Source organism: Haemaphysalis longicornis, unplaced genomic scaffold, assembly GCF_048455015.1.
Source record: "Haemaphysalis longicornis isolate Haplotype H1 unplaced genomic scaffold, Haemaphysalis longicornis Haplotype H1 scaffold_40, whole genome shotgun sequence".
In the NCBI taxonomy this organism is placed as follows: domain Eukaryota; kingdom Metazoa; phylum Arthropoda; class Arachnida; order Ixodida; family Ixodidae; genus Haemaphysalis; species Haemaphysalis longicornis.
This window is the reverse complement of record NW_027526362.1, coordinates 1,379,551-1,451,639: the sequence shown is the minus strand read 5'-3', so window position 1 is coordinate 1,451,639 and position 72,089 is coordinate 1,379,551.

The following is a 72,089-nucleotide window of genomic DNA, read 5'->3' as shown; positions in this document are numbered from 1 at the left end:
ACACATAATAGGGACGTCTAACTTGACTATTTTAATTCTCGCTCGGAAAACCATTACCTTCTTTTTTGCTGGGTTAATACTAAAGCGATGACATAAGGACCAGTGGATTAGTTTAGAAACCAGAATATTGCATTTTACCCCTAAATCGTTGCTGTCGGAACCTGAAAGTAAGATGGTACTGTCGTCCGCATAAATAATGAATTTCACCGTTTCATCAATATTTACTATGCTATTTATATAAATGCTGAACATAAGGGGGCCTGAAACACTTCCCTGGGGAACACCTTTTGATATAGACAATAGCGAGGATCGATGGTTGTCAATGTGCACATACTGATATCTGCCATCTAAATATGATTTCATCGAAGCTAGAGGTACACCACGAACGCCTTGCAATGAAAGTTTTCTGGTTAAAATGGAATGATCAAGAGAATCATTGAAGAGAATCAAATAGTGTGAACACCCATTTAGCGTTGACGGCATACAGACAACAGCTATGGCGAACATTAGCTGCAGCACTTTAAACCTTCTTCATTGTAATGCTAGAAGCCTTTATAAAATTTTGATTGTTTAGTAACATTAGTGTCTCGGCTCACGTTTCAATACAATATAATAACCATACCGAAGCATGGTTGAAAGAAAAAGAACTTATCAACATGCCTAATTATAATTTCCTATCACTACCTAGAACAACCTATTCGAGTGGAGGCGGCGTTGCACTTTACTTGTCCACTGCAATAAAATTGGAAGAACTAAATGACATAACGGAAACAAAAAGTTGAAATGATGTTTGTCGAGCTCGATGCAGAGACAATCGGGGTGATCTACAGGCCACCTGGCTCTCGAATAAAGGTTTTGCTACAAAGCTTTGAAGAAATGTTGCAACACTTTGCTACCATGAACACTAAGGTGATCATTTGCGGTTATTTTAATATTAATACAGCAGATTGTTCAAGCAGTGATTATCAAACTTGCTCTCCTCAAACGGCTTTGAAAACCACATTAAACACCCTACTAGAGTGACTGACGTCTCTTCCTCTATCATCGATCACATTCTGTCTAATGTTTGTCCGGATTCTACAGAAGTGGGCGTTATTGCGGAAAATGTCTCTGACCATTATTCTACCTACATCATTGCCCCGAACACTCGCAATTCGAAAGTTAATCCTACAATACACAATTCCCAACGATGGGACTACGCAAAAACAAGAACAATAATGCAACAAAAAAGCTTTAACGAACATATCGATACAGATATTAACTTACTGTATGAACGTTTTTCTAAAACATTTAGACAAAGCTGCATCAAAACAGCGAACAGCTCTCGTAGAGCATTGCACTTCTCGACTCCCATTTGTCCCTGGATGACAACTGACTTAGTTAAATTGATTAAAAACAGAGATCACTGGCTGAGGAAAATGAAACAACACAAAGATAACAATTAATAAAAAGCGCAATATAGAATTCTGCGTAACCTGTCTCTTTGACAGATACGCAAGCAGAAAAAAGAATATTATAGTAAATTATTACTAAAAAATAGCGGCAACTCAAAAGAAATCTGGCGCATCATAAACTCGGTTGTAAAGCCTTCGCAAAAGCCTAGCATACTCCCTTAGTTGAGCGTCTTTAAGTGCGACCCTGCTAATCTTGCTGCGCAGTTCGATCATTTCTTTGCTAATATAAGCAACACAAGCTAACTAATACTTTCAGGGATGAAAAAAACCCCATGGTACCTCCGCCGATAATTAACAGCTTTGTTTCGGAGAAATAACCACCTAAGAAATAATCGACGTGACTAGAAATATGCAATCAAATAAGGCAATGGGTCATGACGAAATATCCATTAACATATGAAAACATAACATTGACATTTTGTGCTACCCAATGGAAAAAATAGTTAATAAATCTTTTTTAACTGGAATTTACCCCGACCAGCTAAAAGTTCGGAGAGTGGTGCCAGTATGTATAGGAGGTGATCCTAATTTAATAGAAAACTACTGTCCTATTGCAATTTCATCGTGTATTAATATGTTGTTTGAGAAGCTGATAGCAAAGAGGGTAATGGAATTCATTGAAAAATATGATATCTTGACAACGAAACAACATGGTTATCGCAAACATTACTCAGCAACAACGGCAGTTATTGTAGTTAGAGAAGGTATTAACGAAGCCTTAAATAATAATTGTTTTACAATAGGCATATTTCTTGATATTCGAAAAGCATTAGATTCCGTTGACCACAACCTTCTGTTGCAAAAAGTAGACCGTTATGAATTTCTAGGGCCACCATTTAACTTTTTCTGCAGCTACATGACGAACCGCAAACAGTTCGTGCAGATAGCTGACAGGAAATCTTACTTAAAAACTGTCAAAGCTGGTGTACCCCAGGGGTCTGTACTCGGTCCCATATTATTCTCTCTGTTTGTCAATGACTTCCCAAATTCTCTGAGATACGCCGATGATACAACTTTGCCCATCTCTGATCGCAATTTAAAAGAAGCCGAAAATTGGGCAAACCTAGAATTACGTGATATATTACAATGGTTTACCAGTGATAAGTTAGCTCTCAATATCACAAAAACATATTTTATAGTTTTCTGCTCTAATCGTAAAATGTAACAGTAGAATGCAAATTATTCTTGGGAAATACCGCACTAAGTAAGGCTGAACAACATAAATATTTAGAAGTAATGATGACAAGTCCTAAGCTGGGCACCCCTTATAGAAGCACTTAGCAAAAAGTTGTCCTTAGATTGCTACACATTTATTCAAGCACGGAAACAATTTGACAGTAAAACACTACGATTAGTGTTCTACAGTATTTTCCACTGTCAACCTACGTACTGTGTAGAATCTTGGCGATTCACATATGCGTCATATAGTGACATTATTGCGAAACCCCAAAAAAGAGTAATTAGAATATTGACATACGCCCCCACCACTGCACCATCATCCCCGATTTTTTCAGAACTTAAAATCATGCCATTTATTGTAGCAAGGGACTTCAAGACAACATTACTATTCCAAAAATTGCTAAAAACACCAAACCGGTCATTAATTTTCGTACAACCAAAATTATATACCAGACACGCCCAACAATAGAGCTTAAATTTACCAAAAATACCCAATGTATATGGTCGCTGCAACATTTCCTTCTTGGGAGCCAAACTAATAATAATATACCAGTCGAATTAAAACAAAACAGACATAGCACTCATTCGTTAAAAAAATACTTCATGTCTGAGCTTTATGCTTCACACATTATATTTTTCTCGTGCACATTGTATTTTATCTTTGTATGATTGTGTTGGATTGTTTATTGTAAATATGATGTTATGGATCCACTAGTAGCCATGTCGGCTATGGATCCAGATGACTTTTCATCTATTTTTCTATGTGATTTTCTTCATGAAATAAAGATTTCTGATTTCTGATTTCTGAACCCGTTGTGGAAACACCAAAAAGTTAGCTCGGCTATGCCAGGACATACGTAGCGCGAGCTAAGGTTTAGCTGGTCATTCTTAGGTTTCCAGGTTGTCTAGGACAAGCTGATTATCATGCTTACTGCTGCTAAAACGATTTACAATCCAATCCAATCCAATCCAGTCCAGTCCAGTCCAGTCCAGTCCAGTTACTGCTCCTCGTGCAGGCGTAGCACGGCTCTCCAGGAGCCACGCGAATCGGCTAGCAAGCGGATGCAGCGCAGCGTCAGACTCGGCTACTGCCCAACGGAGGCGCACAGCTGGGCACGTGCCAGCCCTAGTGCGTCGGCCACGGCTATGACGTCACTCTTCTGGAATGTGGAGACCGGCGAATGTGCAGGCCCAATTCTCTACACACCCGTAGTCCAATTGGATTGGATCTCCAATCAAATCCAAATCCAATTCAATCCAATTGAATCCAATTCAATTCAATCCAATCCAATCCAATGCTCCTCGCGCTTGCGCAGCATGGCCTTTCAAGGTCCACGCGAAACTGCTCGACCTCGGCCAGTGTAGCTTACGCTTCAAAAAAAGGAGGTGGACGCTGTGGTGCATAAAACCCGAGCACGCGTGTAGAAAGAGAAGCAGCAGCGCCGGAGGAGGCTTCTAAGAATGGGTGACGCATCGTACAGCGTTCTAGACGCGCCCTGTATGCGTCGCCCCGTGGGCACAGAGCTTCATTCCCCATCGCTATGTAATTCCACAACGCGAGAGGCTAGGCCTAGTCGCCGGAGGGGAAGACGGATAAAGTACGTCACTACGGAAGAGGCAAGAGGGGCTCGAAATGATGATGATGTTGTTTGAATGTTAAGGGCGCAAGGCCAAGTGGGGCAAACAGCTTCGTGAGTGTGGTTACAAAAGTGAAACCGGTGAGTATGAACAAAAGTGCAATCAATAAATGAAAATGAGATGGCTGCTTTGGAGGGCCAGGTGGCACGAAATTATGCGTGATACAAAATGAAAACGAAAACTTCTGATAAATGGCTAAAGACTTGTTTGAAAGGAACGATGCGATCGTCGAACAAAAAGAGCGATGGCTGGAGTGGGTCTGTAGAGCTGGCAAAAGTGTTTGTGTCGCGTTGGGTCGAGAGGATTACATTGGATCAAAATGTGGATCACGGGTAGGTTCTCTCCACACATGCTGCAGACTGGTTTTGAAGAGCCATTGAGTAGGTGGGAATGTGTGACATGTGTGTGGCCTACCGTATTCAAGCCAAGGTGACTTCTGCGTATCTGTTGCGTGTGTCGGTACTGTATCGTACTAAGCATGGTTTGCTAACGTGTAACTTGTCTGACTGTGTACTTCACGTTTTGCGAAGGTGTCTGGGAAATGCCACTCGCCGTAACCGCCGTAGTGAGGGAGCGGAAAGGCGTGAAGCTGCGGCAGCGGCCAGAGAAGACCGGCATGAACGTTTCTTAGAAAGTGGAACAGCAGATCAACAGAAGGTCCAATTAAGACTTCACGTTCTTGGGAAGGTATAATCATATCCGCTAACATTTTCCGGCAATTTTTCATTACACACTTTACGTTGACGAATTTCCATATCTAGCCGTCGACATCTAAAAAAATGTTTTCCCCGTGCACGCGAGGTGTAGTTCCCTCCTGTTCTGGAAAAAATAAAATTAAATGCAAAACCTCTTTATTGCGCGACAAAGTTGATTTTGATTCATTTGCCGCTGTCCGCTCCCTGAAACTTTATTGGGGCGGTTTTCTGAAAGCGGGGCCCCCGGGCCGCAGAGAGATACATTTCGCGACATACCTCAAAGACAACAAAGCTTCGGACAGCGTAAGAAATGTTCATTTAGGCAGCAATATTCGGATATCAGCAGCCCAGTGCAAACATCGGGCGGATACAGAGACCACCGGAACGAGGCCGGCCAAATTGAGATAGATGTTTGCTTGAGATAAGGGGATTAGCGTTCTCGGCAAGGCCTTTTGACAGAGCGGTGTTGCACGAAACAGCTGAATCCCTCTGCGGATCGATGAGGTGGGAAAAGCGAGTCGCCTGCTAGGCTTGCGCCCACGCCGCCCAGCGGCGGGCTTAGCGGCCCAACGGAACTCCCGGTATGGATGCCTGCCGGGCAGCACATCCCATGAGCGCTTGTTTGCTTACTTCGCTGTGGACCCTCGATGCGGCAGTTGTTGCGTGCGCGTCGGTATTCGGTTACCTCAATCCTTTCGCGCACTTTGGATACTGTATCAGGACCAAAACACGCTCGCGTGGGCCACGTCCGGACCAATACGACGAGTTTCCGCCACGAAAATAGGAACTCGAGGCAAATCGTATAAATATATGCGTTTTAAAAAACAGCAGAGTGGTCGCTGTTGTCGAGACGAAAGACGATCTGATTGTGTAGTTCAATCTCCGGGCTCCCGTTTCATGCGGGATCGTTTGAATTTTCAAGGGTCTACAAAGTGGTGCTGGCAACGTCGGAGATGGGCGCTTTGGTGTTTCGCAATGGTAATAGCGCTTCATGGGAAGGAGTACGCTGTGCGAGAACCTCTGGTACTACAATTGCTACAACAATACAATGTGTACGTTATGGAGATTCTAGTTTATGTATTTCTGTCTCGTTTCAGCGTTGAAGAAAAGTGAATCTGAAGGTTCGTGCTGGTGCGAGGGGTGTACGATGCCTCCCCATGTGGCATTTCCCCCGTCGCAGTTTTCTGCCACACTTCCCCCTTGTCGCAAAATCCCCCCATCCGCAATCCCTGTCTTCCAATGTGTTTCGCCTGCCCCTGCCGTGAAAGCCCTCTCTTCGCGCTGGAGAGGGGAGCGGCCCTTTTAGTGGGAACGAGAAAGGGAGCCCCGCCTGGCATTGTGCGAGCTCGGTCCGCCAGGAGGCGCAGACGGTCGTGCCCCCCTGCCTGCAAGCAAAGAAAAAAGAACTGTTGCAGAGGAATAAAGTGTCTGTTCTTTGTGGCAAAATTTAAATCCTTCGGTCCGGCGGCGTCGTCAGTGTTAGGCCCAGTAAAGAGAAGGGAGAGTTAGGTTTCATATAATCGCTATAATAGCATAGAATCTACAACGTTGACGACGTGGTCTAAATACGGTGTAGGTCCTGAGACACATGTGGGCGCATGGCAGGCCAGTTGCTGTCCAACGTGCCTAGAAAAAAACTATCACGAAAGTCATGATTAAGGCGGATTTCTGGGCAAGTTGGTATTCCATTGCAAGACCGTTGAAAGCGCAAAACGTAAGACGAAAGTCATGAGCAAACTGTATTTCTTTGGGTTAACTGAGGAGAACACGGAAGCAAGCAACACAACAGTTCTGGAAGTAGAAGGAACGCCCACCCACCGTGACAAAAAATTTCCCAATGACGGGCGTGCTGGAAGTTATGGACAATCTCATTCACAACAATTTGTAAGCACTTTACACTGTAGCTTTATTAATAACATTATTTTAAAAACCGATGCAGGCTCAATGCACATTGCTTTAATGTCTGACATTTTTAACATTTAAAGAACGCACTTTTCATACGTAACTGTCCCTAAGCCCAAGAAAAGTCGCAAGCCTTGGATAACGAAATCACTTTTTCATAAAATTAAGGTAAATAACCAATTATACGCGGCTTTTGTACGCACAAAGGACTCAGAAAAATTGCGTTTTTTCAAACAATGCCGAAACAAACTGAATGCTAAACTAAGCGCAGCAAAACGCAACTACTTTTCTGCCTATTTTGACTGCGTATCAAACAACGCTGGCAAGTTACAAAAAATGGTTAACTACCTTAACCGACCGAACGCTGATACACTTGTTCAATGTATAACAGTAAATAATCGCAATTGTTAAAGGCAAAAAGCTTTCAGATCTACTAAATACATATTTTGTCTCGGCAGGCGGGTGACAGCGGGCGGCTGTCACCCGCGTCTGCGGGAAAAGAAAATTTTGCTATCAGTACGGCATTTTTTCCCACCAATGAGACGGAGATTATAAATGCTTTTAACGTTTTTAAAAATTGCAAATAAAAAGATTCTAACGATAGGCAGATGGGCCCAGTTAAGTATGTTATTGACCTAGCTCCGATTCTGAAAATGTCAATTTACAATACAATACGTGTATTTCATCATCATTACATGATGACAGGGGCCCGCAGTAAAAGCTGCAAAAGCTCAAAAGAAAGCTCCAGTAAATGCTCCAAAAAACAGCTTGACTGAAGCTGCTAACCCCTAACTTGGCGAACAGCAAGGATCAAGATGAGAAAAAGAAAATACAACCAAATGTACATAACACCAATACACAGGAACACTGGGATAACATTTCTAATCCTTGTTACAACCTACTACGGAAAAGTAAAAGAAAAAAAAAACATGAAAAAAGAAGATGCACAGTGGAACAAAAAGTTAGGAATAAAAAGCTGCAATGGTTTGTATTTGCAAAAAAAAGAACAGAAGACATTCAAACGAAGTACACTTTCTCAAAGTACAGTTTGAAGTACACTTTTTCAAAGTACTCATATTCAAAGGAAGTACACAAAGGAAGTACACAAAGAGATAACAAGTTATGAAAGAAAAAATGATAACTCTCTATTTGTGAATCAATTGTGAATCAATCTATTTGTGAATCAATTTAGCCTCCAATATGTTGATACTTTCAATTTTGCTCTAGAAACTGGCTGTTTTCCTCCTGAAATGCAAATAGCAAAAGTTATAGCAATATATAAAGGCGGCGACATAAATAAGACGAGTAACTTTAGACCAATATCTACTCTGCCTACACTGTCCAAAGCTTTCGAAAAAATTATACATTCTCGTTTGAGCGCGTTTTTGGCGAAGCATTCACTTCTTTCCACTGATCATTACGATTTTCGACATAGCAAATCTACCGAACTAGCTTTGCTAACAAACAAATGGTACGTTTTAGATGCATTTGAACGAAAGGCTGTCGTAATGGGTTTGTATATTGATTAAGCATTCGATTGCGTGAATCATAAAATGCTACTATACAAATTAGACCAATAAGGTGTACTATCGCGGTCACACTTAGTGGGAATACGGGAGCGCGTGGCGCGAGCTACTACTAGAGCATCCTAACGGCGCCGCCCGGAAACAGCACGCATGCGCGTTGTGAGGGTCCGGAGGGTACAGAGCTCTTCGCGCGCATCGCGTCACCGGGCGGCAGAGCGTCGTCTGCTACATGCGAGCTGCCGGCGCTAAACGAGTAGCAGATGTTGCCAGCGGCCATGAGCCGCATTCGCAGGTATACGCAGCAATTTGTTGCTGGAAATCAAGATCAGATCGCCGTTCGTTCCTCAGATGCGCACCGCTCTTCTGCCGTCTTGGCGTTCACAAGCAAGAATTTTCACCTCGAGCTGATGAATCTTTGATGCGTGACCACACTGGCCATGCACGGCCACTGCGCGCATCGTCTGTGGGGATGTCATCTTTAAGGGAAGTTTTTTCTTCGTGGGCGTAAATATGTCCGAAACGCCGGTCATGGTGAAATACGTTTTACGCCTGTGAGGTCGGGATCCACGCATATATATATTTTGTGCGTGTTTTTACTTCATCAACAAACTTCGCTCGTCCTTGTTCCTTTCGCGCTTACTTACACGAAGCGGGCCTGGGTGTCGAAGGGAGCCGACCTCAATTAACGTCATCGAGAATGTTTTGGGTCGCATGAAAGTAGAGGTGAACCGGACCCCCATATCTTCGGCCACTGAGGACGAGCTGTGGGCCGCAGTTCTCGTCGATTGGCTGGCAAGCGACACCTCGCTTGTGACAGCGCTCTACGAATCGCTTCCGTCAAGAATGTCTGCTGTCGTCGAAGTCAACGGCGACATAGCGCACTACTAAGGGCGTCTCAACTGGTTCCTTATTATTTTTAACGGCCCAGACCACCGTATTTCATTAAAAAAGCTTGAAATAAAGTGTTTCCTCGGCCATTTACTTTACAGCACCTTTGTTACTGGCATTACCATGCGAAATAATTTGCGCACTCGCGTCAGCGATAAGCCCGTCGCTGATAGCTTTTCGCCTTGAAAAGCATACAAAAGCATACAAAAGCATACAAAGCATACCTTCAAACAAAGTTCGTAAAGTTATGGTTCTGCCTATTGCGGAGCTCGCGGGGACAATTCTTATCTGCAAAAAAAAAAAAAATCCTAGACGTCTGCAGTTGTTTATTGCTGCGGTTCGCGGCCACTGGCCACGTCTGCTGCTCGTTTAGCGCCGGCAGCTCGCTTGTAGCAGGCGACGCGCTGCCGCCCGGTGACGCGATGAGCGCGATGAGCTCTGTACCCTCCGGACCCTCACAACGCGCATGCCTGCTGTTTCTGCGCGGCGCCGTTAGGAAGCTCTAGTTGTAGCTCGGACCACGCGCTCCCGTGTTCCCACTCAGTTTGACCGCGATAGTACGTGGCAAACGAACTTCGGGGGTCCTTCTTAAAATATCGGTACCAGTATGTAAGCCACCAAGGTGTAGAATCTGACAAGAAACGTGTAACCACTGGTGTACCTCAGGGGAGCACTCTTCGCCCTCTTCTGTTCCTTATATATCTAAACGACATTTTTCAACCTTTACATGACACCCTTTGAATAGGCTATGCGGATGATACATCAATATTGTTGCGTTGGGTAGATCAATATAGCCTAATATACAAGGCAAATAAAATTCTAGAGCGGATTTCTAAATGGTGCGAAGAAAACTTTTTGAAAATAAATAAAAAACGCATCCAATACTCTGCCGAGCAAAGAGTAGAGCCTTAAAGATAAGATCAGGGATATATTGACATACAAATAATATTGAAATTGTAGATCATGTTAAAACCATTGGCGTTATATTTTCTGAAAATTTGACATGGGATATGCACGTTGAACACGTATGCAGCAAACAAAATAGAGTTACGCGAATATTAAATCGGAATCGCAACGTTTTTTTTGGCCATAAAACGAGTTTTGTATAATAGACTATTTTTACCTATGCTCAATTACTGTCATTTAGTCTGGGCAACTACATCCAAAACAAATATAACCAAAGTACCCGTGTGTCAAAAACGAGTGATACTAATTATTGTTAATGCCCCCTACAATTCTCATACACTAATTATTTATTCCGCTCGTACAATATTGCAATAGAATATTTTTACCAATAATTTCGTCTCGCCTGTACGTATCGGTCATGTATTCGTACGCGAAACAAGCAGTTCACAGATTTATTTATTCGCGGCCGCTTTTATGATGGAGGCGAAAGGCAAAAACGCCCGTGTGTACGAGATTTCGGCGCACGTTAAAGATCCCCAGGTGGTCAAAATTAATCCGGAGCCCTCCACTACGGCGCGCCTCATCGCCTGCGTTGCGTCGGCGCGTTAAACCCTACAATCAATCAATCATCAATTTATTTATTCTTGTCGAACGCAATTATGAATACAATACTCGAGAACAATATCCATGGATTCAGCGTTTTTGTCGCACATAATACGGATTTGTTTTGTTTGCTTGTTCGGACTTTAGTTTTATTTTCACATCGGGTCGATGCACTCTCCGAGGGGAAGGAGGAGGAGAAGAGCAATGCTGCGAACCTTGCGTTGGGTTTGTTTATGTTTTGTTTGTACCGCCCGGCTGCACCGGTCTGTGTTATGTGTGTGCCTTGTGAAGCGCTTGTTCCAATATTTATTTTTATGCCGCACGTGTTATCTGTTTTGATAGGGCGAACGTTTCGAAGTAAACTCAAGAGTCAAGAATAATCTTCTTTGATCTGCTGTATTCTGGATGTCATTCGACGGTTCGACAAACACTCGCGCCGAAAGATAAACACCCGCAGAGCGGACACCGGGGTTTTCGATTCACCGACACTCGCCTGCGCACGTCACTTTGTTGACTGCTGCTTCGTCTCCTGTGTATTCTTTGAGTTGTTAGGGGAGCACAAGTTCGCTCCGATGAACTTGATTTTCTTTCAAGCCAGCTGCATCATCTTCGGCTTCGTGACAATATAAGCCATCCACAACCGACTTCAGATTATTCGCGATTGGTTGGTTGGTGGAGTTGTTGGTTAGTGTAAACTAGGAAAACCGCAACAGCCCAACAGCCTCACCCACTTTTGGACGCCAGAGCTGCTCCCTCCTCCACCGAACACAGGCCTAACCTGTACAGAAGACGTTTTGATATTGAATCTCCCTCAAAATCTGGTAGCGGACAGGAGTACACGGTCTCTGGCGCATCACCCCAAAGGCGCAAAAAAAAGATAGGAATTGACCATTAGCTCACACGGCTTGTTATCTTCCTCAACAAAAAGTTGCGTAGAAAGCCGCCGGAGACACATACTGACCACGGTCTCGTTGGCTCGAAAGACTCCCCCCCCCGTTCCGTTTACCGTGCATACTGCACACGTCCGCCACCCAAAAAGCGGTCGTGGATGCAATGAACGGGATTTGTTGGCCTCATTGTCATTCAAAAAAGAAAGCTTACTCTTACACCCAATTGCATGTCCCGGTCGTATACCGACGCCCCCCTCCAAGAATCGTTCCCTCTTCGCCTCTGGTCGCCCTGCCGCCAAGTAATTAAAGTCGCACCCATCAATGACACCCCGGGGATTCTTGTGTGCCGAAATTGTCTTCGCGTTATTCCATTATACGAGGAAGTAAATTAGAACAGGCCGGTGTATACGTAAATTGAGCAAGCCAAAGCTTTGGTCTTGTGGCAGGCAGCCAGTCAGTTTTCGCCGTTCACTTTACAGATTGTAGAAAAAGAGGTAGAGGAATAAAGAGAAGAAGAAGAAACTGCTCGGAACGGTGGCCTCCTGCCTCTCTGCTTCTCTTCGCCCGCCCCTTTCTTAACATTTGGTGCCGAAAACCCCGTGCGGCAACGATTGACTTCAACGCACGACCTCAAGGGCCCGTCTTTCATCTGCTCCGCCCCTTCGCGCTGCGAGTGGGGGAGGAATCGTTTAACGAAGTGGTCCTGGAACGTCACGGCTGGGGGGACGATTAGGTGTAGCCTACCGCGTAATGGAGCGACTGAAGAGCAAGATTTCTCCGCGAAGAGCCAAGAATACGAGGCTTATAAAGGAAGCTCGCTCGTTGCTCGACGCTGGATGTCAAGACATCGCCAAGCTCACGGGCTTGCAAGATCGACTCATGGCCAACCACGCCGAGCTCTTGAAGATCAGCGAGGAGCTCGAGGCCTTCCTTACGGCGGAGGAACAAGACATCGAGTATCAAGCGGCCGAGGAATACAATGATAGGACCCTCGACACGTTGGCGGAAATTCGATGCAAGATCGACTTTCTTGAACGAGCAGCTCAGAACGCCCCACATTCGCCGGCTGTTAACGAAATGGTCCCGTTCAGACAGGAAAGTGCGGCCACGACCTCGGGACCTCGGCTTCCGCCGCTGGACGTACCGGTCTTTCGAGGTGAGCTTCAGCTTTGGACGGGTTTCTGGGAGCAGTTCGAGCAAACCATCCACAACAACAACGCTCTGACGCCCACGTCGAAGTTTTATTATCTGCGCCGTTACGTGATGGGGGAGGCGGCTGCCGCAATCGCAGGCTTACCGACCACAGACGCCTGTTATGCGGATGCTATAGAAATCCTCAAGCAGCGATACGGGAACAAGCGAAGGATTCAGCAGCATCATCTTTCCGCACTGAGGAATCTGTCGCCTGTAAAATCGTCTGCTGACATACGGGGGCTCAGGCAGCTCTACGATGCGGTGCAGCTGCATAGCCGCTGCTTGAACTCTCTGAAGGTGCCCACCTGCAGCTTCTCTGCCATGCTCGTAGATATATTGCAGCACGCGCTCCCACACGATATTGTGCTGAATTTTACTAAAGAGAAGCGGCATCGGGAGCTGACCTCCTCCCCAGGGTACGGCCCTCCTCCAGCCAATTCATCTGGAGAGCTGAACCCTTCCCCAGCAGACGAGGCACTCCCACCCCGCTCATTGGCAGTGACAGCCGAAGCGGACGATGAATTGAAAGAGCTGCTCACCTTTGTGAGGATGGAGCTAGAGAGCCGCGAGCAGTGCTTCGAGTTGCCCCAGCGACAAGTTGCTGGCAACCGACCAGAGAAGCAGCGAAGTTGCCCCTTCACGGCGTCGGCATTACACGTCACTGCCCGCAAAGACCGAAAGGAGGAGTGCTTCTTTTGCCATTCCCAGAAGCACAGCACGCGTTCATGCACCGCCGACCTCTCGCTGGCTACTAAGAAAGAGCATCTCGCAAGGGACAGAAGATGTTTTAGGTGCACGACCAAGGGTCACCAAGCGAGAAACTGCAGGGCCAGATTGAGTTGCGCGTCGTGCCACGGGAGGCATGCAACCACCATGTGCGACCCTTCGTTCAAAGGCAATAATGCAACCGAGGGTGCACCGGGAACAACGGTCTGCGTATCGGCCGCGGTTCAAGCGTCTGGAGAGAGCAGCAACGAACAGTCGAACGATCGTTCTAAAGACAATGGGGTGTACCTTCAGACGTTCCGAGCATGGTTGAGCCACGACGGGAGGAGCCGACTCGTTCGAGGTATACTCGACGGCGGAAAGCAGAGGTCGTTCATCACCGAAGACCTCGCAACCAAGCTGCGTTTGAAGGTTGTGAACGAGACGACGGTCGCATTCAACACGTTCGGCAATGCTTCTACTCCGTGTGCGCAGAAGCGAAGAGTCGTTCAAGTTCCCCTTCGGAGCCAACACGCTACAGATGTCCACTCCATCGAAGCGATAGTGGTACCTGTCATCTGCCAAGATGTATCAGCACCATCAGCTGATATCTCTTTCGTAGAAGATCTGCGAAGGCAGGGCAAGGTCTTTGCTGACCAGCAGATGTTCATAGGAGTAGATTCAGAGCCCGGCCTCGGTCTGCTCATTGGATCCGACTACCTTTGGCGTTTGCTAACGGGAGAAGTTATTCGGAGCCCGGATATCGAAGGCCTGGCGGCGATAAACACTATTTTTGGGTGGACGCTTCAAGGTCCGTCTCGGCAGAAGGCATTCCTAGATGGGGGAACTCACCTCATGGTCTGCGTTCTGAGGGTGAGCAGCGTCACGGAGGACGAATCCGCGTCAGAGCTCTTGCAGGCTTTCTGGCAACTGGAATCAATGGGCATAGCGGACTCGAGCGAACAATCTACTGATTGCCTGGTACAGTTTAAACAAACAATTCAGAAGAACAACGGAAGGTACACTGTTGCACTCCCCTGGAAAGAAGGCTGGAAGAATTCATTGACGGACAATCGTGACATCGCACTGAACCGGCTGCAGAGATTAGTAAAGCGACTTTCTCACCAAGAAGGGCTGCTACAGAGGTACGACACAGTGATCAGGCAGTACTTGTTGCTCAACCATGCTGAAGTCGTACCCAAAGTAGTTCCTGACGATCGGGTGGTTTACTACATGCCGCATCGCGAGGTCGTGCGCGAGGTGTCACTGACAACCAAGCTGCGAGTTGTTTTTGACGCGTCCTCGCATTCACAAGGTGTACCATCCCTCAATGACTGTCTCGACAAAGGAACGAACCTCAACCCAGAGTTACTTCAGGTTCTGCTGCGGTTCAGGTGGTATCCCATAGCTATAAACTCGGACATAGAAAAGGCATTCCTTAAATCGAAGTGCAAGAAACGGATCGGGACGCTTTCAGATTTCTCTGGTTTGAGAACATTCCCACCAGTTCCACGGAAAAGATGGTCGAATGGAGAATGACGAGAGTGCCATTCGGCTCAACCTCAAGTCCCTTTCTGCTCATGGCCACTATCCACCATCATCTGGATACGGTGAGCGAGGACGACCATGACTTCGCCAGAAAACTGAAGAAGTCGTTTTACGTGGATGACTTACTCATAGGAGCGGACACATACAACGAAGGATTGGACGTTTACGAGAGATCGAAATCTATAATGAGTAAAGCTGCTATGAATCTTCGTAAATGGAAAACTAATAACAAGCAGCTTCAGAAGGTTTTTGACCAGAAAGAGGAAAACGTTGACGGAGCATCAACTTCTGGGACCGTGCTGGGAATGCTTTGGAATACAGAGCATGATTGTTTTGACTTATCGCCCAAAGCAGTAACCCAGTACTTGGCTTCGGTCACATCTAGCTCGAAGCGTTCTTTGCTGAAGACGGCGGCCAGGATCGTCGATCCACTTGGAGTTCTCGCGCCATTTACTGTCACAGCTAAGATCCTGTTTCAACAATTGTGGATGAGGCAGGTGTCATGGGATGCTGAGCTACCCACCGATGTAGCTATGTTGTGGAAAGCCTGGTGCGCCGATTTACTCCAGCTGGTTTCGATTAGGATCCCACGGTGCGTGAGACATGGGCTTGACACAGTAGTGAAGGCTGCTGACATTCATGTTTTCGTAGACGCCAGCTTGAAAGCATATGGAGCGTGCGCATACCTCAAGGCTTCAGACACCAATGATCATGTTGTTACTTCCTTGATTATGGCCAAATCTCGTGTGGCACCGATGAAAGCCTTGACGCTTCCGAAACTGGAACTGATGGGCGCAGTGGTAGGAACGAGAATGGTGAAATACCTGCGAACATCGTGGGATACGTTGTCGCTGAGCGTTGTCATGTGGACGGATTCTACAACCGTACTCAACTGGATCCGAGGGCATCTGAACAAACAGAACCAGTTTGTCCGGAACCGAATACTTGAAATTACAACTGTAACCAAACCAGAGGACTGGATATATTGCCCAGGTGAAGATAACCCTGCAGATTTGTTGACGAGAGGTGTGTCGGCGACTACTCTACGTGAGAGTCGAATATGGTTGAGAGGCCCAGAATGGCTGCCGAAACCGCGTTCTGACTGGCCTACTGACCCAAGCAGATTGAAAGACGCTTGCGGGGAGCAGATGGTGCCCCCACAGCCGGGTGATAAGGTCTCTCAGTTTGCAGGGGTGCTTCTTCAGACACAGGGAAATTCAGAGCCCATTTTATGCCTCGAGAGATTTAGCAGTTTGCAAAAGCTGCTACGTATCACAGCACAGGTCTTCAGGTTCATGGAACGTTGTCGACGTACGCAAAGGTCGTTTCCTGCGTCGATCACCGCCGAAGAGATGGACAGGGCCGAGATTTTCTGGATACGGCATACCCAACATGAAGTTTTCGACCGAGAGATCGGGCAACTTCGATGTGGCCATTGTGTCGACAAACAATCTGTCCTGCATAACCTCCACCCATTTTTCGACAACAACCTAGTTCTTCGTCTATGTGGTCGTCTTCAGGGAATGAAAGCTACCTACGAGGAAAAGCATCCGGTCGTACTACCCAAGCGGCATGCCTTCACAAGGTTAATGGTTGTTGAAGCCCACTGTCGTGTATTTCATGGTGGCGTAGCGAGCACTATGGCCCAGTTACGTCAACGTTTTCGGGTTATTCATGCTCGGCATGAGGCGAAGAAGGTGATTCGTGCTTGCTTCCTCTGTAAACGATTCAGCAGCAGACCTGTTAACGTACAACATGCTGCGCTGCCTGAGGACAGACTACTGGCTTCCAAACCATTTGAGGTAACTGGACTCGACTTCGCCGGTCCACTTTACGTGAAAAACACCCCGGGCGCAACTACTTCAAAGACTTATGTATTGCTGTTCACGTGCTCTACCACAAGAGCTGTGCACCTAGAGTTAACAACTGGACTCTCTTCGGACGCTTTCCTTCTCGCTTTTCGTCGGTTCCTGGCGCGCCGAGGGGTACCGTGCACTTTGTACTCCGACAACGCGCTCGCATTCAGAAGAGCTTCAAGAGATATCAAAGAGGCACGGAGGATAATGGGCACCTCTCCATTATCCTCATTTCTCGCCACCAACCGGATTAAGTGGAAATTCATAGTCCCAGCAGCGCCGTGGTGGGGAGGTTGGTGGGAGAGGCTGATTGGCTCCGTAAAGTCAGCCTTGCGGAAGGTGCTTGGAAAGACGAGCCTGAGCGCAGAGGAGCTGACCACGCTTCTTACAGAAGTAGAAGCTGTCATCAATTCAAGGCCTCTTACTTATACGTACACCAGTGCGGAGGAGCCCTCGCCTATATGCCCTGCGCACTTTCTCATTGGAACTTCCTTGCTGAGCATACCTGGCCCAGGCAATGAGGACGACTCCTACATCAACCAGGTGACACGTGAAACCACAATTAGCAAGCTTCGGTACCGGCAGAAGCTTTTGGACCACTTGTGGAATCGCTGGAGAAGAGAGTATATCCTTGAGCTGAGGTCCTTTCATCATCATCCAAGTGCGTCCAACCGAAGTTTACAAGTTGGGGACGTGGTCTTGGTGGAGGCAACTGGCACCCCCAGGAGCCTTTGGTTGCTGGGCCGTGTTACAGAAGTTTTTCCTGGACGAGACGGGCTCACTCGGGCCTGTAGCTTGAAGACGCAGGATGGGAAGATAATTAAGAGACCGGTGCAGACACTTCATTTCCTAGAAATGGGACCTCCATCTTCTGGTGGGGGGAGAATGTAGAAAAAGAGGTAGGGGAATAAAGAGAAGAAGAAGAAACTGCTCGGAACGGTGGCCTCCTGCCTCTCTGCTTCTCTTCGCCCGCCCCTTTCTTAACACAGATTGCAGCAGCACAAGTGGCACCCCCCTCCCCCTACCGAGGGGCTGGCAGTCAGAGTTCAGCCCCCCCCCCCCTAACGCCCCCCCTCTTAGCGAAGCCAGTGCCTGAAGTTGCAATAGACAATAGCCATTTGAATAGACGGTTACCTCGGCCTTTATTTAGTGAAATGCTTTGTTCAGACCCGCACACGATTTTTGCAGTCAGTTTATCTTGGTACTTGAGTCTGCAAATTGAGTGTAGAAGGGTGCCCCTGCACAATGAGCTGGCACCTAAACCTAAATCCCACTAATAAACCCATAAAAACGAATCAAGGAATTTGCCTACGCCACAACTTCAGTTCACTCTTAGCGAGGTAGAGATAAGAAAAAGAGTGCTATCCCCAAAATGCCACCGCGCAACTGTCATTCTTCAAATGACTTCAACTTCTGTGAGCTCCGCTGACGCAAGCTCGTAGTGCTCCTTGACCTCGTAAGCTTGATTCGCGCTCCTATAATCGTTACCGCTAGTTGCCTTAACGTTTTTTTATTATTACTTGCAGCGAAGGAGATAAGGTGGAAAAGTTTGTGCTGTAAGGCGAACAAACGTAAGAGGAACCTTTTGCCATCACCGGACAGAGTGATGACTCGCTTTTAGCATTTTGGCCTTGTTTCCCATCCGATTTGCATCGACAATCTATCTCTCTGCTGATGCCAAGCCTAGTGCACAGCCGTATGACTTCCCGTTAAAAAAAAGTGATTGAGTGAAAAAACTTTACTCATGTTTTACAGGTGTTTCATATATATGCTGTACATTTGTAGTCAGCAGAGCCATTTTTTTAATACCTGCACATAACAGGAAGTATATTTGCAGCTGTCAGTTTTTCTTCCACACGTAGAACTTGAGCGCACACAAGCTTGGAGTGTTTATATTCTCGTTTTGTCGAGAAAGACATTCGCAATCCTGCAGGTCCTGGCTCACGCAATGTGTTTGTCTATAAATGCAGGTTTTTCAAAACAATGTTCCGGTGGAAGAGGCGCCTTGTCTATAATAAGCGTTTCTTCCCCGTCCGTGTATTTCAGCGCGTGTAGGAACTGCTGATCGCCGTTATTAATGTAGTCATTTATGTTTATTGGAGGCGTCCCGCATTCCAACCAGTAATGTGCGTTTATGTGTCAGGGATTACCTTATAAGCTCTGTTCTGGGAACCACTGCGAAAAACATGAGACCAGGGGAGCTAGCTTGAATGGGTAAGGCCTTATTCGCTATACAACGATTCTTAAGGCCTACAGTACCGCTTGGTGCTCCGAAGGCAGCCTACGCTTCTGTGAACAGTAATTTTTGCACATTATTTGTGCAGGTGCTCCAGATGTGCGACAGCATGTTGCACGCTTGTCGCACTTGCGCAGCTTGTAATCACCACCGGGCATACACCTATTTTATTAGATTCCTACAGGCGCTTGATGCTACAGAAAGGTATTCACTGAAATCTTATTCATTGACTTTTCAAAGTGCAAGAAAGTACTGTGTATTTTCTATTTGGCATGCGCGCCCGGTACGTTTCTTTTTGTTGTCCCGGAGTGGCCGTTTTGAGTGACTTAGTGTATTACTTTCTTGGTATCTGACTAGTTTACTCTGCTGTCAGAGGATTCGCTTATGATGACTTGAGAACACAGTGGATTGAAGGAAGTTTTGCCCGCTACCTCGTTTAACGAACCCTGCTACCGCATGCCTGCCTCAAGTGGGAGTGTCAGTATAAACTTTAGAAGCGGGCTTTATTATAAATAAATCAAGTTAGAACGAAGCGGCAATCGAAGGCCTACCAATAAATAATTTCTTTCTTGGGTAAGTGTCGATGAAACATGCGAGGCCCTCTTAACCACCTTGATTTTCTACAAAAGAAAACGCCAAGAGCAGATGCGTAGACACGAAGTCATACGTAACCTCCACCGGGGCGTGAAACACGCAAACCGCATTCGTGCAGGAAAGCGTAAACGAGTCACGTTCTTCCCTATCGCAGATTTCTGCGAAGCGTAGTGCTGTTTCTGCAACGGCTTTCAAGTAAATATGAAACACCTCCGTGGGCGCAGGGTCAACTCGCTGCAGATAAATTTCCTTTCACAGCGCTGAAACATGCCTAATCTCCTGCGCTAAGCACCGTGGCCTCTGTGTTGGAACAACATACGGTCGGTAAGCTTCTGGCCAAGCCGTACGTTCCTCTCGCTGTCTCGGTGCGGTCGGTGGTTGCTAGCGCGCTTGGAAAGAACACTGGTTATACATTGGTGGGACTAATTTACTGTAATGCAGTTCGAAATATTTGTAAGTTATTTTATTGATGCTTATTTTATTTGAAGGCCCTTCTCTTAAGGCGTCCAGCGTATTCTACTATTTTGCAGTTTGTCACCCGATAAAGAAACTGTAAAGGACATTCCTTTCGAGGTGTTTTATTATCGAGCTTTTAACTAAATAGACCGGGGAATATCACAAGAGAATACACAAAATAATAACTACGAAAAACAATAGATGTTTCAGGTGGAACACAATAGTTCTATCCCGTGGAAATCTAGTGGTGGAAGGGTTCTGCGCCTTCGTACCGACTCGTAATATCTTCTGCGGCACTAGCCTACGTTTCCTTTATTTTCGTGCCCCGCATTTTTCAATCAATCAATCAATCAATCAATCAATCAATCAATCAATCAATCAATCAATCAATCAATCAATCAATCAATCAATCAATCAATCAATCAATCAATCAATCAATCAATCAATCAATCAATCAGTCGGTTTACTCCCCAGAAATACATCTGGAGGCGTCCATGGGCTAAAAGCAGACTTAACCACTTGACTGGGCCCATAAAATTTAACGCTGCTTAAAACTTACACTTACTTAAAACTTGAAACCTACGCTACTTACGTTTAGGCTACGCGCATTGTGGCAATTTTTAGTAGTTTGTTTTCAGGTAATTTGTTAATACAATAGATATTTTCAGATAGGTTGATGACTACTTAGTAGTGAGGAGGATCGACAAGCAAGAACAAAAAACTTTTGAAGAATGTTATTAACAAAACTTTCGTGGGGTAAACTCTTGCAAGGTTTGCACCTTTCGTATACGGCTGTTACATGCATGTTTTTGTGGAATGTGCAACGGTGTAATAAAAAAAAATTGTGGACATTTGATACTTCCAAGTGCTAGTGTTGTAGACTGAAATGGCAGCTTTTCAGCCAGGCTTTCACGGTTACCGTCGGGTTTCTTAACCTTTTTTTAAACACCCATCTGAACTCTGTGGCTTCATGACTAAAATTAACTACGTAAAAAAATTGGAGGCAAGGACGAAGTAAAGCACGGACCGTGTGTCGTCCTATCGTCCATGTCTTCCATTTTTTGCACAGTTAATTTTAGTTGTGGAATACCAACATGCCCAGGATACTACCCTTATCTGTGGCTTCAGTTCTTGGGGCATTTTTTTTGCAGCTGTCCTCAGCAGCCACTTAGCAGGGCAATGTCCGTGGTTCTCAATGGACTCTAATATCTTCCATTTGATCTTATCGCTGAACTATGTCGAACTGATTTGTAAATCTCCTCCCCGGATAAGCTGTAAACAGCTTGCAGGTACTACAGGTGCCTTGCCTGGTGCCCCTTGAGGCAGGCACCTTTTCACTATTGCTAATTGTTTATGACGAATTGCTCTGCCATGCTTTTCTTGTATGTCTAGTGTAAGGGCTTTATGTAGGTCTTTCCTATTTCCTGTTCTATCAATGATTCTAGTACTCACATCCAATCACATTTTTCATTACTGCGGGAACCCGCATGCCACCTCAACCTTTTGACTATCGCCCGCTCTCCTAGCGTTTATGTTGCTTAACAGACGCTTCTGCTCGTTCAGTTATCTCTCCCCCATTTTCGTAATACTGAGCAGTTCCGTCTTTGAGTAGATACATTCTGTACTTGCTGATGGCGAACTTCTGCGTTGCCATTACACTGCTTCCACTTGACGTTTCTTCAGACGTTGCCATTTGCCATTTTGTACGTACTAATGTCTCTGATTTTTCTTTTGCTAGTAAATTCATGAGATAGCTTCCTTGTTTCCATGGGTCTGTTGCCTTGAAAGGCTACTGGTGTTCCTCTTATTACTGCAGTTGTGCTTCAATGATCAACTCAACGCTAACTTCACTCTCTCCGTTTAAAAACAGTGGGTTCATTCTGAACCGTTTGTCTAATAATCGTCACCTGCTTCATGCAGACTCCGAGCCTGATTTCCTTCCGTTACTTTCAAACTGTTGCACAAAATTCCTGAGGCATTTTTTTGTTTTTTAACCTTCAGTGTGATCGTTTTTTGCCCCCGCCATTCTGCGCAACGAATTCAAAGTTATGAATGAAAAAGCCCCATTTTTAATCTATTTGATTTCCTTTTTCTAACTAGTTCCCTTCTTTCCCTTTCCATAGTTAGCCTTAATCTGCTCCTCAGGGTCCTGAAATCACCGCTCTTTATCACGTGTAGCCCCCATCAGCACACTGCACAATACCTAAATTGCGACTTAGAATGTAGTTAGATTATTTCAAGTTCAACTACTTGGGGGTCACAAACCGCATGAAAGACTGCTTACGTTGGCCGAAGGAGCCATTAAAGGAAGAATGATGAATAGAAACGAGGTTCTTGGATTGCAACGCAAATGCCGGTGGAATACATCATAGCTCAATTAGGCCGAGAAAAGTAAATTTGGACGTTCATGTAATCTGAAGGACTGACAACAGGCGGGGCCACCGAGCAATTTAGTGATAGCAAGAGGCAGAACTAGAAAGGGAAGACAATCGTATGCAATGCAAAAGTGTGAAATCCTCTATGGCAAAATATGTATTCGAAAATTGCAGAAAAAGCAGCATTTCGATGAAAATATGGTCATTAAGATAATGATGATTATGATGACATCTCCTGACCGCGTCCCCCAACGAAGACAGGGTGACTGCAGTAGAACGTCGCCTAATTCGGCGCCCGTTAATTCCGCATTTCAAATTATTCGTCATTCCCACACCTTCCCTTAAAAAATTGCCCGCGTATCTGCTCCTTTCGTTGCAAATGTCGTCAAAAGACGATAGTCTTTGTAGACATTTTCCAAGGAAATGCCCCCTTTGCTTTCCCGCTCACTTCTCATGCACTTCCTGTTCTGTCGCGGTCATCCCAAGGTAAACAGACTAAAGGTTTGCTCAAGGTGATTTGCATTTACCGCGTTCTACTGCTACAGGCCGGGTTCCTCGATGCCAGCGCTACAGTACGGCGGAGACGCGCGTGAATCGAGGCGGCCGACTTCAAGGTTTAAAGAACCGCGTTGCGGTAATCCACGTGATTTCCAAGGAGAACGTGAAACATAGCTAGTGGAACCTTTCGTTGCTGCTGCCGCTTGATTTCACATATGCCGCCAGGAGGTGGCGCGGGCAACCGCAGGCGGCGGTTTTCTGCAGTAGACGTAGAACATAATTTGCTATTGAAAAACCATGCATCTATATTTTTTTTTAATAAAGGAACACTGTAAATACCCCTTGCGTAATAACTTTCTGTCTTATATTTGAGTAATGTCTTGTTCATGTTCACGAAACTTGACAAGTATGAACATATAAACAGGGCTTAGACGCTCACGTTTGGCTGTGAGTATATAAGACTATTACGAAGCACACATTTTACTTTGGCCGGGTCGCTTAATCGAGTCACAGACAGACAGACAGTCATACAGACAGACAAAAATGTATGGGTTTAAGTAGCCCAAGAAAGACTATCGTCTTTAAAATGTGCAATGCCCTATGGCAACAAACATTCGCTAATTCGACGCAAAATTACACGCGCACCGGTTTATTCGCACTTGGGCGAAGTGCGGCCCGAGGCTTCTGAACGCCCTGAACGGAGCCCGGAGTACGCAGCGCCAGGAGAGAAGGCATTCGTTGGCCCCTGTTTCCGTCCGAAGTGCAGCTTGCTCACTACGTTGCAGTTAATTACGGCGTCGTTCCTTCCGGCCAGTTGACTGATGACGAGATTACCAGCTGTGCCCTCGCTGCAGTGGATGAGCCGTCCGACAAAGAAGACCCGTGCGATGTGCTACGCCCGGTGCGTCGTACCGCAACAGAAGCCGCGGATGCTCTCCCCGTTCTAGAGGAATTTTGTAGCGTAAACTACACTTGATGAGGTTGAGCAGTTTCGCCTGCTCCTTGAAGGGCCGTGCTGCGCAAGCGCGAGGAGCATTGGATGGAATTTGATTGGATTAGGATAGATTGAACTGGATTACATTGGAATTGGATTGAATTAAATTAGATTGCATTTTATTATTATTATTATTATTATTGCTATTTTATTTATTTATACTGTCAACCGTCACTTGAGGGTAATTACAGAGAGGGAAGCATAATATATGGAAAGCAAATACAGACATTGACACTTTAAGTAACTTCGAAAAATAACAAAATAGCATATTCATTGCTCGGCGAAGTAAACATCAAGAGCACATTCAAATTTTTTAACGTCAGTACGGGTACGGGTTGGAGTACGGGTGTGTAGAGAATATGGTCTGCACATTCCCCGGTCTGCGTATTCCAGATGAGTGACGTCATAGCCGTGGCCTACGCACTGGCGCAGGCGCGTGGCCAGCTGTGCGCCTCCGTTGCGCAGTCGTCAAATCTGACGCTGCGCAGGAGCCGCTTGATGTAGCCGTTTCGCGTGGCTCCTGGAGAGTCGTGCTGCGCATGCGCGAGGAGCAGTGACTGGACTGGACCGAACTGGATGGACGGAATCCGATTGTAGTGGACTGGACTGGACTCGATTGGATTGGATTGGATTGGATTGTTGAACCTTAGGTCACGCTATGTATAGGCTGGCATAGGCGAGCTAAGCCACTGCTAATTTTTGCTACGATGTTCCAGGCAATATGCTAGGGCTAGAGCGATTGTCGCGCGGCCACAAACTAGTCCTTTCTGCTGAGCTGTCCGAAAAAAAACAGGCATTGTGGTCTTTTTCTGACAGTGTAGGTATGAAATAAAAGAATTGCGGAAGGGAAGGAGGAGTTGGTCTTTATTGTGGTTGGAATATCTACGTCAATGGGGGAAGTGGAAGCAGAAGGGTGAAAATGTGCGTATTTTTATTGATTCGATAATTCGACATTCGGATAATTCGGACATTTCTTTGATTCCCTTGAGATCTCGATTACGAAGGTTTTATTAACGAGGTGCGTACTGTGGGAGGTGCGTACTGTGGGAGCTACTGTGGGAGCACCTCATTAACGAGGTGCGTACTGTGGGAGTGTGAGGACGTTGGGGTTAAGCAGACGGGTGTGTGACTCGCGGAGGAAGATCACAAGAAAGTTGACGCCATGGTCTTGAACAACACTGTATATATTGGAAACGGAACGCGCACACAAGCGAAATAAAAAAAATACAAACAGGTCCGACCCACTAGAGTTCGGGAGAGAAGCGGGGGGAAAAAAAACAATGCCACGCTCACGGCTCTGTCCCACAGTGATGGCGCTCAGTCGCCACGGCGTTGACGCCCTCGCCGCAGGGTTTCTGAAGGCGGCGGACCAGTCGCGGTTCCGCTGAGTCACGCGCCACTGGCTCCGCTCGCTAGGCCTTGCCTCGGAACTGTGGCTCCCAGGGTCGTCGCGGCGATCTGACAGCTTCCCGAACGGCGACGTCGGTCTTCCGCGTCACAGGCCCGTGGACATCACCCCGCTGGAGCGACCACGAACCTCGAACCTTGAAAGCCACGAAAGCCTCGACCCGCCTGCCGGTCGTTTTGGTCCAGCTGCCCTCCGGAACCTCCGCCCCTCGCTCCGCTACCTAGGTCAGCCCTCCATGATGATGCTACTCCCCTCCTGGCACACACCCTCTAATGGAAAATGGCCCGGTCACCATCTTCTTCTTCTTCTCGTGGAACCTGCTCTGCGCCGTCGTCCGGGTTTTTCCCCACTCGTGGGACGCCAGTCATCACAGGAGCTATCATGCAGGAGGCCACTGAAAAAGAATAGGTCATGTTCTCTCCTGCTTTGGTGTTGCAGGGAACTAAGGACCCGCAGTTTACACTTCATGCATGCCATTGTGCCGCAAGTGCATTTGAAACCTTGCTCTGGGATTATTTCGCCCAGCAAGAGCTCACAAACGCGACTATCCCCAACTTCGGCGAATGTCTTACCGCAAAACCAACAAGCACGCGCGAAACACGCCCATCTTCCTACTGTAGCGCCCACGTTGAGTGCACGGCCTGCAAGGACTGCGACCTTGTTCTTCGCTCCGGATAGCCTTTTCGCCGCTTTGAGGCCAACCCGACATATTCCTTTAAATAAAACAATCGTATTATTCAGCATAACTTGCAGAATATTGTGGTGCGTTCACGTAGAGCGTTTTCTTTGTCCGCGTCTTAAAAAGCATAGACCAAGGTAGTGTAGTCTTCCTTTTCGCACTTACCGAACGTGTCTCTCATTGTTATACCTTTGTTCCGTATCCTTCCTTGGACAACTGAAGCGCGATGAATTTGGTCCACCTGTCTGTCACACGATTCAGCCGCCCGGCCAAAATTTAAGACAACTCTTTAACGAGGTTCTTATTCCAATCACCCAAATTTCTTTGGGTCAACCATGGACTTTTCCAAGGTGGGAAACCTGCCCAAGGCCAAAAATAGGCCAATGGTGAAGATTGACATTGGCTGGTGTTGGGCCAACTAGTGGCCGCAAACGACGGGCCTACCTCACTGGCCAGCTTCGCCAACAAGGCACCATGGCAGTGCCGCAGTCGTTACGATTGTGGATGGACGTCTGTTGGGCCCTGGAATAACCGTGGGATTTTTTTTTTCTGGGTCCGAATACCATACAAACCTGAATTAAAGGCTCCTCCAAGCTTTGAAATGAAGCCGGATAGAGGACATGTGAACGCGAACATGCAGTGGCTCAAGAAAATGAAAACCTTTGCTTCGAACAGAGAAAAACCAGCGCAAAAACAAAAAAAAAACAAAGGATAGAGAGAGGACGATACGAACTGCGCTTCGACACGTGTATAGGAGCACGCAGATAAAAAAATAGCCTCTATTTTGTTGACACTGCTTTGCTGAATTGAAATGAAAGAAGTTTGTTTTATAGTCATGTTGCAGGAAGACCATGAAAAAAAAAAGCCTTTGAAACAGCTTGAAGGGCCCTGGCCACGTTATACCTAGAGAGGAAAATCAAGCGTGAGGAGAAGAATCACAAAACAAGTGCAGTACAGGCACGGCCTCCGCGATCGGCTGCCGGCGGCGTGCCTCCGGCAGCCGATCGCAGAGGCTGTGGTACACGTCGCAATACAAATTAGAGCAACTAAAACCGTCACGTACAGCCTGAAAACTAATCTCGATGCGGTGCTTCGGGTTTACAAATCATATCACGCAACTTTCTTATTAAAGCATTGAAAAGGCGACTTTTTATTAATGGAAACGTATTTAACATTGTATGCAATAAGTAAGTGCTTGATCATTTGTATTCCGTATTTTCTGCGACATTTAGTTACGTTCCAAGGTTCTGGTGTTGGGCCTTGTATAATATGGCTTTGAAGCTTCCGGTGAAGATCACCGCAACACGATTCTAAAAATAAAAAATACAGCGATAACAACTATAAAAATAGCATTGCTGTCAGAAAATTCTGCCATCTGTCCGTTTTAATTGCCGCTACATTTCAGCGCAGTTGTTTGAGCGATCCATCCCCAAACATAAACGCAAATAATAAGTGTTTTGTATTTTGCCGGGTGCAACACAGGGCTGTTAGTCAAGTCAAGTGGTAAGGCAGCTTTGATAGGTGAGGATGAAGACACATCGCTGCTGACTCAAAATACTGTTGTCAAGAATAAGTTTACGCAGCCGCAGGCAAGCTCACTTGTTTTTCTTTAACATCTTGCAATTGGAAGGGTTGTGTGGGTTCGCTAACCCACATATCCACACTACTGCTATGTGGCTTAGCAGTACTGAATTGTACGCGACTGCTGACAGAACTTCTGCTGCGCGATTGTTCCGGCTGCCGTTAGAAGACTGCCTAAAATGCTCACAAGTTTCAGAGGGGCCCGCTAAATGTTTAGCCACTGATGCGTCCGCAACAGAGGCGCCGCGTGGTGCGGCTTCCCACGCGGAACTTGCACGTCAAAATGCATTGGAAGTCGCAACCACGTTTAGGTTGCGTAAGCACCTCCACTTCTCAATCTCGAAGCTGCAGCATGATATGCTACATCAATTTATTGGTCTATTTCTGAAACAAACGCAAAAAACGTACCTCCGCATCCGAACGGAAGGACTGAGAGGTGTCAGTGGTAGGTGGTAAGGGCATGGGCCACGGAGGCGCCACGGGAAAAGAATGTGGGAATCCGAAGAGAGAGTTTCGAGCAGGTGAAGCTGTCACTGCCGCCACTAAATAAAGACCTGTCCTAAAATTGCGCCCCAAATGGTGTTGGCGCGACTACACCGCGTGTGCATTTGCAGAACGGGTTGTAAGACCTCTGAGCACACACAGTGGTACCAGTCGCCTACCGCGTACCGCACCGGGTGTGGTTCTCCGCTCTGATATAAATCTGTACTTCAAAACAATTGCGGCGATTTATTTGCAGCTACTCAGAATTGGTAAGGTATTATGAGTGTAGTTGGTCGGGGTTTAGTATATCGGATGCATCTATTTTTTACGGGGCGTCATACACTCGTACACATTACGCACCCTTTCAGCGGAGCTTACACCTTGTGATTTTTTTTTTTCGTTTTTTTCGAACACTTCTTTTCGTCAACGTCAATCTTCTTTATTTATATTTGCTGCCTTGAGTGTTTGGCAAGCACTGAATAATAATGCACCCTGGCGTCTGACGTCAACGATGGTTCAACGTCAAAGAATTTTCCTGTGGGATTCCTAGGTGGCCGTCCGAGTTTGGACTTGGACTCCCAGGCGGTTTCGACTTTGCCTTTTCCAGCTTTGACCTTGACGCGGACCCAGTTTAGAGTTGCTATCGCAGCGTCTTTGCATTTGACGCTTAGCCATTTTATTTCTCAGGAAGAACGCTTCTCGTTCAACCATCCGATTCTTTCGACGGAGAGATGCGTGATTTTTCTGTGTAATTCTGCACGTCCATACGCCCCTATCCAAACCGATGCTGCTTCCACTTTGCCGAATGGCGCAATGGGATAGACATGGGCTTTGTAACGCGACTGACCTAGGTTTAATTGCGAGCACGAGAAGAGTTTTCTTTTTTGTTTCATTTCATCCCCGATCACCATCGTCAGGGATAATTGTCTTTCCCGCAGTGCGTTTTCGACGAAACAGACGCCATCGGGGAAACATAAAAAGCTTTGCTTGGATATCCCATCCTCCAAAATCACAACAACAAAACGCCTAGGTCCAGCAATTTTTCCCATAGTAACTTCGCTATGAGTTGTAGTTGGCCATATAGCTAGGCCCGAAATTTAGTTAGCTCCGGTCCCTCACAAGCGACGAGCGGTAATGGTTATACGCCTGTCACCAACTTTGGCTAAGTGCCGTCGGCCAACCAAGATCCAACTGGTTGGCTGCAGGCCACAGCCAAACGTTTCAACAAGTTAGGCGGGCCGATCCCACTGGCCACTGACTAACACACAGTGTGGTGCCAATAGTTTTCCGTCGGCCAAGGCTGCTTCGGATATAGATAAAATATTTCAAAATACTAAAGCTTGTTGCATAGTGTATAGTTTTCAACGTTTCTCAGTGATAGAAAAATCACGGCGCATATTAGAACCAAACATGAATACAGATCTGATAGTACCACTGTTCATTTAATTAAATATAGGCCTAGACGTAATTTTGGCGACAACAAACAAAAGAATCAACGAGTTGAGAGCAATATTTGTCAACAGAATACAAAGAGCGCGCACTTTTAGGCTTAACGCTCGTGACTCGAGCGCCAAAAAAACAGTAGCGAAACGCCGCAACAGATGGCGTGCCAGCAGTGCGAACGCGGGAAAATTAAATTTAATTGCGCAAACCTCCATTGCGTTCAGTATGGAAGGACCGAGATATTTGGAGAACAGCGTGAGAGATGGAGAGGGGAGATGCAGTTGCGTGGGCAAATCTGCAGAATATGAATGGCTTTAGACAACATTTGCAGTTGATAGAACTGACGCATGACCGATTTTGTTTTTCAGTTTATGTCAAAATGCATCCTGAATTTCGTTACCAATCTTCAAGTTGTATTTTATTTAGGTTTGCAAAATAAACGTAGGTTCAAGTCATCGTGGTCCCTATATACGCTTTACATATTTTGTTCTGCAGAGTCACTTGTGCACTGTGCACAATATCGCTTAGTCAAAGCTATTTGAATTTTCAAGCTACTGATATTTGGGGAGCTATTGTGTGGTTTTACGTTCCCTCGCACCCCCTCTGAAAACCAATTCCTAAACTAAGATGTCGCTTTAAACTTTTAGCTACTGTGGTTTACCGCTCCTTTCCATAGTAACGTATTATTTTGAACCGCAGTTTCAATATGAGTGGTGAGTCTGCTGACAACCAACACCGGTTTCGTGCTGCTACAAGTACAGCAAATAGCTCTTACCCTGCTGACTACGGCAAAAAGGAAGGCTTGTTTCGCTGTTTTGTTTTGTTCTATAAATCGATAGCATGGCAGTGATATTGTCCCATGGGTACCTGGTACAGATGTCGGTGAAGCTAATCTTTAATAAGGAATCCGAAGAGGCAATATGCTACGTAACCCAACCAAGCTACATGAGAGTTGAAGGAATTTTGATTTAAGAGTTGGGTTACTTTCGATAGAACAGGCGTAATAAGTAGATACAATGATTGCGGCACCCGGCTAAACATTTATTTTGTTTACTTATGTTTAAGAAAAGTGGGATTTCAAGCTCGCGTTTGTTACCATGACTCTCCTGCCAGTAGTGCAGTAGTGCAGCACTAGGTAGACACTTTTCTCTTCTATGACACTCTGCAGCCACAGTTATCCGCTAGTACAGTAATGTTACGATATCTTCATGTGGTTAACCATAACGGCGGTTCGGCCTGCCCATGTAGAAAAGCGCCCCCTGATTTCTTAAATAGGAAAAAGATAACTCGACTATCCGAACCCACCTGCGATTTTGGGTCACTAAGAAAAGCCCCCTTCCTTTGCCTGAGAACAAGCGGCTGAAAAAAATGCCGGCGAGAATATATTGTTTACTAATGCTGAAGGTAAAGTCCCTTAACTACATAAAGAAAGTTGGGTATGATTATATTTTTTGCTGGTAGAAAGATTTACTTCAGAAAGTTTCAAACCTTCCAGCCGTAAAAGCGTTGATTGCTGAGGAAATAACTGCGAGTGTTCAGCATACATAAAGGGCCATTCAAGTGATTTGTAAACATTGAGGTATTACAAGTGATAATTATAGTCTGACGTCCCTAGGCCATGTTTCGCCACTCTCGCTGCGTTTACGCGAATTTATTCAGTAGAAAAATCAATTCGGAAATGCTGTCCTCCTCTCTGCATTTTCTTTGCCAATTTCCTACGTCATATTTTATGACGTCAAAACGAGATGGCTTGGCTTGAATGCGCTGATACCCGGCTCGCCGTCCACCCAGAATCAGCCGGCCCAGCGTTAAGTCGGCCAGCCAACGTCGCCTCCGACCTACGCGTGGTAGCGTGGTGAAGCGAGTGGCCAGCCAATGTTGCTACCTTGAAGATGACCGCAAGTCGATGGCAAACTTAACGTTTTTACTGCATGGCGAGAGATGAGCCGGACAGACCAGAACATTGCCCCGACGGACAAGTTAACTGTGCACGACTCGAACAGTGACAGAACTGATTCACTGCTCCAACAGCAATGAGCTATTTCCTCTTGGGGGGTGGGGGGGGGGGCGGTGGCTGGGGGGTTTTATGTCCAAAGCGCTAACGGTCAAACAAGCGTTCTCCTTGCTTTCTGCACACGGCACGAACGGCACAGACACACACAACACTCCTTCCAGAGTTCGTGAGCGGCCGCTTGTAAAGGCGCACAGTGAGTCCGAGAGAGGAGAGAGAGGAGGTCCCCGCAACGGCTTTCGCGTCCTTCGGACATGTCAAAGCATGCCTTGTCTGCCACCGCCGAAGTTTGAAACACGCAGAGAGACAGGCGACCGCTATCCGGACTTTCCTACACATGTGGCCGCGTGTTGGATGCGTCGGCTGCCGCTGCAAGCATGAGCCACGGACAGCGGCGCGCCTACTCGAAAGGTGCACGTAGTGGAGGCTTCACCACACATCTGCAAAGTGCGGCACAAAGCTTGAAGCACAGCGCTGGGCTGATTCGTAACAGGCTGTACTGTAGCCTTTGATCGCAACATGCGCGTTCCTATTTCGTTCAATATGCAGGGATTCCCAATTAACTTTTAAATATAGCAAGCTGTGGTCAGATATATTGTCTTCTATACTAAGTTCTGGCTCTAGATTGTGGGACACCAAGGCAAGGTCAAGTTTACTTTGAGAATGATCTTGAACACGCGTTGGTTCCCTTACCAGCTGTGATAGCGAAAAAATAAGCATTGTGCTCATAAGTAACTCACAGCTGCCAATTTTTTTGCTGCCGGTTTTTAGAGTGTTCCAGTCAATGCCAGGCAAATCGAAGGCGCCAGTTAGAAGAACTTTAGTTCGGTGGTTCACTTTGCCACGAAGGAAGTCTTATAGTTGCTGAACGTAATCATCAGGAGCGGACGGCTTCCTGCAAATACCACCGATTAGCATTGGACCACAGGGAGCGGTTACGGTGTACCAAACATTTCGTGGTTGTGAATGCCTTGTTCCTTGGAAAACGTTATGCCTTGCTTAACCGCAACTGCTACGCCTCGCAAAAAGTAAAATATTCAAGTGTTTTCCTCGATGATAAATGGTCAGTATCCATAATATTGATCACGTCGCGTGAAAAATGAGAGCAGTTTGTGGTGTTATTTATAAATCAAGAATGCTTTGTGATTCCCGTCCACGAAAGGCGCAGAACAAATCTCTGGGTGAATCGATATTGAGGTACGGAATAACGTTATGGAGGGCTCCAAAGGAGAAAAATAAATGTTTCAAATAACATTATTCGTAAAATAGCATGCAACGTTGCTTATGGCTCCCCATGCAGAACTGTATCCATTGGAGATATACTGAGTAGTCGCTGTATGGTGACAGCGCAAGAACCTCTCGTAGCTACGTTGCTTACAAAACGCTTTTTCAGATGAATCACGAAATAAAGAACAAGAAACTCGTTACCTCCGTCATATAGAACCTTTTATGAGAGCTAGCGTTTACACAGGGTATGATAAAAGAACACGAGCCTTCTATGTTCCATTTTACCGATTGATTTCTGAAGGATCCTGAGAGATTCTGAAGGATTCAGAGGGAAGTTCTCAGGGGTTCTACAGTAGCTTCAGTCAGTAAACGAAAAAAAAAACGTGCAAGTGATTGAGGGCAATTACACACAGAGTATTGCGTATTATCATCCTGTAAGGTTATTTAAACTTCTGTGTATCGCGTTGTCTCTTTTTTTGTGCTGTCTTCGGTGGACAATCATGAAAATCATGTTATTACGGTTATCCACTTCTCCCTTTGATTGGTGGCTTTCACTTGGTATGTATGGGCTACAGGTGTATGTGCTACAGTGATTCTCCGGGAAGGCAAGAACATATATTGTATCATAAGCAAAATAAATCCACCCTTCAAACTTCAAACTTCTTTTCTCAGGCTTTTGCAAGCATCCGATGTCGTTTAATCCAACAAAGTTGTCTGGACCGTCGCAAGGAATTTTGTCGAACTGTAATCGCGTAAAAAGAACAAGGGAGGCAAAAGAATTCACGAGAAAACGCGCGTTCTTGGCATTACTTTACGCCCATAGTCCTTTTTGCGTGATTACACTTCGATGTGAAGGCCCAGCAACTCGCCAACCATTCGTTTTTTTGCAAGAATTTGGTGATGGTTAGGTAAAAGCTCTGGTACGTGTAAATCGTTATCCACATGCGCGGGTGCTTCAAACGTGGATTTCATGCTGCGGTTAATAAAACACCTTCAGACATTTCAGTCACACGCGCATCACCGGGTGCGTTGAGGGGGTGGCTGATCACGTCCTGCCGTATATCCAGTAGCAGGCCTTTGTGCCGGGGTGGGCGTCGTTTGTCCTAACGTCTCCGCAATTCTCCGAGGTATTTGCGCTTTTTCGCGCACCTCTGTCGCCCAACTGGAACTCTGGATCCACGTTTTTACCTGGGCGTCACTTTTTCTCAGAAACGTTTTTCAACTTACCACATGACTATCATTATATCATCTACAAACATAACATATCGATCCTAGCGACGAAGGGACACACAAGTTTAACATTCTTAACTTGCAAAACACTCGTAACAATAAAAATTCAACGCCTTCCTCAAATCTAGAAACCGTGAAAAGCTTACTTTCAAAAGACCCTTGAGTCACGTCAGAAACATGCCCCAAGAGTTTTCCATTGCTGGTATTACTTTGAAGTGAGCGTGTCAATTTGGCCAGTGAAATTCGATTTCCTATACTGCGTCATGTCACCGTAGTGTCGCCAGTCCTCCTCCAGGGCAAAGTCTTGAACACATCTTTGGGCATCGCGCAGTTTGTTCATTGCACAACTCGCAGATGTGACCGTAATCAAATCATCCTCATGAAGTCATGTTTCGCCGTCCAAGCTCCATTACATTTTGTGGCAAGTTTTTTTCTGTTCACACGTGGTGACGGGAACGCCTTCGTAGAGGCGTTATTGAATTCAGGTGTCAAAATGTCTCTAGATCATCTTCGAAAGCTCCATTTGTAATATATACAAAAAACAATCTTCTATCCTATGCTGTTTCTTGTGGCCCACCAATTAGTAAAGACTAATTTAAAGACCACACCAGAGAATAAAAATAATAAACAGGTGTTTTTGCTGTTATCAAGCGTTTATACTGGAAATTTTTAAAAAAGTTCGACAATACGCTGGTTTTCTTCAGAAATGAAAATTATTTGTAGATATAATACTTGTAACCACGCCGGCAGAACTTCGAGTGTCCTATGTCACCCATTATCGACTCACTGGAGTTAGGTTTGTTGCATATCATTATCTTAATGAGTAAGCATTCTATACTGAGTGAACCGGGGCGCCAAGCACGTGGCGTCTTCCTGGGGCACAAAAACGCAGTAATGTGGAATTGATTACGTTAGTTAAGTTCATGGCATACTGTGTGTCACCCGCATGGATTCCTGCTTATAACGCATCATGAAAAACCCCAATTTGTTTGTGTGCTACTCAGTGGTTATGGGTCACCTTGCTACAAGGACAGCTGCAAATGTCAGGTATGCTACACAACGTGCCTTTTGCTTTTATATTTTCAGACGTCAAGCGGCACCTGCAAGTTGGCATGCAATAAATACCTTGCGCACTTTTTCCAATGAACACCAGCTGACAACTCTAGACGACCAAGCGTGGCGTTAGGCCTGAGATGAAATGCCTAGCCCTAACCTAACGTAGCCTTGATCCTGAGCCTTGACGTGCGAACGAACGTCGTAGTCCCTAAGAGTCAATCTGCGTAAACCGCTTGACTATACAAGACCTGAAATGAGGCCGTACAAGCCAACGACGGGCCGCAGCACGCCCGCGCCAACCATTCCTAGTCCCTTTTAAGTATATTTAGCCAAATTATCAGAAACTGCGGCATTGTACTATGACACTTTATTTGTTCAATGTTTTTCTTATTTTCACAATTAGTGTTTTTGCTGCCACGCTCAAAGTTACCTTGTTTGTTGCTATTACTTCTGTATTCTTGTATATACTGATTGAGAATTTTTTCATTTTTATAAGCTACACATTTTCTGAAACAGTGTATTCTTGTGTTGTTTGAAGTATTCCGACACTGCACGTTTATGCAGTGTAAGCCGCGCCCCAGGCTGGTTCCTGGGCCTCGTTCATCTGTAAGAGCTTTTTCCCGAGGAATCTGTCTAGGTATGCTAGAAAATACACTGAACTGAATTAAACGGAATTCAACTCTGTTTGCTCACTAATATGCATGAACTTTAGGGATGCCTCACAGAATACGCGATTTTTGCATGTGCGAAATCAGGGAGTTAATTCTTTCATTCCAAAATTAGCACATGCAGTTACATGCCACCCAAAGGGAAGCGTTGCTTAGACATTCACAACTATTAGTCTCCAGCGCAAAGAGCAGAAAACATATGCTCTATGCCTTGACAGCGTGCCTCAATGTTCACTTTATTTCGCTGGAATACAAGCTAATACAAGAAATTTGTTAAAAGAAGTTGCAGTACACAAGTGGTCGCGAAGTTACAAACTGTCATGGGGACTACCGCGAATAAATACAATAAGTATAGCATAAACGCAAGAAGCAGTGAAAGCACTTTGTACAAATCAAACAAAGAATTATTACAAAATTCGGAAACAAGGCAACAAAATTCAATTTCAGCATCACGTGGCGTTAAGAGTGCAAGAGAGGAAAAATAAAATGTAAAATAACAAACAAGACATATTAACAAAGTTTATCAAGCCTAAATTACTTATCAAGCCTAAATTTGTGACGAGGTGAAAACCTAGTGATATTTGTGTTGATAAGATGTCTCCACGATAGCCCTTCAAAACATAAATTCTGGTTGAAGAGACGGAACATCAATGTTTGTAACTTCGAAGTGAATAACTGATTAAGTGGAAGTACACATAGGTTGACGTAAAGGGGCATAGGAGATTGAAATGGAGCAAATGCATTCAGCCGTAATGCCTGATTTTGAAGATGTTGAAGATGCTCTCGATGGGTTGTGTATGTGTTACCGCAGGATGAGATGCAATAAGATAGATGACTATGAATGTATGAATAGTATAATGACAAAATGATGCGTGACTGAAAGTAAGGGCGGGCTGTAATGAGGTTATGAATGACGAAGGAAGCTTTCTTCAATATTGATAGCACGTGATGGTTAAATTTCAAATGCTTGTCCAGCATACCGCAAAGAAATTTCACGGTATCTGACACAGGAATACTGTGATTGTTAAGTGATAAGGATAACGATGAAGGACATGTGTTCTGTGGCGATGAAAATACTACAAATGTAGTTTTAAGAGATTCATGTGTATAGTCAAACCTCGATATATCGAACACGGGTATATCGAATCATTGACTATATCGAACACTTTCTATATCTCGCGGAAAACATCATGCATTTTTAATTTTTTATTTCGAACTGGGACGGACATGAAATGGGTATATCGAACTCCGCCACCCCAGACTGCCTAGACCGCTCGCGCTCTGTTGACAGGCGGCGAGCTATCCCGCAGTACCCTCGAGGATAGCGGTGGCGCGATGGGCGTTCCCGACTGCTGTGCATCGGTTGCACCGAAGCAGAATTGGACGGTGCGAAAGAAGAATGCGAGCTTCAAGAAACCTGGGGCCAGATGGAGCGCTTTGTTGTTGCTGAGCCACGAAGCATGTGCATTGGTGACTTTGTTGGCGGTGACGACACCACCGGAACGACGGTGGAGTTGACGGATGTGGTGATCCTAGCGGATGTTACTACTGAGCGCACGAATAAAGACGCTGCCGAGGTTGTACCCGCCAGCGCTGGTAGTGCCCCGCTCCCGACTTCGACCGATGCTTCAGCGGTTTTGGCCCTACCGCACCGCTACTGCGGCGCTGTAGAAGGCACCAGCCTGTCGCTTGTGGAACGTTTGGACTACGTTGAGGAAGTCGTGTATAACACGCCAGGCTACCCTGCTGCAGTACTTTAAGCCAAAAGAATAAATACTTTGAAGCACCCAGTGAGTATTTACTGCACGATTCGTTCATTTATTGATTTGTACCAGTTTATGACACGTTTTTTACGTGATTTTATATACCGAATTCCGGTTATATCGAACTATTTCGCGGGCACCGCGCTGTTCGATATATCGAGGTTTCACTGTAGATGATTTTCGACACACCAATGATAAATGTTAGACAAATCTAATAAAGGCGTCGAACAAGTTCAGTGCTTGTTTTGCAAGACGTGAAGAAGAGAGTTAGTATGTTTAAGGGAACTAGGTAGGTCATTGATAAAAAGTAAAAATAGTAGAAGACCTATTATAGAACCTTGGGGAACACCCATATTAACCCGCTTTGTAGACGACGCATTGCTATTGATATTGTTACGGGGCATTAATTAAATGTCCCGGGAAGAGGACGGTATACATGTGCTGTGGTAGCCGGTATCATCATCAAGAAAAGAGATGAAGAGGATGCTGACAGTGAAGCGCGTTGTCTTTATCAATATCAAGTATCAACTTGGATCAATATGTACTACCTGTGACCGGTTTGTTAAATAACTGCGAATAAACTGTAAAGCACGACCTGTGATTCCAAATGATTCAAGTTGATGTAGAAGTAACTGGTGGTTGATTGTATCGAAAGCCTTGGTCAGGTCAGTAAATACTGCTCCAGGAAGTAACCCTTCATCAATGGCTAATTTCATTCGATCAGTAAAGCTGAGTAATGCGAGTCCAGTCGGGTAGCCGGGTCGAAAGTCGAACTGATGGGAAGACAGTAGGTTAAATTTTTTTAAGTACGACATTGAACGCCCGTAAAAAATTCTCTCGATTATTTTACTCAAAAAATGAAGTACACATATTTGACGGTAGTTATTGATAGAGAAGCGGTCGCCTTTTTGAATAAGGGGAAATTACTTTTCCGACTTTTAGAGTATCAGGAAATGCACCGGCTTTAAACAACTTAGTAAATACTTCGTCTTAAATAGGCGATTTTTTTATTTTTATTGTTTTAGTTCCAGGTACTGTTGTCCGATTGGGCCGTTACAGGGGTGGGGTAGAAAACTGACATAACAACCGTCATGTCAAGCGTAAAGAAGAAATGCATAGCCGATACAAAATGAATACATCACTATACTACATTCGACAACTTACATGCTGCATCACATACATCACAAAATACACTTCACAATATTACATCCTACAATGTACATGAGTCAAGTTACAGCAAATACATTGAAATTTACAACAGAATACAGGCGCAAGCACGCAAAAAAAAAACGATCACCGTTCACGAAGATTCACTTTGAAAATATTTTGTAACATTGTGTTCAAAATTTTTTGCAGTTTGACAATCACGTATAGCATCCGGTAATACATTCCAGTCTTTTATTCTAGGGAAAAACGAGTAAGCACATGTGTTCACACGACACTGCGGAACTAGATATTTTCTGGGGTGGTTACTTCGTAGGCTTCGCACTTGATGAGGAATTAGGTACTGCTCTGCATCAAAGTTAAATGTGTTTTGGAAGAGCAAAAACAAGAATTTAAGTCTGGCTATGCGACGGCGGTCCAGGAGAGGTTGTAACTTTAATTCTTGCAGCATCTGCGTTACAGAATCATTACGAGAATACTTTGAAAGAATAAATATCGCCGCCCTTCTTTGTACGCCTCGATGTTTTTAATTAATCCTTTTTGATAAGGGTCCCATATGATGCTTGCGTATTCCAGTGTAGGCCTTACTATTGTTAAGTACGCTGTTAACTTTACGGGGGCTGGAGCGAGTTTGAATTTGCGACGTAAGAACCATAACTTTTTTTCAGCAGTAGAGCAGATATTAGTGATATGTTGGGTCCAGTTCAGGTCTTCAGATATTGTTACTCCTAAGTATTTACATTTGTTAACGGTGGCTAACGCAGTGCAACTTAGTTGATACTCGAAATGTTTGACGTGCTTTACCTTGTTTGTAACTCGCAAAACAACCGTTTTTTCTTTATTTATTTGAATTTTCCCTCTTTCGCACCATTTTTCAAAAGACGACAACGCGTCGCTGAGCATTTTTTGATCAGTATGGTTGCATATTTCTCGATAAAGTAAACAATCATCGGCGAGTAGTCGAACGGTAATATTTTGATTAATGTCAGAACAAATATCGTTGATGTAAACAAGAAATAATACTGGTCCGAGGACGGATTCTTGAGGGACTCCAGCAGTTACTAGTAAACGATCGGACTTGTAGCCGTTTATGTCCACATACTGCGTCCTATATGTCAGATATGACCTCACCCATTCCACTACATTGTTGTTTATACTAATCTGCTTCAATTTCTTAATTAATTCGTTATGAGGAACCCTATCGAAGGCCTTTGCGAAATCAAGGCACATTGCATCAACCTGTTTTTCATTATCTATTTCTTTGGAAAAGTCTTGGATGGTCTCAAGAAGCTGCGTTACGGTTGAAAGCTTTTGTGGGAAGCCGTGTTGGTTAGGATGTAGTAATTTCGTATTTTATAGATACTGATATATAGCTTTGGATATAACATGTTCGAGGAGTTTGCAGCAGACGCAGGTTAAGGAGATTGGCCGGTAATTTTCGATATTCTGCGTGTCTCCGGTTTTGTGTACCGGGACCACTTTTGCTACAAGCCAGTCGTCCGGGACCCGTTTTTGGTGCAAGGAGGCACTAAAAATTATTTCCAAGTATCGGCCAACCCATCCAGCGCATCTACGCAAGAAAGCATTTGGAATTCCATCCGGACCAACAGATTTATGTTCTTTAATGTTTAGCAGGAGTGATAGTATTCCTTCATAGCCAATTCGTACTTCTGGCATGTCAGACATATGGGAGAATGATGTGGCTGTAGTTGAAGCACTACATTCGGAATCATTTGAAAAGACAGACTGAAAGAACCGACTTAAGAACTTAAGTCGGTTATGATTTCGTCGTCAACAGCAATGCTGTATTGGCTTTGAGGGCCCTATGGCGGCGGTAGCATTCGGTGGCACAGGCGCGCTCTCGCTCTCTCATCGCCACGTCGCCGAGGCGGCGGTGCTATTCGCATGGCTGCCGCTGCTCGGGACGTCATTCTTCGTGCCAACGCGTGACCGGACAGTGCTCTGCTTCTTTTTGTGAAACGCCCATTATGCCACACACACGATCCCGTACGTTCCCCTTGCCTTTGCGACTTCTTATGGGTCGTGAAAGGAAAGCAAGAATGTCCGGGTGGACATCTTTGACGCCTTCGTTCGCCTTACCTTGTCGAAGGAATTTGCTAGCCGGCGGCTGAAGATTGCTTTGCAATTCGCTCTAACGCTTTCGAATGGCTCCGTTCTACTTGTGCGCATTGCGCCCCGGCTTAGTCCGGCCGACGTGTGAATAGATAGTTGACGACTGTGGTGAATTATGATGCTCCTTTTTTCCTGCCTTAATTTGAGGTATACTGCTGTGGCCGACCACTTCTCGCTACTCTCGTATTTAAGCTCGCGTTGCGCAACACGTTCTGATGAAGCTGTTTTGCAATCAGGCACGCCTATGCCAAACGCCCTCTATTAAAGACGATGTCTTTTTTGGGCTAATTTTAGTCTGTATGTCTTTTTGTCCCTCGATTCAGCCGCTCATCGCCAAGTTAAAATAATGCTTGAAGGAGACGTTTGTATAGGCAGAACATTTCGAAACTACTGAATGTGGTTGCGTACTTGTCAACGTTGTTGAGAAAAAGGAAAATGATAGGCATATTTCAAGCAAAGCATAAATACAAAAGTAATAGCAGCACTTTTTGTAATTAAAAATTGATGTGAGCGGGAATTTCGCGATAGCAAACACGCAGGACTCGTTAAACAACAGTTCAACCAAAAAATACAAAAAAGGCTAGCGCTCAAGTCTTCAGATAGTGGCTTGAGCTCTAAGGGAACCAGTAACAAAAGTACCTGATAGAGTGCTCCGCAACGTTACGCACTCAGGGAAATTAAAGTGAATTCGGCATACCTCTATCGCGTTTATCATGGTATGGCGCACACAGGAGAGGAACATTGTGAGAGGGGCGAGAGAGTAGAAGCAGTTACGGGACCCCAGCAGGTCGTGTAAAATCTTCGCATTATTCTGCATTGTTTTACCGTTGCTTTGCGGCAGTTGCACTTCGTGCCTTTTACTTGTACCTTACGTTAACACCAATTAGTTCTTACAGCTTAGTGCAAGAACAATTAAGTTTTGGTTTATCAAAGCTTCCTAAAAACAGTTACGGCACAACTGGCTACTACGACCACTATATAATAACTGCGAATACATTTAGTATACTTTGTAGAGTTAGGTAGCTCACAGTAAAGTCACAAATGCTACGGACTTCCCGTCGATTGCTAATACTTGGCTTCTACACAGGGAAAGGAATAGCTGCATTGTCTGGCAAGGTACCTCTAGCACTTTTAGGTTTCATTAGGTAGTCACAATTTCATTTTTACCATCGTTATCAAATGATGAGAAAAAAGAAGAAGAAACACCTGTACCTTCTCCAACCGTGCGTTGGGAATGTATTTTACGCAGCCTCGCTGGTGATCCACCTTCGCAAGAAAAAATAGTTCCTTGTTTTTTCAAACACCTATGCAGAAAGGCCGAACGGGGCACCCAGGATATTGATTTCCCTACGACTTTCGCAAGTGCCCCGGATAGGATTGTGGTAGCCGTCGGACGGATCCCTCTCTCTTACAAGATTGAAACGGATTAAATTTCTCAATCGACTCCTTAACTGTTTTCTGATTACCCATATGAAGGATCTGGTTCGCCTTCACCGTGGTGCCGGCGGCTGCACTAACTGCAGGTACGAAGGCATATATTGTGATGCCCTAACAGCGCCGTCAGTGAATGAAGTGCTCTATAAAACCACCTACGCAGCGCTGAAGTTTGGGATGAACACCCGCATATACTTCCCATTATAAACAGCCGTCTTCGGGAGGGTTTTTAAAATATGATGCCTGCCGTCACGAATTTTACAAGCCTGTGATCGTAGTGTTTTTATTGTGTGTCTTGATGTTCCGAGACCATCCCGAACCAGCCGATAATTTTTTCTCCTGGTAAAAAGACACTCTGGCATCCGGGTATTACATGCGACAAGTTGTGCGCTCATACAGAACATCATTAAGTCTCCTGAAGCGTGTCGAAGCACCTCATACGCCCACGTTTCTTTGACGTTTCCCCCCCCCCCCCCCTTTTATAAGGTGCAAGCGAGCATGCAGGTAACGCGAGGTATTTCAAGTGCTCTTACCGACCGGTTTTGAGTGATGATTGTAATCAGCGGACTCATTCCAGGGTTTAATGGGATGGCTGGCAAGGGGGGACGTACAGGATGCAAGCATTTCTGAAGTCCAGGAAACAAAAAAAAGTTGAGAGTGGGTTTAGTACATTTTTATTTTCTCCGTTGGCTCATTATTTTCTGACAAGTAATATAACACAATGAAGTATGCGCCGTATTGTTTTATACCCTCAGAAACAATAACAAAATTTGCGACATCATCGATGGATAACTTCCAAACATAACCCTATCAATTCCTCAGCAAATCAGTAGTAACGCATACTTTTACATACTCAACCATTCTGAACAATTTAAATCTAGCATTCTCGGCTAATATGCCGTTTCCGGTTTGAGTGTTGCATCGCCTTCTACTGTGAAACTCTTTCTGGAGGGACACGTGGTCTTAGGCAGTGGCAGGCATCCGGACCGTCATATCGCCCCCGTGCGCGATAGCATCGATGTGTCCACCAGCATGCCCTCCTGAAATTTCCACTCATCCCTCTAGTACAACGCAGTCCTCGGTCGTCCAATCATCTCCAACGCTCGGCATGTGACGGCACACAGCGGAACTTAAAGTTAACTGGCCCGGGGCTTCGGCTCCAGTGGGCATAGTGGCCGCAACGGGAACACTATACTAAAATGATGCTTTTTTTGACGCAGGTATGTTACTTTCCTGATGCGTACGTTGTTCGTAGTGACGACCGTATTTATTGCTGCTGCTTTGCCCACAAGTGCTTATTTTATCATGTTCAGATGCCGAGTTTTAATTCAACAGTCTCTTGTTGAGTGGATGGTGACGTCGAACTTAATCCTGCCCCCCCCCCCCTCCCCTCCGAAAAAAAAAAACTTTGCGCCCTCAGCAAAAAACTGGCAACTTGGCACTCGTCCGGCAAGTCGTTCCTTCGGCAATTCTATTTCGACCCCACAGCTCGGTGCGCGGTCCCGAATAGCGGATTGTTGTATTTCAGGCAAAGCTGATGTCGCTGCTATGCTTACGCAACTGCAGAACTCAGCAGCAAATCGTAAGTAATAATTGCTGAAATTAAGCTCCGTTTTGACAACCGATTTGCAGCACTTGAGTCTTATGTATGCGCACTGGAAAAACCTTCCGCAGATTCCAACTACTTGTATCTGGTTCCGTTCCCAGACAACGTCGGCTAGCGCATGCATTGCCGATTTCACCAAGATTGATGATCTTGAAAATTGGTCACGCAACAATCTCGTAAAGTACGGGCTGACAGATAAAGCCAACGAAGACAGTGATGGTTTGGTGACTAAGATTTCCGTCTTTTTTTACTGAAATTTTGCAGATTGAATATCCTAAGATAGAACAGAGTCACAAACTCGGCAGACAGCAACCACATCGTTCCTGTCCTTTCATACTTAAGCTCCTTGGTTATCGGGATAAAATGAACATATTTAAAAACGTAGCAAAACTAAAAGAACTAAAATTTATATTAACGAAGATTTCTCTCCTAGAGTTCGTGTGGTGCGTAAAAAATGTGGGATGGCGCTGCTTCATTTCTGGCTATAGGGTGTTCTACTAGCTTGATGTTTCTTTCTGTTCGAGTAAAGAAGTTCAGTACTGCTGGGACGAAACACTTAATTGCCTTGTCAAATCACCTAGTGGGCCGGAAAATTCCGACGTGATTCCCTCCATAGCTGCATCCGGTTCGGAACTCCGTTCCTCTTGCAGTGAACCTTTCCCGGCTGCAATGATTTCGTCTGCGGTTGACGTCGTCCTGGCAGGGATGAAAATGTGGCACTTCTAAATTTAAATGCTACGACCATAATAAAAAAATTACCTTGCCCTCTCTCCCTTGCTTTAGCGCATTCTCCTCGCGTCATCGGCATAACCGAAACGTGGCTACATGATGGTATTTTAGATTCTGAATTCACACCCCCAGGATACAGGGCAGTTCGCACTGATCCACTCGTAATAAAGGGGGTGGTGTTGCTGTTCTCATCTGTTCGGACTTAGAATTGGCTATGATTCCAGGCCCCGCCCAAACCGACTCTCTTTGGTGTAAGATTAGCCTCGACAAATGTGCAATTGTCATTAGCGTTTTCTCTCGACCTCCCTCCTCGACGATTAAAACGTGCAAAATCGTAATAACTTCAAATACGAGCACAATTTCATTGCATCCAAGTTCATTTGCATGGATGATTTGAATTCCCCAGGAATCCACTGGCCTTCCCTTACGTGTGATGGTCGCGAAACTCATATTTGCAGATAATTTACAGTATCTTTCGGCTTAAATCAAATTGTTCATGGTGCCACCAGAATGAAGGCTGTTCTCGACCTTGCATTTTTAAGCTCCGCCTTTTCGGATACATGCTCTCACTCTAAAATAATTGACTGCCTGTCTGTCCATCAGGCTGTGCTCGTTTTCCTCGCATGCGAAATCAATAAACCACCACAAGTTTTCACTTCGTTTGCTGACTTTCAATGTGCAGATTACCTTTCTGTTTTAGACGCATTAGCCGATAGGCACGATGACTTTGCGCTACTCAGCGCTTCAGGTGACATTGCTGCACTAACTACCACTTTTGAAAAGCTATTTAAATCATCCATTACCGAATTCATAACTTTAAAGACTAAAAAGAAATTACTGGCGTTCCCTGGATGAACCGCAAAATTTGCCACGTATCTCGTAGAGTCCGGAGACATGGACCCTGAAAATGGTCTAGCAATCCAGAAGGCATTATTAGGTTTAATGACGCACCCGCCGCGGTGGCTCGGTGGCTAAGGCGTTGCGCTGCTGAGCACGAGGTCGCGGGTTCGATTCCCGGCCACGGCGGCCGCTTTCCTGATGGAGGCGAAAAGCAAAAACGCCCGTGTGTACGAGATTTCGGCGCACGTTAAAGATCCCCAGGTGGTCAAAATTAATCCGGAGCCCTCCACTACGGCGCGCCTCATCGCCTGCGCTGCGTCGGCGCGTTAAACCCTACAATCAATCAAGGTTTAATGAGGCCCAGAGGGAACTTCTAGAGCAGCAAAATATTGCTAAAAACTTCTTTTTCTGTGTTCAACTACAACATTTAGTATCCTAAAATCCCCTCATATTTAGGCGCTTCCTGCAATTCTTTGAAAATGAACGACTGAATCATAGATGATCCCACAGAAATTTCGAACAATTTTATTTCGTTTTTTCAGTCTGCTTCTATAGTCTACAATGTCGTTGTTCCTTCTTTTTCCACCTGGATATGAACGTCTACAATTCGCGGTGTAGTGATCACTGAAGAGGGCGTTTTAAATCTCGTACTTAATTTGAACACAAAAAATGTGATGGCCCCGATGGTATCCCGGACTTGTTTCTCGTTGGCTACTCTATGCGAACCTCTCGCTACCTTAAAATAACTTTCAATAAATCCTAAAAATCTGGTACCGTCCCCAGATCTTGAAAAAATGGCAAAATAGTACCTTTATATAAATGGGCGGACAAGCAAGTCTTCAGCAATTAAAGGCCCATCTGTCGTACCCCTCATTCCAGCAAGCTATTAGGCCACATTAGTTACAAACATAGCCTTACATGACTCGAATTTAACAATCTATTCTGTAATTACGAACACCGATTCAGGCGAGGTTATAGTACCGTGACCCAGCTAACTGAATTTGTGCACGACATTGCTAGTAACATGGACTTTGGGGATCAAGTTGACGCACTATTCATTGACTTTTCGAAAGCGTTCGACACTGTGCTTCATGCTAAATTACTATGTAAATTAAAGACGATATTGTACAACTCACAACTAGTAACTTGGATTGATAATTTTTTCTGACCGCTCCCAACACGTTTGTTATAGCACGGCTGATTCCAATGTTGTTAGTGCTTGTTATCATGTTCCGCAAGGTTCTGTACTTGGACGGCTACTGTATCTTCTGTATATTAACAATTTGTCTAGTAACGCCAGTTCTAAAATACGCCTGCATGCTGATAATTGTTTTGTACGAATCCTTTGAGTCTCCTGAATGTCATCATCGTGTAAATGATTTACTCCATAAATTTTGTCAATGGTTTGTAAACTGGCAAATATTTATTACATGTAACGAATCTGTGCTTGTGGCTTTCACAAATAGCAAGTCCCCTTCCTGTTTCAAGAATTTTTAACGGAGCCACCCTAAAAAAGTAACAGAATATAAATATCGTATTATCCTTCCGAGCACTCTATCTTGCTCTCAAGACATTAACTTTATCTGCAGGAAATCTTTAAAAAATTAGGTTATTTAAGACGAACGATGCCCCAACCTCAAGAAAACGCTAAGTTACTAATGTATAAAATACTGATTCGGCCTGTTCTTGAATACGCATGCCCCGCATGGAACCCTCACGAGCACGGCGAAATCGATAAAATCGAGGACATTAGAAAAGGCATCAGATTTATTTGTAGTCGTTATGACCGCTACTTTTCGCCTTCCCTGGCCCCATCCTCGCTGGAACTTACCACATGCATGCGCGGACTCAGTGATTCTATGAAATTGCTTCACTGTCTCATTCATTCAGCGTATCGCATGTCTGGCGTTACATAATCTCATTGCTCGCCATACATTACTATTAGCAATCACCATATCAATATCAAGCCTTACTACTGTAGAACTAACACATTCAGGTTTAGTTTTTTGCTTTAACTGCCGAATACTGGAACGGATTGTCTGGGGACACTCGTTCTCTTCCGCTAAAAAAACGTGTACTGGCCGTTTCTGATTTGTCTTGATTGTGCGTCTTTCGTATTGCTCCGATGCTCTGTTTAATTGCTGTTCTAATTTTTTCTGTTGTATGCTCACTAGTGCCATAGCTATAAGGGGGGGCTGCAGTATGTACAAACAAACAAACAAACAAACAAACAAACAAACAAACAAACAAACAAACAAACAAACAAACAAACAAACAAACAAATAAATAAATAAATAAATAAATAAATAAATAAATAAATAAATAAATAAATAAATAAATAAATAAATAAACGACCAAAAAGGTATAAACTAACATCAATTCCGCAAAGTACACCATTCCCTGCTATGTGCAAAAAGCGCCCTGGTTTAAACACTGAGGCTGTGAAAAAATAAAGCAAGATAGACTTGTCTCTTATGTTATATTTTCTTTTGTTGTTCAAACAGGAGGCGTAAATACAAATTCGTCGTAGCACTACTCCTGTGGTAGGTATAAATCTGCTGCACAGTCACGATAGTTCGGGCGTGACCTTGTCTCTTCAATCAGCTTGATACCGAATTAATCTGAAGCCTTTGCCTCGGCATGCGCTTGTACATTGCAACACATAATTCCGTAGTGCCTGACGACTAGTTTTAAAAATTGCAGAAATTTGTTATCACGATCGCATATGGCACGTTAAAATCGAGGCCTTAATTACAGGCTCTGCTCAAATCAGGAGTTAAGAATGACTCGGCCCCTGGACTACACTTGCGCATTAGTAACATCAGTACCCTTGCAGAACTAATTGTAAGGCTTGAAAATTTGTCAGGTGTTTTCCTAGAGATGCTAGCGACGCAGTTCATGAAATCTTGAAAACTTCGAATCGCGTACAGCTAATTATCTATAATTCTTCATTATCATAATTATTTATACTTATCTATTATCAAACTTCGGGCTGTGAACAGAGCTTTAACGGTTAGTTCCAATATGACGACATTTACACATTATGTTTGCAGACAATAATTCCAACCGGTACTGGAGTTGAGACGCCTGAAATAATCATCATCCTTGGTAATTTGTGGCAACGGGAGATTTAAACTTTTAAAGCAGTATTGCCAGCCTAAATTAATCGAAATCTGGCCCAGACCTTTGCGGCATTGCGAAACTGCTCCGGAAACTTCGTTACCATTCACGCGACCATTGGCTATTAGGCGTGCGCTTATGGGCAGATAATTTTCTTCGACATTCGTGTTGTGACGAAGTGAACGCTCTGTAATCGAGAAAATGGTTCAGAGGTTAAAGGTAAACACGAAATAATTCAGTGGATTCACTTATGCACTTGCTACCGCTGGCGTTAACAGTGCATGTACATCTGCAGATGCTGGCAGGTTGCGCATCTCGACATGCCGTGCATCGTGACATAAAATAAGATATCTTATTAGTTTCCTGTTCCTACCGCAAGTAACCGCTGGTGATTTTGTGAACGTCATTTTCTACCGTTGATTACCTGCTGAAAAAGGGTAGCACTCCGAAAACGATGGGGTGCTGTCATCTAAGTGACAACTTCGAAAAGTTCGCCATCAAACTTGGATGCGTGAGTTTAACCTTTAGCTTCGAAATGAATGATGCGTCTTGGAAGGGGAATAACAGTGGACTCGTGTTTTCCAGGGGCCTGCACATTCAGCGAGGCATAAGGAATATATTAGGCAACTATAAGTACATCCAGCCGGGTATATCTTCCCGTGTAGTGACGATAGCGATTCCATCGAAATATACGAATTCCATCTGCTCATACCAAGTGTTTTCAGGGCTCATCTGTCACAAACACATACATATGTCGGAATCGTCTTTCTCACATCATTTTTGTCATATCTGATGCAATTTTATTAAGTGTTGCCGTCACAAATTTTATTTGTAACTACAGCCTTAGTTCTTATCCTGTATCAGGCGACGTTATCTGAATGCAATTGTTGGTTTGGTGTATTTTTACATGTTTGTAATACATATTTGTGCACACTCCTTTTTGTAATATCCTGGGGTCCTGAGGTTAATTTAATAAATAAATAAGTAAAATAAAATTAATAAATACGAAAAAAATACATTATATGAATACCCACAACTCCAACTTGCATGTATAAACGGTGAAGTTTTCTGGCTACGCAATGCTAGCTAAGGTTCACGCATCGACGGCGCCACTTTAGATCGTGTACATTTTGCTCATACTAAATATCTCCATCAAAATAAATGGTCACTGCTTTGGAGTGGCGCGCAAGTTTAACAAAGGAGGGGATCGACAAATGAAACTTGTAACCGTCTGGCACTTGCTCATTGATTACTTGCATATATGGTGGCAGTCGAGCCTCTTTTTTGCAAGAAGTAACCAGATTTTCAGCTGATTTTCCGCAGATTTTCCAAACATGGGCTGTTGGCGCACTGCATACGCAGCGGAATGGCGCATCGCCACAAATGTTGACATGTATGCAAAATACCAGTTTCAGGGCAACCGGCTACCCTAGCAAGAAGTCTTGGTACTGCCCGTTTCTGATCATTTGAGTAAGATATGCTGCTATGGATTAAAAGGCGGGTGTTATCAAGATACACGAGCTGCTTCTAGGCAGGTGGAGGCCAAACACAGAAGTTATAAAAACGTCTACGCTCACAAGTCGAATCAACAGCGCCTTGCAATAGGCAGTAGCTGGCCGTCCAACTAACACCTTGCCAGAGGCTCACACCAAGGGCCATGACTGCAGCGACAGCCCACTCTCCAATAGAGATTGGAAAACTGCATGGCCCGTGCTACGTGCAGACTACGAAATTGCCGTTTCCGATACTTCCGCTCCAGGATTTCCAGTTCCGGGCTGCCAAGTTCCGCGAACCAGGTTCAAAAAGACTGCGTTCCCAGTTGACACTCCCTTTAAAAGCGAAACTGTAATGGCTATGCGAAAGAAACACATGATTGTCCTCTGTTCGCCGACAACTTCTGCAGCGCAACCCCATGCTCACGCCGGAAGAAAGAAACAAGGTTCAGGAGGAGTTAGAAACGAGCGGTTCTCGCACGTGCCGGCACCTTACTGCGCAGTCCACAACGCGTTGTTTTTGGCGGTACCATCTCCCCGCGAGGGGGACTCGAGTAAATGCGCCGCATAGGGGGTGGGTGTATTGCGTTAACGTTTAGTGTTTGGGGAGTTGGTGGTAGTGAATGCGTTATATCAGCAGCTTCTTGACGTAGTTTGAATGAGTTAAGGATATAAGGCGCGTTCATAGCCTCCCATTCTGTTTCGGCTTTGTGGCGCAGTGGGTAGAGCACCACGTACATTGCGTTCCGCCCGCAGGGTCGAGGGATCGAAACCTTGCGCCGGATAGTATTTTCTTTTATATAGTGTAGGGGGAGGGGTGCGGACAACGACGGTGCGGACTACGACGAGACAACGCGGGTGACATCGTGAGTTACTGAAATGCTCTGCATTTAAAAAGGGGGAGGGAGCGACAAGACTCTCCCTCAGCAGAGCGGGCGCGCAGCGAGCGAGCTACCGCGTGAAGCACAGCTGAAGCGATAAGGGCGGGTGGGAGCTACGGAGGAGCGGGCGGAGTAGCGCCAGCGAGACAATGGCAAACACCTACTACACGTAACTTCCTAATGGTCAGGCCACGCGTTAGGCCGAGTTCAGACTGTTGCCGCAACTGTCGTAATAATTTTAAAGAATGACGTCATTTCACGTCTCAGCCAACCGAACTGCGTGACAGGCCGTGTTTTTGCGTCCATAGCTCACGATATGGCTGTTACGTCGGTAGTCTGAACATAGCCTTATGCGAGCTACCGAGGAGCAAGGAGCGCGCGGTCGGCAACGCCGCGAGCAGGAACGGGAACGCCGAGCCGATGCTGCAGCCCGGGCACAAACAAAATTTATAGTGAACCACAACGGATAGCACAAGGGTAAGCACCAGTTGCACGTCACAGATTCGCTGGTTATCCATCTGCTCGGAGTGCTTGGGTACATTTTTATTACCCCTCTTTTGGGTTTATGGCCTTAAACGTCTCTTGTGTTACGCGCCGAGCGGAAGCCCCTGCATGCAAGGGCCCGATGTAAAAGAAACTATGGGTGGTGAATCCTTTAAATACCTGGCAAATAGCAGGCGCACGCGGTGGTTGACTTCCGCAAAACTGCTCCTTTTCCACCGAGCGTCCTCCTCATTGTTACTCGCGATGACACTGTATGAGGAAGCAGCGGAGGCAGCAGTGGGGAGACAAGCCGTTGCGGTGGAGGTTCTGTAGGGTTAGTGTGCAGGGCGTTGCCGGTGACAGCGGTTGAGAACGCATTACATTTTAGAAACGGCCGTCCTTTTTCGAGGCGTAAGCGAGAACATTCTGGTCTGTGCATTCTGCCCTCAAATCAGCTGTATCAGCCGGAAACTGGAGAAAGTGTGCTTCAAGGCGAAGTATCCGCAGCCAATAGCTTTCCAAACTACTGAAACCGCTGCCATAGCTGATACTCGCCACGTTATTCAGGGCAAAAAAAAAATCTGGGGCATAATTGAAAGCCTCCTCACCCCTCAACAAAAACCAAAATAGCGCCAAAAATACAGTGAAAAGAGATACAGGCAAATAATAAGTAAAATATGTCGGCTCACGGTGTTACAGGAACTATAGAAGCAAAATGTTTGAACAGATGGTACGCGAACAATGCGGACGCGGGAAAACTGAATTGATGGGGCAAATTTTCATTCCTTTCATCATGAGAGCCGTGACAGGACGGATGGGCGTGAAGCGTATACGAGCGAGAGACGGCGAGAGAAGAAAGGGTGTTAAATAGAAGGAGCGCCAAAAGGCTATCGTCTTTTGGCGGCATTAGCGGCGGCGGCAGCCAATACGCGGCCAATTTATTTCTCCTGCCATTCTCGTCGTGCCCTCCATGATGGAATGCCGAAGTCCCACATGTTTTCCGTTATGCAGACAGAGAGACGATGGTTCGCCGCTTGATAGCGTCTTGGCCCTCGGGGCGAAAGACAAAGCACCTGTCCAAAAATGGCGGCGCGGCCCGAACGCGCTTACACCCTCTTCCTGAGGCATTGGATGGCGCGGTAGCACAGGCACTTTCTACTGTTCTTGTGTCGGCAGACGCCTGCAAAAAAGGGCGCCAAAAAAGCCAAGTAAAGTTCGTGTCACACCTATTTATTACCAGAAACTCCGCGCCCCTATCGGACACCCTTTCTTTTCTTCACTTTCTTTTAGAAATTGCCTCACTCGAAGAGGTCTTGCTTTTTACACGGAAGCACAGCCGCATTTGGTCGCAGCAGGCTTAACTGCGCCAATTTGTTACAGGGTTATGAAAAATCAAGCTTCCTTTTCATAAACAAAAAACTGTGATTGATTCCTCTGTCATAGGATTCGGTAAAACACGAAAGTGATATGTGCAGCGATATCTGCAGCTGAGCATAATTTGCGGCCGGCGGCTCTCTTGTGGGTGTGCTTGGCGAGCGACGTCCTGCTTGCGGTCGCTTCGGCAAAAGGTGTACTGGCGTCATTTCCGTGACGGATATGACGTCAGTGAAATCTTCGGGTATCCCGTCATAAAACACTTTCCTGTTAAAATATAAAACCCGAAAACGAACAACACGAAGTATACGTACTCTTTAGTACAAAAGGTCGCTTCTCCGCAAGAAGACCCTGTCTGCATGGGTGCACCCTTTACAGACCGCTAGCTTCGTTGTACTGGCGTCACTTTCGTGACGGATATGACGTCTGCGAAATCTTGGTGTATCCGGGAACAAAACACTTCCGAGTTAAAATGCAGAGCACACGGAGATGCATGTCCACACGCAATGCAAAAACAACTGCCTTCAAACACGCGAGCTTCATCCGACGCGCCCTATAAGTACAGGTGTCCCAAACAGTAAACGGAGCACGGCTTCGGGAAATTAGAAATGTTTTTTGTTATTTTATGCGGCTGCCAACATCAAAAAAATATAAGTGGCCCGATTTTCTTTTAGATTGACTTTCTTCAAAAGTCACTTCGAGGTTGCTGGCTGGGCACATGGTGAAGAAATCCAATCAATATCTCCAATCCGTGCACAGTTTAATTTTTGGGCGCCTGTTCTCTTTATATAACGAATGTTTTTTGTTTATTTGCGGAATATAGGTTTTACTTTAAATATAAGATTTCAACTTTAAATTTCAGTTTATTGAAATATTTACTTTTGCTGCTATTTATGTAAGTTTTGCGATTTTGATTTTTTTATGTTCCCCGTTTCTTGGTTTTTCAGCTTATTCCCAATTCTTTCCTTATTTTTTTTCTTTTTAAATTTTTTGTATGCTCACGAGCACGCGTACGCATAACCGCCGCCTGTTCAGGCGAACGAATCCCTCGTTGTCTACCCATAGACCTGCGAACGTGAATTCAGGTCATCATAATCATCAAAAGGTCTCCTTAAGATGGGCTTTACTGTATGGCGTTTAGATTATACGTGTCTTAAGTTCAAGTCAGTTATTTCAAGTGTCGTTTCAAACAGACGTAAAAAGAAAACAGGCGCATTATGTCCACGGACTCCTGAGTATACTGAAGGGCCATGGGGCGGCATTCGAAGCAGTGCCACCATCATTGTAGCATTGTTGCATTCCAAACGCGCAAAAAAAGCGAAATATTTTATTCAGACTTTTATAAGTACCCCATGTTTTGGTGGTGCACTATCTACACAAGTAACCACGTAAAAAAAGTTTCGCAAATTTTAAGCAAGCCAGCCTCTCTGGTTACTACCAGGAAAAACTAAAAGTGATACGCGTGTACGGCAAACTTCTAGACAGCAAAATTCTTCCGATGTGTAGCCTGCCAAAAACAAGATATCGGACGCAGGAAAAGGGCGCCGATGACGCAAGACAGCCATTGACATAAGGCGGCCACTGACACTGTCTTCTGAATCTCAGGCCTGGTGTAGCCGCAATGTATCTTTGACCAAGACATTTTTGGCCATAAACCTTCGGCGGTCTTTGTAGGAACTCCTGGGAACTTACTAAAACACCAGTAATTCCTTCACCTAGAAAAAACAGTGTCGTAGGACCCACAATTTCAAGCTCAATCCAAAGATATATGCTGCTACGAACGATGTCTTCGGATGTATTGGTGTTCTGTGGCCATCCTATCTTCTCATCCGGAGATTTTATTTTGTGTTTAAAAGAGCCCCGTTAATTCATTTTATCTGGACGCCACGCAAGCAAAGTAAATTTGCTTGGTATGCTGCTTGTAAACTGTTCGTCACTCGCACACACTGTTTTAGGTTGGTACTTGTGGGCGATGTCCTTCTTCTGATACCAAGTCTCTGTAAAAGATTAGGTTTATACATAAAGGCGTAGAGGACCAAAGCCACGGCGCCCGTTTTGCTACGCTCGCCTGTTCACTCCATGTTGTCGAGTTCTTCTTCCACGTTCGTGCTTTTCTTCAAAATTATTCTGAAGGAAACGTTCCTCCTAGTAATTCATATTTGCAAAACCTTGCGTCTTTAACTGCCACGGGACAAAAGCTACCCCTAGCTTGCCTATTTAGACCAACCGAAAAGGGAGCTATGTTCGCTGTTTTCTCGTGGTTCTAGGCCGACGTCGGGGTTATTGACGCTTTACAGTCTCCAGGAGCCTTTTGAGTTACAAGAAGGGTAAAAAATACCTGAAAACGATAACTTCAGAGATAAGTCACGCTTTTCGCAGCATTATCATGTGAGGTATACATAGCAGCGGGAAAATATTTCTGGGTGATATTAAACGCACAGCGTTTCAGCTCTACCCCCCAGGGGTTCTGTCGCGACTGTTGGTGCCAACAGAAAACTCCCTCGAACAAATAAAAGAAGCTACCGGCACTACCAGGAATCGAGCCTGGAACAAACAGAGAAACGGAGTGACAACCCCTTGTCTTACCGCTTCAGCTACGAGCCCACGTGAAGACGGGTGGACAGGTAGTGCACTCACCGATAACACCTGCAAGTTTGCCCTTTGCGTTCCCGCTGAATGCCACGTGATAGCGACACGATACTCCACGTGCCGATCTGCGCTCCGCCCATGGCACGTGCAAAGGTCGTGTGGGCGTCTTGAGCATGTGCTATTAGTTATGAAAAACAAAGGAAGCTCACACCACTGCATGGCATGTCACTTCTCCGGAGGCGACGAGGCACCGGCCTCGTCGCCTCCGTCGGCGGCAACAGAGAAGGAGGACAAGTAAATAGTCTATCACCGGGTTTGAGCTTCCTTTAATTTTATATGAAAAACGTTTACACTTATGTGCTTCACCAATACAACTCAACCAACCACCGTGCATGAATTAGGCATTCATTTTATCTTAGAAAGAACATCTCTGAATTAATAAAGGGTGGGTTTGAGTGCATTTCACTTGCCTCTGGTTCGCTCTTTGTACAGCCACGTGTGTGAATTCTAGAGACATCGCTAGGGTAGTCGTTTCGGTTTTCATTTACAGCTTCGCTTTCCAACCACCTTCACAAGGTGGATTGGCGCGCATTTTTTTATAGGAAAACAAGAAAATGACCCGATGAGCCGAATGGGTGTGGCTGGACCTCCTTTGTCACCACATTTGTGAGGAGCGGTCCACACGGTATATTGAATCTATAGAGGAGGTATCGTGAGTCAGATCAATGTGTGATTATGAGGTTTAACGCGCATACGCGACATACGCGATTAGAAAAGTGGGTATCGTGGTTCTCCCACTCAAGAGAAGGAATGGGCCTAAAGCGCAGCGGAGGGACCGTCCTCGGGCGCAGTCTCGTAAAGCTCCCATTGTCTGCGACACACGTCACTCCTTTTTCACGTTTCTGAGGCCTTCACTGCGCTGTATTGCCCCTCTGGACCTAAATAATTGCGGTTCCTCGTCTCAAGAGGAGAGGTGAAATGACAGCATCCGAGAGCAGGTTTAAATGACATGAACAAGTTTCCAAAAGAGCGCGCCCATTCACTGTGACGCGTTACATGGCGCGTGGACGCTCAGCAGAGTGGATACAAGCTCTGCAACAACAAAATGGCTTCTGAACCTCCCACTGGTACTTGGCTTTCCTCATAACGGTAAATGCGCCGCTTTAGAAGCTGTGAAAATTATCTTTTCAAATTAAAACACAAAACTCGGCAATATACCACGCAGAGAATTCCGTAAGCGTTACTTACAACGCTAAACAGAATGAAGAACTATAAAAAAGGTAAATGAACATTGTAGCTGTTTATAATCACAAGGGATAAAAGGGCTCAGGCGTCCTAGGCGTTTCGTCTGGCAAAGGTACTTTAAACAAAAGAAAAATCATTAAAAAGTGCTCGAAACGAGCCGAAATGTTTTCTCTGGTGAGACGAGCAAAACACAGCCCTGTATGTCTGACGTTGGCAAGCAATATACAAGATGCTGTAAGTACGTTCCAGTCCTTCACTACGACTAGTCTTTTAACCCATTTTTTTTATTTCTGTACCCAAAGGCCCTACCTACGAAAGTAACATGGCAGACTAGGTGGCCGCAATATGTATCACCGCTGGTATATCATCATTGAATTCTAACCGTCGGCCATGGAGGCCAGAGGCAGACGGGCCATTATGACGTTCACAGCCCTCATTCCTTACAACCATATACTTTTCGTGTATCAGTACAAAGGAAAATCTGAGTAAAAATTTCTGCACTGCTTTTCAAATTGACTGTTAGGGAAAAGGCCTTTCATAGGCCACATGCAGTGTTGGAAAAAAGGCCAGCCATAGACGCGTCCCATTGGCGCCCGATTTGGAGACTGATATCAAAACACACGTCAACTGAGCGAAAATTATCTATTACCCCGGCACGTCGGCAGGCACTTACTGGCCATGAATGTGATGAAAAGATCCCCGCAACAGACTGAACGCAAGCAGCACCATATTCAAACCACGAATCTGGACTGCTTGGAAGGGGGGGGGGGGTGCAACATATGATAATCTCTTTCGCATTGGTGGGCCGTGCTCAGCCGCGGCGGAACCAGCAGCCGTGATGTTTCCGCTCCCGACAGGGTTCAGCACATGCAGGTATACTCTTGGTCCACGCACGCCGTTGGGTAGACCACGTCCACCGATTCAAGAGGGATTTAAATGTTGCTGTCTAGCCTTCCAGCGGCCCCAGTCCATCAAGTCTTCGCCGCAGTTGGTGGCCACTAGTGCTTACCATTGCTATGTGTTCGCCTTTTTCACAAGCCTCTAACACATAATTGAAAGTGGAAAGCTGTAAAGGATTCGAAGTACACCATTACACAGCTTGATTCCCGCAACTTGCGCGGGATTCAGGGTACGTAGCCGTCTAGAATTCCGGACGTCCATCATTCGAGTTCGACACTCTCCGCAATATAGCCAATTCTTGCGTCGTCCACACTATTTAAAGACCTCTTTTTCTTTTCTATTACCACCTTTCTCCTCTGCTTCTACTTGTTCTTCTAGTTCTTTAATTATTCTTCTTCATTTAGTTACATTTATTTCATTTAAAAGCAACAATTTAATTTCAATTGCCCTGTTATTTATTGTTTGAGCCGTCGCGTTGCTGTGTGTGCAGTCTTCTTGCCGAAAATGCCGTATTTCGATCTAGCGATTGGCTCACCGTATCCCACCGGAAAAGAAAAGCCTTTGAGGTAAAAATGAGGCACATTTTGGTGCTCCGTAAAAGCACTTTGGTTACAGTTTCATATGCGCCTTAACGTTGGCAAAACAATTCTCATTAAAAACTTCCGTCTACTTATTACAAGTTAAACGCAGTTTGGGAGCAAACAAAATACTGGTGCGCATTTCATCAAATAGCGTAATTATACAAAAAAATATGGTTCTGTCGTGAATATACTTTAATGTACACTTATTGAGTATATTGTATTGTTCTATTGTTCTATTGTTGTATATTCTATTGTTCTGCAGTTCAACCTCAAGGTACCACCTGAACTCTCCAAGCCGGAAGAAGCAATATTGCATTGCATGTGGTTGATTGTGCTATCCGCGCGCCACTCGGCCCTGACCGCTGTTTGCGTGCACGCCTACAGCCCGTTGCCTGCGAAGGTGCTCTGTTCAGTCCCCGAACAGTGTCCCTCGTAGCATCTCGAGTTCGGCAACTTTCCGTGGACGTTCAACTGAGGGACGCCTTGGGTCCGTGGTCGTATCCCAAAAGCGCTTCACTAGTCATAAAAGCACTGAGCGCGTATCCGCAAAATGCTTGTCTCGAATTGACACTGTAAATGACTGAACGCACCCAGGCGCATCAACGTCTACGTCATCATTATCATCATTATCATTGTTCCCACGTTAATAAGGCGTACCAAGCTAGACATGATCGCCCGGCTGACATCGCCAGACTTCATTGCGATAGTTTTGTCTCCCACGCCTCTCTCTCTCTCTCTCGCTCTTCAATACATAATACCAGCAACGTGTCACCACGAATCCAAACAGAAACTTGTGCACAACAGCTGGTGCTTAAAAGAACTGCGAACATAAATACTTCCTTTCTCAGTCATTTTTCAAGTCAGATGCAAATACGAGACAGTGCTGAAACACTTGCGACTTCCTCCGACACAGTAGTAGTACCGCAAAGTCGTTTTAGGAAGACCTAAACAAAGGGGGTTTTCTGCTCAATAAACGGGCAACAGGAACAAGACGGTGTGGGTGCATGCGGGGCTATTTCAGCTGGAGTGGTCTCATCGCCAGCCAAATTAGCGAGCCCGATCACGTTCGCGCTGCCTGGAATATAACACAAATATACGCTATCTTCCTTTAACAACACGATTACTCACCAATAACTCTTCTTCACGCGAGCATACTCCATTGAATAACGTCGCAATAAACTAGCAGCACAATCTACCTCTTCCCTCTGATCCCTTCTCCACCGCATTCGAACCTTAATTTCTTCCTCTCGCTTGGTGGGGCTCGCGGTTGTCAACCTCGGTCCATCTATTACGCTGGAGCCTGCAGATAGATTTCTACCGCTAATTGAGAAAGATGGCAGTGTTCAGAAATACACTTGTTTGCCAGTGCAGGCACACCTGGCTTCAATGCGCTGTGTAAGTAGGTCACTTTCTGTCATTGCACACCAAAATAAATATAACAAATCTAAACTCAAGCGGTTATTTCTTGATCCCATTGTATGCAACTGAGCAAGATGTGGCTACAGTGACAAAAAATTAAGTTGGGAGTTGCGGTTTGTGGTCTGCTTTGTTATTCGATCACAAAATTGTTGCGTCACGTTTTTCCTAATTCGGCCTTCCCATATTTCCCTTAACGTAAAAATACACTGAGAATATTTGGTCCTGTAACGGCATCGGCCCTCAAAAAGATACAGTGTCTTTTATTTGAAGGGTTGGTGAAACACGGTTTAAAGATGGTAAAGAATCTGTCGCAATCGTGTGGTTAATTGCTCAAGGGGGTCTCAACTAAACGTCACGTTTTGATCAATAGCTACTGGCTCTTAATACCGCTCACTCTTTGCCGACTACTTCTAGCACTAATTTCAAATCGCTCAATCTGTTGTCGCAGTGATGCATCCTTGCTGTTACACGTCACGAATTAGTGATACCGCTGTTGGTTGCTGTTGTTTCTAGCTTACTTCATGTGAGGGTGTAAAGCAGCGGAAAAAGTGGTCAAAACGTTTGCCCCGCCGCGGTGGCTCAGTGGCTAAGGCGTTGCGCTGTTGAGCACGAGGTCGCGGGTTCGATTCCCGGCCGCGGCGGCCGCTTTTCTGATGGAGGCGAAAAGCAAAAACGCCCGTGTGTACGAGATTTCGGCGCACGTTAAAGATCCCCAGGTGGTCAAAATTAATCCGGAGCCCTCCACTACGGCGCGCCTCATCGCCTCCGTTGCGTCGGCGCGTTAAACCCTACCGTCAATCAATCAATCAAAACGTTTGATCGACCATTGTAAAAGTCCCCACACGGGCCCGGTTTCAAGAGCCGCGGGCACGCCTACTCCGCTGACTGAATGTGCAAGCTGCGCACGCGCCGTCATGCAAACGTAGGCCTGATTTTCTAAAATGAAAGACAAACTGCCAAAACAAATCGTATTAGCGGGCTGTCTTACCGATTTCTTGCAGAGATCGCTCGTACGGGTGCAACGAAAAAAAGCCGCAACTTCAAGAAATGTCTCTAGCAGCAGCGAAACGTTATGCACAAGAAACACGTGCCCTTGGACACGAGGGAACGTGTCCTCATGTCCTTTTTTAGGCTGTCAGCCATCGAAGATCACTAACTCACTCGACCAATCTGACACCGTGTTTCGATTCGATCATAGAAAATATGCTGTAAGGGATTCCAGTCGGGCGAATAAGTAAAATGTAAACACCTTTCAACCAACCCGCTTCACGTCGTGTTATATACACCTGGTCACTAGTTTTCTGTTGCAAAGGTGGATTTAGGCCACAATATTTAAAAAAAGAGGGGGTTACATATCGCTTACATCACGCCGTGACTGCGTTGTCATGCGTGGGCATTATGAAACTGAAAATTTTCTTTGTGCTTTCTTTGTCTTTGATTTGTGTTTTATAAGTTTCCCTTCTGTTGACTTTTCCTCTGAATTGAGCAAAGGAAATAAAAAGACTATAGCGTCTCTATGGACTCTGGAAAAAGAGGAATTCATGAAGTACCTGGTTTTTCATCGTCTCAAGGAAGGGAATTACAATAAATCGAAGTCAATTAGAATACATAATCGCTGCTAAACTGCAAACGTAACCACCGTATTTTCGCTCCAATAACCCGCTCCGGCACGGCAGCATCGATGGAATTCGGATGCATAAACCCCTAATGTTATTCATGCAGTGTTTCCTTACGCTGCTGCTGCTTGAAGTGGGATGCGCGAAAAGCAGAGCTCGCCAAAAGCGACGCAGCTGATCAACGCAACCATGCCACATGTGCCATCCGTGCCGGCGATCTTGAATCAAAACGACTCGTAGAAGGTCCACCCCAAGTCACCGACGGTTATCGCCGGTGCTTAGAACAGCGCTACCCTGGTTGCGGAGTGGGCCCGGCGGAGTACAAAACGTGCAGCATACATCACCTGGCTCATGGGAACGGCAGCATCGATGGAATTCGGATGCATAATGTATTCATGTTTTTTATGCAGTGTTTGGCTACCCTGCTTCTGATTGAAGCGGGATGCGCGGAGCAGGAGACCTCGCCAAAAGCGACGTAGCTGACCGACGCAACCATGCCACACGTGCCATCCGTGCCGGCGATCTTGAATCAAAACGACTCGTGGAAGGTCCACGCCAAGTCAGTGACGGTTATCGCCGGCGTTTACCACAGCGCTACACTGGTTGCGGAGTGGGCCTGGCAGACTACAAAACCTGGCAGCGAACATAACCTGGCTCACGGACACGGCAGCATCGATGGAATTCGGATGAATAATCCATTCATGTTTTAAAGCCAAGCTTTTTACCTCTACCCCCCAAGGGTTCTTTCGCGACCGTTGGTGTCTTCAGAGAACTCGCGCGAGCAAATAAAAGAAGCTGCTGGCACCGCCAGGAATCGAACCTGGCACTCATATAGTAACGGAACGTAAGCCCGTTGTCTTACCAATTGAGCTACTAGCCCACGTGGAAACGGACAAGGCAGACGGTGCACTCACCAAGCACATGTGCGAGTTTACCCCCTGCGTTCTCAGCGAATGCGACGTGATAGCGTCACGCGACCTGTCACGCCGCTGTGCGCTCTGCTCACGGCACATGTAGCGTGCGTGTGTGCACATTGAGCATGCGCTAGGACTTAGAAAAATTAAAGAAAGCTCACACCAAAGCACGCAATCTTGCTTATAGTACGCCAATAAGCTAAACCCTGTGGCCTCCAGTGTTCACCTCAAAAATCAGACCTCCTTGTCGTCGGCCCTTACGCCAAACGACATCAAGGGAGACAGTGAATTACTCCTTCATGGCCAGGCCATCACTCCTAGCCCCATCATAAAGATCCTGCGCCCAAATCTCCTGTCCGAAACCAAGAGTGACGATCCTTGAAGCGCCTCAAACACTGCATCAATCAAATCATACACATGATCAGGTGAGTTGCCACCAAGAGGCGAGGCCTCACTGAAGCCCCTTCGAATAATTCAAGCTTTTTTCCTCTACAGAATCACTTACGTCACCCACTATCTTCTTCTCGGCAAGGATAACGTAAAGATGCTTGATATAATTATTATACATGCGGTTAAGCAGGCCATTGGTCCTCGCTAGAGTGCGTTCACGGAGAGGATGCTTAGGATGGGGCTCCACAACACTGTGGAAGAGCTGACGGAGAGCCATCTTTCTAACCATAAGCTGCTATTGAGCAGAACTGCAGTGGGTTTCCGAATCTTTCACCAGACTGGCTGGGCAGCACGGAATGTCACTCCGCGTGATGTGCTCCCGGACTCTTGGCGACAACTAAGATGCCCCCCCCCTTTACCTAGAAATATGAACCCCTCCCACCACGAGGATCGCCGACAAGCACCGGCTCAAGCGCTCAGCACCACCCTCGGCGGGGATTATGCACATATCTACACTCGCGTCTCCTAATATCGAGGGCAGCCGTGCGCCATCATGGCGGCTGCCATTACAACCAACCTCCTTGTGTGTGCCTCACTCAAGACCCAAGACATGACTGCAGCAGAAGAGGCAGCCATCGCCTTGGTCCGAAAGATAGGCAACGATTCCCAACAAGCCTAGCAGAATTACTAGCCGGGGTGGGTATCCTGAGCTGCACTGCGTGGGCTAAAAAAACACTGCCCTACCGGTTGCATTCACCTCACCTAGACGCCTGTCCATGCTTCCATGGAGGGCAATAAATACGCCCACAAAGAGGCCTGCACTTCCTCCCCCCCTCCTGCATGCTATGGAGCTCCGCGAGGACAGTTACGGGCTTGTCACGTTCAGGGGCATAACCCAGCATTATCGCCTTCAGAGACACACCCTACCGTCGTCGCACCCTCAACTTTCCACGGAAAAACTACCCTACGACCCATACGATCAATCTCGTCTTCATTCAATGCATACTAATCTCTAGGATGCAGAATGGAAATTTTGCTTTGAAGTAGAAACACCCCCCCACATAATCGGGGAGTGCGACTTTAACCCTGAGCACCCTCCCCAATTCCCGTCAACTACCCAACAACCGCAAAGGGAGATGCTGCTGTCCAGCTCCCTCAGCTGGTGGACAGAGTACAGGCGGCGCGGAATGCATATGGGCTCCAGTAAAGTACGAACCACCCCCCTCGCCCGCCCTCCGGGCCTTTCAGAAATCTGAATTACAGTATTTCCTCCTTCGGGTTCTCCTCCATTTCTCGCCACTTTCTTCGTCTCTGTCGGCGGCGTAGGAAACAGAAGAGAGATCGTCTAACACAGGGTTTGAGCTTCCATTAATTTTATAAAAAAAAAACAAGTTTCCACTTATGTGCTTCCATAATACAACTCAACCAAACACCGTTCATGAATTATGCGTTGGTTTAACCCGAACAAAGAATACCTCTTTGAAGTAATCAAAGGTGTGGTTAGGTGCATTTCACTTGTCTCTACTTTCACTATTTGTAGAGCTACGTGAGTGAATTTAAGCGATGTCGCATGGGTAATTGTTGCGGGGTCCGCTTACAGCTTCGCTTTCCAAGCACATTCACAGGGTGGATTGACCCGCATTTTTTTTTCATTCAGTGTTTAGCTACCCTGCTTCTGCTTGAAGCGGGATGCGCGGAGCAGCAGAGCTCGCCTAAAGCGACGCAGCTGATCAACGCGACCATGCCACACGTGCCATCCGAGCCGGCGATCTTGAATAAAAACGGCTCGTGGAATGACCACCGCAAGTCAGCGACGGTTAGCGCCGGCGCTTACCACAGCGCTACCCTGGTTGCGGTGTGGACCTGGCGGACTACAAAACCTGGGAGCGAACATCACCTGGCTCATCGGAACGGCAGCATCGATGGAATTGGGATGCATAATTTATTCATGTTTTTTTTAAATGCGGAGCATTTCTTAGGCTCGCGATGTCACTTGTCGATGTTGTCGGCGCCGTCCACACGCTCACTGCGCATGGGCGTCGCGTCGTGGCGCGGATGCGCGTCTTTCCCCCGTACCCTCCTCGCTCTCAACAACAGGTGCGGTGGTGCGGGAGGAGCGCGTGTACCCCGTGCGCTCCGTCGGTCTTAACAACAGCTGCGGCGGTGCGGGGGGAGCGCGTCTGCGCGCGCATGCCGCGTAGCTACCCGTGCGCTGCGTCGCGCTCAACAGTAACGGCGGCAGGGCGTGTACACGTGATAACAGCGTGGTGGGTGCGTGGAAAGTTTGCGCGCTTGTGTACGGAAGTGTGCTCATGCGCGTCTCTACCCCGTACTCCTCTCCCTCGAACGTGGGTGGTGTGTATATAAGCGGCGGAGCGCGCGTTCGGAATTCAGTCAAGGGCGTCTTTGCTTGGCTTTCGCTTTACTTGACGCTTTGCTTGACGGCACCTAGCAATAAAGACAAACTTCAACTTTACACTCCTTGCCTTCGCTTCTCCTTCATTCAATAAATAAGAATAATAAAGACGAAATAACAATTAAGCATTCCCAAACCATACCCAATTACGCAACATTCACGCGATACCCCCACCACTCTGCGACGCATTTACTCGAGTTCCCCCCGTGGGAAGATGCAGGCGGGTTTTTTTATGCAGTGTTTCGCTACCCTGCTTCTGCTTGAAGCGAGATGCGCGGAGCAGGAGAGCTCGCCAAAAGCGACGCAGCTGATCAACGCAACCATGCCACACGTGCCATCCGAGCCGGCGATCTTGAATAAAAACGGCTCGTGGAATGACCACCGCAAGTCAGCGACGGTTAGCGCCGGCGCTTACCTATCGCCGACGCTTACCAGAGCGCTACCCTGGTGGCAGAGTGGGCCTGGCGGACTACAAAACCTGGTAGCGAACATCAGCTGGCTCATGGGAACGGCAGCATCGATGGAATTGGGATGCATAATCTATTCAAGTTTTTTATGCAGTGTTTGGCACGCCTGCTTCTGCTTGAAGCGAGATGCGCGGAGAAGGAGAGCTCGCCAAAAGCGACGCAGCTCATCAACGCAACGATGCCACATGTGCCATCCCTGCCGGCGATCTTGAATCAAAACGACTCGTGGAAGGGCCACCCCAAGTCAGTGACGGCTATCGCCGGCGCGTACCTATCACCGACACTTACCACAGCGCTACCCTGGTGATGGAGTGGGCCTGGTGGTCTACGAAACCTGGCAGTGAACATCGCCTGGCTCATGGGCACTGCATCATCGCTATAATTCGGATGCATAATCCATTCATATTTTTCGTGTAGGTAATAAGGCGGTATGGCAAATGCATCCGATCTAATATTGTGTGCCTGATTGTGCTGCCGTGCCCATGGCTGCTTTGTTCGTTATTTTGGGACTTGGCTTTCTGCAGTAAAAAACTGTCGTTACTTGCAGGTGATATAGAGACAAATCCCGTCCCTGACTTGGCATCCCTTTTTATACAACTTCATCTGACTGCTCTTGACCTGAAAGATATTAAGAAGCAACGACTAAAGTCTACCGAAACTAAGCTTGAAAGCCTTGCTTTTCTTGACAAGAACGTACCCTCCGGTGTAGACGAAGTTGCTCACCTGCAAGGTACTGTGCGTCCATTAGAGGTTATGATTGATGAACTCGAAAATCAGTCAAGTAGTTCAAATCTTCTCGTATTTGCGTCACGGTAAGTGAAAAAGAAAAAAAAATTGCTAGCTTTGATAGGCTAATTAATAAGACCATCATTACAGATATTCTTAAATGTTCCCTTGTTTCTATCGAAAGAATCCACAGACTAGGGAAGCCCACACCCAACAAACAAAGACCGATAATTCTGACATTAGTTGACTATCGCAAAAAATCCACCGTTCTCAAAAGCTGTTCACAATTGAAAGCGCCAAATTACTCGGTTAGCGAAGATTTCTCAATCACAATATGGGATGTCAGAAAGAACCTCTGGAATTAGGGAAAATAAAAAAAAAGAAGCTGGCGAGAAAGTGGCGCTGGCTTATGCCAAACTTTGGATAAACGATGAGCCTTTTTATTGGGATGATGTGAGCAATAAAGTCATTCCTTTAAAAGCTGAACCGAACGTTGCGGCGCAATAAAAAAATCAGCGAGAAGACGACTCCAGGGCTACCCCCCTGATGTTGTTACTACGACCCAGACGAGCAAACCGGCTTCCGAAATAAGCTTCATTAACGTAAATTCCCGCAGCATTCTTAATAATTCATATCATATGGAATCATTACTGTTGGGCCTCAAACCTGACTTCGTGGCCATAACAGAGACATGGCTAACAGCTGATATCACGGATGACGAGATCAACGCCCGATTACTCCGTCGTAAGAGAAGATTGACCCACTCGTGGCGGGTGGTTGGTCATACCAATAAAAAACGGTATTCCTTTCACTGTTCTCCCAGATGCCGAAAACGTGTAAGCAATCTTTTGCAAACTAAAAATTGGCAGTCAGAGTGTCACTGTTGGGTGTGTTTATCGTAGGCCCTCCAGCGATTCTGAAGTCCTATGCTCCTTGTATCACTATATAGCTACGCACCCAAAAGGCGCCACACTGATCTTGCTTGGTGATTTGAACGTCCCTGATATCGATTGGGAAGCCATCACGATTCATTCTCCGAACTCCGATATCGTCTGCGATATCATGCAAGATTTTGACCTGCTCCAACTAATCAAGCTACCCACGCGCACGGAAGCAACGTCTCATGTTCTCGATCCAATATTTATAAGCGATCACTACTCACCCGAAAACAGTAAAATAGATATATTTGAAGACATATCAGACCACCACCTGGCGTATTGCTCTATACCGGCAGAAGGCCGACTGGTTTTCTTGCCACCACAGACAACGTTTCATTGCTGACGATACAAGCATACTGGACCACCTGCTTCATGAATTCGACGGCTTCGAAAAGCTTGGGACTGAAAATTCAGAAGACATAGACAGACTGCGGCACAAGTAAAGATATAATTTTCTTTTGTATTTTAATTACGTGCCAACCAAACACAAGAGGCCTAATAAAAGAAACCCATGGATCACGCGCGATATCACCAACGTCAAACGAAAGGTAAAACGGCTTGGAAAGGCACGAAAAGCAAACTCTCAACAATCAAGCGTAAACTAACTTTCCACGGCCCTTACCACTCTTAAATCTAAAATAAAGGTTGCAAAGTCTAATTACTTCACTAAAACCGTGCCTAGTTTCATAAAGAGTGCCCTTACAAAATTTTGGAATTACTAAAACCACCAAAAACGTACTGATCAACCCAAATCACCTGCATCAAAACAGCATCAACAGACAACATCAAAACAGCAAGCTTACCTAATAACGTCTTCCAGTCTGCTTTTACAGTCGATGATGGCAACTTACCACCCATAGGCCCGTTTAATCACTGTACTATAGGACCCTTTACGGTAGCCGATGCTGGAGTATTGAATCTTTTAATAACCATAGATGCAAAGTAATCCACCGGACCTGATTAGGTACCAAATATTCTTTCTTAAAAGATACTCTGGATGGGTATCAAAATATTTATGCGTTCTTTTTAAGAAATCATTACCTGCGGGCAGACTGCCGAAAGAATAAAAGCTGGCCAAAATAATTCCGGTACATAAATCGCGAAACAAAAAAGATGTGTCTAATTTCAGGCCTATTTCTTTAACTTGCGCGGCGTGTAAGATTCTTGAACATGTAAACCTTAAACACATAATAACCCATCTTGAACGTGCGCCCTTCCTGTCCCCTTGCCAACACGGTTTTCGGAAGGGTGTCTCGACGACCAGTCAACTGTTCGTGCTCACCCTTCATTTATCACTAAGCATTGATGGTCAAAAGCAAATAGATTTAATTTTTTGGACCTATCCAAAGCGTTTGATAGTGTACCACAAAAAAACTAATTAGAAATTTGAATCCGCGTTAGGCGATGGGGTCATTGTTAACTGGTTCATTGACTACTTAACCGATCGGCAACAGCTTGTTCTAGTCCTAAAAGAAGCGTCCGAAATGGTCCCGGTCACGTCTGGCGTTCCACAGGGTAGTGTCCTGGCTCCGATTATCTTCATCATTTACATAAACGACCTACCTGCCCAATCCAGAACCAAAATCAGGCTTTTCGCAGATGACTGCATTATTTACTGAGAGATTAATTCACCTGAATCTGAATGAGACTTCAAAATCAAGTTCCAGGTGGTTTGATTATTGGCAGATGAAAAAAAAAACGTACACCAAACCGCTCTTTCAATGGTAACGACGAAAAAATCTACTTCTGAATTTTCGTACACGATGAACGACACGCACCTTACCAGGGTTACAGAGTGTTGATATGGCGATCCCATATCAACAACATTACATCATCCGCTCTGAAACGGCTACTTTTTCTCTGGCGCCACCTGCGTCTTGCGCCACCTGAGACAAACATGCTTGCGTACAACACATTCCTGAGAACAATCTTAGAGTACGCAAAGATCGCCTGGCTCCCTTCTGAAAGAGTGCATATTAACAAAGTCGAAGCAATACAACGGAAAGCGGTTAGGGTCATATTCAACAAATACAAAATAACAGAGTCACCTTCCGAGTTATTAAAAAAGCAGAGTTGTTTAAATGCAAAATAGGGCGAAATTAGCGGATTTAACGTTCTTGTTCAAATTACTTCATAATCAGAAGAACCATAGTACCACAAACCTCATCTCGGTCGTACAGACACGACCGACGCGTAATAAGCACTCTTTTACACTCCCTGAGTTCCCGTGCCACACTGGCTGTCTCAAGAACTTCTTTTTTCCCCTAGCGATACGAGAATGGAACAAACTAAGCCCATCCATCACCACTGCTACTTCAATGACCACATTTTTAAAACTTATGGAAAAACAAATGTGCAAATTTATTTTTTAGCTGTAACTATCTCACGCTACCCGTATTATAAATTGTCGTCATCTTCTGTTTCTGTGTGTCATTCTGAGTTATTAGGATTTTACAGTACGATTGCTTTTATGCCTGTATGTGTTGCTGAAAGGATCAACCAAATGTAAACCTTTTCAGTCATGAAACTGTGTGACTTCGCTTTTAGGGATGTGAGAGTGTATTAATGCTAGTACTATGCACGCCATGATTACTGAAGCCGTTGTGTTCTTATACACTAGAAGTACAGTCAAACCCGCATATTGTCACGAAGCCAAGGACGACGCAGTTGTCTTGCAGGAGAAACAAGTTTATTGGAGCGAACTTGTGCTCCCCTAACAACTCAAAAGAATACAGAGGCGGCGAAGCAGCGGTCAACAAAGTGACTTGCGTCAGCGAGCGTCGCAGAATCGAATGCCCCGGCGTCCGCACTGCAGGCTTTTTATCTTTTGGCGCGCGTGGTTCTCGAAACGTCGATTCGCATCGAGAACATAGTAGACCCAAGAAGATTATTCTGGGCTGTTCACGTTAGATCGGAATGCTCTCCCTATCACAACAGATAACACATGCGGCACAGAAAGAAAGAATTGAACACGCGCTTTCCTTGGCGCAGAGATAACACAGACCGGCACAGCCGGGCGGTAAAAGCAAAATACAAATAAACAAACCCAATGTATGGTTCGCGGCATTACCCCCCCTCTAAGAGTGCATCGACCCGATGCTAACATAAGCGACAGTCCGAACAAATGAAAATAAAAGTTCGTCATCGTGCGTAGAAAGGTTTTAAGCGAACCACGTGGACGACTTCAGGCCGCGTGCGTTGTCGTGATGTGCCGGAGTCACCATCGGGGATCACTTCGTAGGTAAGTTGGCCAACACGTCGTAGAATCTGGTAGGGTCCGAAATACCGTCGCAGGAGCTTCTCACTGAGTCCGCGTCGTCGGATGGGAGTCCAAACCCACACACGATCCCCTGGTTGGTACTCGGCGTCTCGGCGTCGGAGGTTGTAGCGGCCCGCATCCACCAGCTGCTGGCCCGTTATACGAACTCGAGCGAGCTGGCGGGCCTCCTCCGCACGTTGAAGATATCCGTGGACGTCGGCGTTGAGGTCGTCGTCTTCTACGTGCGGAAGCATGGCGTCGAGCATCGTAGTCGGCCTTCTACCGTAGACAAGCTCGAACGGCGTCAGCTGCGTCGTCTCCTGGATAGCCGTGTTGTACGCAAACGTGACATACGGGAGAACTTCGTCCCAAGTCTTATGTTCAACGTCAACGTACATTGACAGCATATCTGCGATTGTCTTGTTCAGACGTTCTGTTAGTCCGTTCGTTTGGGGGTGGTACGCGGTCGTTCTTCGGTGATCCGTGTTGCTGTAGCGTAATACTCCTTGCATCAGCTCTGCAGTAAATGCCGTTCCGCGGTCTGTGATTAGGACTTCCGGGGCTCCATGTCGTAGCACAACTTGGCTTATAAAGAACTTCGCCACTTCTTGTGCAGTCCCCCTCGGAAGAGCGGCGGTCTCTGCGTAGCGCGTCATGTAGTCTGTCGCTACGACAATCCACTTGTTCTGTGATCGTGACGTAGGGAACGGGCCTAAAAGGTCCATTCCAATCTGTTGAAATGGTCTCGATGGGACGGCGATCGGTTGCAGAAGTCCGGCGGGTCTTGTCGGCGGCGTTTTTCGTCGCTGGCAGTCACGGCAGCTTCGGACGTAGTGGGTGACGTCAGAGGTAAGGCCGGGCCAGTAGTACCTCGCCTTGATTTTTCCAATAGTGCGGGCTGTGCCCAGATGTCCGGAAGACGGGTCGTCGTGGCACGCTTCCAAAATTTCGTCACGAAGGTCCGCGGGGATGACGAGGAGGTAATTCGCTCTTGTTCCGGGGCAGAAATTCTTCTTCACAAGGACGGAGTTTCTCAGGCTGAATGCTGGTAAGCTGCGTTTGAAGGTCCTAGGAACGGCAACGTTGCATCCCTCGAGGTACTCGATTATGACGCGTAAGTCGGGGTCGGCACGCTGCTGGGCGGCTAGGTCGCTCTCCGTCACGATCCCGAAGAACGCGCTGTCTTCATCAGAGTCTTGTGGTGGGTCGACGGGGGCGCGGGACAGGCAGTCGGCGTCGGAGTGTTTCCTGCCGGATTTATAAACGACGGTAACGTCGAACTCCTGCAGGCGCAAGCTCCACCGCCCAAGACGGCCAGAGGGGTCCTTCAAATTGGCGAGCCAACACAGCGCATGGTGGTCTGTTACAACCTTGAATGGCCTTCCATACACGTATGGGCGAAATTTTGAAATCGCCCATATAATAGCCAGGCACTCTTTCTCAGAGGCAGAATAGTTTTTCTCCTCCTTCGACAGACCACGGCTGGCATAGGCGATTGCCCTTTCGCAGCCGCTTTGCTTTTGGACAAGGACGGCACCCAAGCCGATATCACTGGCGTCCGTGTGCATTTCCGTTTCGGCATTTTCGTCGAAATGAGCGAGCACGGGCGGGCTTTGCAGGCGTATTTGCAGCTCGCAGAATGCTTTTTCTTGGTCGTTTTCCCAGCTGAAAGGGGTGCTATCTTTC